Source organism: Saccostrea echinata, unplaced genomic scaffold, assembly GCF_033153115.1.
Source record: "Saccostrea echinata isolate AGI-Se365-2 ecotype Australia unplaced genomic scaffold, CSIRO_AGI_Sech_v1 ptg000033l, whole genome shotgun sequence".
In the NCBI taxonomy this organism is placed as follows: Eukaryota; Metazoa; Mollusca; class Bivalvia; order Ostreida; family Ostreidae; genus Saccostrea; species Saccostrea echinata.
In genome coordinates this window covers 1,355,649-1,427,737 of record NW_026889782.1, presented here as the reverse complement: position 1 = coordinate 1,427,737, position 72,089 = coordinate 1,355,649, and the positions used below count along the sequence as shown (strand labels likewise).

Below are 72,089 nucleotides of genomic sequence, written 5' to 3'. Positions count from 1 at the left end.
AGGGAAAGCCAAAGAGAGAAAAGGGAAAGCGATTGAGAGAGAGGAAAAGGGAGAAAGCGATAAAATCGTTTCATTTCCCATAAATAAATGAAATAATTTATTTGCAGGTTTAGTTTCACTTTCACACACCGCGGTCAATCGAATTCAGCTTTACTTTTAAATTTTAATCAGAAAACAAATCATCAATATTCTTGGTTAGAAATTTATTCAATGGTAAATTATTTGACAGCGTCTATATTTCACTCACTCGAGTACAGACCCCCTCTCTTTGTATTTTCTCTCTCTCTCTCTCTCTGTGTGTGTGTGTGTGTGTGTGTGTGTGTGTGTGTTTGTAAGACCCCGATACTCACTACACGTACTAGGTAACACACCAGCAAGTCACTACATTTTGAAGAGTCACCACTTACACTCATGTAGTGAGTTTTCTAAAGTGTTGAAAACGGAATTCCGCACCGTATATTACCCAGAAAATACAAAATTGTTCATAGTGTGAGTTTCCGGTCTGAACGTGATTTTTTCCACACACATTTTCATGCTGCACCATGGCGTTTACACACTTTCCCCTGATGGATTTTTTGCGCATGCGCACGAGTAACTTCCGTGAAAATGGACATCAACAGTAAAAGTAAGTTATTTACAACATATTTTGACAATTTTTACATAGTACAAAATCCGAATTAACTGTTTTTGACATGTTTTATTATTATTCAGTCGCTTAAAGACCAGAGTACTGATAAAAAAATTATAACATGATTTTAACAGATTATTTTGTTAGAAATGACATTCAGTTAAGGATGTGAATAAAGTTGCACTTCTTCTAAGGATATTTTCTCTATTAATTGAAATAATTAACTTTAAAATAACGTACCGTGTTTAATGAAATTATTATTTTAAACTTTAAAATCAGTTTTATATGTTACATAACATTTATTAATATTGACTGAATTTCCTCGAAACTCCGACATTTTAAAGTAGTTTGTCAAAGGCAATGCGATTGCAAACAGATAAATTAATAAGTTATAGGCCCTAAGTTTGTCTTTTGTGCACTTAACATTAGGGTATTGAAAAAAGTCATTGTGAGTTACTGGTTGTAAAAGTAGAATGAGGGATAATCCGAATTTCCTGATCAAGAATGATAAAAGTGGACTTACCTTTTCTTAAAAAAAAAAAGTTTAGTAAATAAACATATGTAAATATTTTAGTTAAAAACAAGTGAATTTGTTTTAGTGTTCTTTTATCCGTTTGTTTGGTGTTTTTTTTTTTTTTTTTTAGTGTTTTTTATCTGTTTTAAACAATTCATTTTAAATAATGTTGCCTTATCTAATGAGATTATTTCATCATCTCTAATGAAATTATTTCATCATATAATCTCACATTTTATATACCAGTAATTTGACTTTACCAGAACTTCCTGAAAATTTAGTTTATTTGAAAGAATGAGTTTGATACAATTGCAAAATATTCAAGAGAAAAAATAAAATTCTCTCATATTTGCTTTATATTAAAGAATAAGTAATTAAAATAATTGTTTGCTTGTTTACCATCCCTTTGAAAATTTTTCTCTCGTACTGAGATGCCACCACTTGCCGGTGGAGGGCCAAAAATTTAGACCTGTGCACCCATAAGCAATTATGGATCTTTTTCATGCCATCGCATACTATGAAACAGAAGCTCGGTATATACTGTCATCCAAAGGACCTGTCCCCATGTTCCCCAATGAGATTTGAATCCGCAATGTAAGCTGCGTCTCCAGAGCAAATGCTATAACCACTGCGCATAGTATTAGTAATTAAAAAAGATAAATGTGAGTTAAATGGAAAGAATTTTCAAGCTTTCTTTATGCAAAAGGACGGGAGCAAAATAAATCAACATTTTTAGACTAACATTTTGGTTGGCTTTCAGTTTTCAGATTATTTCTGCTGCTGTAGGGTCAGTGCTGAGTTTTAGTAACTGAGATTCTTTAAATGTGATCATGTTTACATGTAAAATTTGTTGAATCAATTTCATTTTCATTTATTAATTTTTCCCCTTATCTATTTATTCATTTTGCCATTCAATTGAATAGTTTTAATTTTATGACCAATAATGTGTTTTTCTATTTTTAACCTAATTCTTATCAATTAATTTTTCATTTGAACTGCCACCAGACAGGTTGTAACACTCCAATTTTACACTGTTGTAAAAACTGAGCAAACTTGACTTAAACGTGAGGTCTATTTGTTAAAATCTGTTAACCTTTACATGATTTAATATATTAATAACTACCGTAATGGTTGAGATTCAGTATCTCAAACACTGCTATCTAGAATACCATGGATATGTCGGAGTGATTTTGTGGTCCAACCATATATTATTTAAGTTTATTATACTTTCATGTAACTTAGTTGAATCTGATTCATCGAGAAACATTTGTTAAAAAACACTATTACCTACTGAATGATGAAGTCATGCCCTCCGGCATAGCAACAGTCAACAATGCTTGATGACGGGTGATATTCCAAAAATAGTGACTGCGCAGAATTTATGCGCGCAAGGTTCACTTTTATATGTATTCGCATAAAACATTCAGCATAATATAATAAATATTGCATGTAGTTGAGTGTAACATGAAAATTTTCACCCCAAGAAAACCATTGTCAACCGAGGTGCAGCCTTGGTTGACAATGGTTTTCTTGGGGTGAAAATTTTCAATGTTACACTCAACTTCATGCAATATTTATATAATTTAACCCTCGATATCCTGAATCCTTGGGAATCTTGAAGTTCTTTCTCAGTAATATAAAGTTTGAGATTGTATTATTTAAATACTGCATGTAGTTGAGTGTAACCATGGTAACATTGAAAATTTTCAGCCTTAGAAAACCATTGTCAACTGATGCACAGCCGAGGTTGACAATGGTTTTCTTGGGGTGAAAATTTTCAATGTCACCCTTAACTGCAACTACATGAAGTATTTTTTATATCATACTGAATGTTTTATACAAATACACATTACAGTGAGTCGCCCGCGTGGCGCGTCTGCTCTAGAGTTGCGAAGTAAGGAGTTGATCCTTACGTCGCGGGTTCGAATCCCACTGTGGGACGTGGAGACCGGTCCTTCGGATGAGACCGTATAAACCGAGGTCCCATGTCGCAGTAGTGCTGGCACGAAAAAGATCCCTCATTGCTCAATGGCCGTAAGTGCCGAGTATAGGACAAAATTTGCAGCTCTCCACCGGCAAGTGGTGGCGTCTCCATATGAGTGAAAAATTCTTGAGAGGGATGTTAAACAACATACAAACAAACAAACACATTACAGTGAACCTTGCGCGCATAAATTCTGCAGAGTCAATATTTTTTTGAAATATCACCTGTAGTCAAGTAATGTCGACTGTTGTTATCCTGGAGGGTGTGACTTCATTATTCAGGGGGTAATAGAGTTTTGAACAAATGTTTCTTGACGAATCAGATTCAGCTAATTTAAATGAAAGTATAATATTAAAAATTATGACTTAGTCGGCCTTTAATCTATCTAGGAGTACTACAATAAGTAAATGTTTGGGTTTTTTAATACATATAATACAATACAGAACAATGTGTTTGGATATAGCAAAGAGACAATCTCATTTATGCAATATGTTGTAAAAATGACAATTTAAAAAAAAAAATATTTTGGAGTGGGGGGGGGGGGTGTCCTGAATCTGCCACTGTTAATGTACCTGAAAGTGCTCAATAAATCACATTGAAGTCATTGATTACTAGTCTGATAATTAGTATGGGTTAGGAATTAACAAGACATATAGTATAGATTGAAATAGTAATACCTGCTTAACTGGGTTAGCAAAATAACAATGAAACTCCAAAAATTTTAAATACAGTCAGACCTTGATATCTGAGGATTCAAGATATCCAGGGCAAAATACCCAAAGAATAAGGGTTTGGGACTTCAAAATCCCTTCAAGATATCCATGATATTCAATATATAAGTGTCATAGATACTGAAGTTCAACTTAAGTAATTATTGCATGAAAACTTGATATGTTTATATACATATACACTATGCATATATGCATATGCACTATATGTTTGCACTATATATATACACAAACTTAATTCTCATTAATAAGAAAACAGCAATATGTTGCTATACAGATATCATGATTTATCGAGTTTGGTGATGCATTGAATTCGCACATTTTAGGGTAAATACAATGTACAGAGCTACAGTTTATTAGACTTTTTAATAAGATTTCTTGTCGCCTGCATGATGCAGTGGTTAGGGTGTCTGCTCTAGAGTCGCGGAGTAAGGAGTTGATCCTTACGTCGCAGGTTCGAATCCCACTGCGGGTCGTGGAGACTGGTCCTTCGGATGAGACTGTATAAACCGAGGTCCCTTGTCACAGTAAGTGCTGGCTCGAAAAATATCCCTCACTGGCCCTGAGTGCCGAGTATAGGTCAACATTTGTAGCCTTACACCAGCAAGTGGTAGCATCTCTATATGGATGAAAATATCTCAAGAGGGACATTAAACAACAAACAATCAATCGATAAACAAGATTATTAACTGGAATGAAATCTATAAGACATCAGGCCTAAGGGAAAAAACATGCTTGTATACATGTACCATTACTTGCAAATAAAAAATAGGGTTGATAGGTAAAATTTTGTTTTTATTTTGTTTAAATTTTTTTATAAAGGCATAAACATTGCAATTCATTTTTTTAATAACAATTTGAAATTTTTGCAGAAAGATTGGAAATGACAATGGTTAAAAACATGAAGAATGCTGAAAAAAAGATTTTAAGGAGTGCCAACTCACTTCGACATACATGTATCCCTGGTATTTGAGATATCAGTATTCTAGATAACAACCTTCATTAAAAGAAATTAAAATCTATAACAGGACATGAATGCCTTACCCAGGATAAATTTTGATGAAACAAGGAAAAAAGTATCAGGCTTCTATGGTTCAAAATCGGAGTAAAGGAGGAATGATGAGGTCAAGGTCAAAGGAAACTTTATAAAGGTTTGAAATATTATGACACAGTTGAATAACTCTCACCAATTTTGTGTTATTGTATGTTTGATAGAAATATTATGAATACTTTCTTTAAAAAAAAGAGCTGCAACTAAAATAAATAGTAAGATTAATGATTAACAAAAGGAACAGGTCATAATTTGGACACAGTTGAAATGTTATCACCAATATGTGTCAGTGCAAGTGCATAGATAAAAATAAATTAAAAGATTTTTATAAGACTAAGCTACAAAATAAGGAATAGCGAGGTCTTTTTTTTATAAAGTCTTAAATAAATTGGTCCCATACCTTCCACTGCAGTGAAAGAATACATTTCCCGTCCTCATTTTGTATGAAAATTAAATCAAAGTAAATTAAAGTTCATAAATACACCTGTACATATATACAATATAATATGACCTTTAAATTTCTCCATCAGCCATGTTGAGGCTGTGGTATAGATGGCTACTACTTGAAGGGTACAGACTCCATTCAGTTGCAAAATATTTGGTGATTTCCTTTTCTAAATGAAATATTTGGGAATTTTAAATGTGCATGATTTTGGATATCATGCAACCTGAAAATGTTTGAAAGTTGTATAAAATCTTACTTGACCATGACACTTTTTTATTTCTAAGGAAATATGACATGGATTGTTTTTCTTGTAATTCTAGCAGGGATATATCCACTGCAATTCAATCAAGGGTGTAAAGAGATTTTCCTCTGGTAAATTGTATTCTATACATCCTCAGAGGCTGAAGCAGCAAGCTAACTTGTAATACAAGATTTGATTGTATAGCAAGCCAGCTGGTGTAATTTAGTATGTACTATGTACAGCTTGAGCCGAAAGTTAAATATTGTGATGTCACAAGGCATAGTTAAAAAGCACTGGGGCCTTCTGCACACATGTATGGAATACAACACAGAGTAAATCCCTTACACCCTTGATTCAGCCTCAAGGTGTATGGAATACAATCCAGGGTAAATCCCTGTACACTCTTGACTAAAAGTATACTATATGCTTCTAACATACTGTCTAAATCTTAAATGTAGCATACTTTCTAAATCTAAATTGATTAATTAATTTCCTGATAATTTGATTGAATTGATTAATTTGACAGTTTTGCACTGAAGGCAAGGTCTAAATTGTCCAAAAACTAGAAGGAACCTGTGATTTGAGGGTTTATTTCATGGTTTTGAATTACTATTCAGGAGTCTTTTCTCATTTCATAATAAAATCAGGGACCTTTACTAGGAGGGGGTTCGGGGGGGGGGGGGGCAACTCCCCTTTTATAACCAAAATTATTCGTATAAAGATTAAGAAATTTTATTTTGTTGTTGCTAAATATTGCATTTATAATTTGTGTCCCAGGCCCTTAATCTTTAGACACCCTTCTGGATCCGCCACTGCCCTACAGTCACTGAGTTATATAGATTATGTATGAAGGGTCTTTTGTTGTTAAAATGACTTGTCCCACCCTAAAATGGCCAAAATAAGTACCTTAGCCATCATACTTTGCAACTGTCCCACTCTAAAAGTCATAAATATTGCCTGCATATTACAAGATTTTCATTTTTCAGAAATGTGCTGGTTACCGGAAGTTCACAAGAACCAGTAACACCCTACAACATGCAACATGAACATGAACTGATCACCGAGACTGCATTGCGTATGAAAGACAGTTTTGTAAGTATTTGTAAGCTTTAAAGTATAAAAATCTTCTCTTGTTACTTTTTGAAGATGGAAATTTAGAAGATGCTTGAAGTTCATCGTATGTAGTACTGTGAACTTTGGAAAGTTGTCACTTAGTTGAGAAAATTCGAACTAGGTCAGCTGTATGTGTCAATTTTTCGGAACGATAATCTTTATAGTGCCCGTTTTATTCATTTTTTATACATGTACAATGAACACAGTTGGGCCTGCATTACAGTCTATCCTTGTTTGGGATTGGGAAACACAGAAAAGTTACAGTGTCTGTTTAAGGGTTTTTGGTCAACTCGTATGATCGTATCTAGGTCAGATCTTCTCCTACAAGTAAGAGCCTCGGTTAAACATCCCTACGCTCCTTATATACCTCGGAGCGCCAAGTCAAAAGTATATCGCCGTGAACCTCTAGCATGTTGAGTAGATCAGATCAAACCCAATAGGTCAACTCATATTAATGAAACGACAAAATTCGTAACCAGGAGAATTGTTACAAGCTGACTCCCCTATATAAATTGATGACAACTCGTAACTTAACAATATTAACAACTTATTACCCCTTTTGATGTCAACATGGTGAAATACGGACCCAAGACTTGGTCTACGAGGTGAACTGACCTGACCATAGATAGAATGTTCTATCGTTAAAATGATAAATGTCCTACGGACCCTGTTTAACGATAGAATGCATTCCGTGTATTGTCTATGTAGCAAAGAAAATACGGGAGATAACTCTAACTTAGTGCATTTACTATGAAAAATCCTGAGAGTTCTGAGTGTCAACATGGTGTGTAAATTTGAAACGAGTAAAAAATGTTGGTGAAAAAGTGTTGAATTCTTCCATTATATGGATTAAATTTTTAGATGAAAGGTATTTACAGTCTCAAAAAGGTTTGTTATGATTAATTTGACTGTTATTTTCAATGCAACTTCATTAATTTTCTCCAAAATCATTTTGGAGCGATTCTGCAATTTTCTGCTATATTACTGGTATAGGGGAGGCATTCTAACTGTAGTGAGGGCCTGTCCCAAGACACAGTTAGATTATTCTAATTAACCTGACCAAGGCCACATAGTGGCCGAGGTCAGGTCTGGTTAGCAAGTCGGTCATGTCAAGGGTCCTTCTTTTCACCATGTGGAACTCATATGGGGTATCAATTGTTTTATTTTACCGATAAGAAAATTATATATTATACACTTGAGTGCATGATATTGCATTACATTACCAATGTTTTTTGAATGGGATCTTGATTCACTAGTGAAGTTGTTTATGCTGACTTCTGCAAGTCATGTAAGTTTTTGCATAATGATTTACTGATTAAAACAATTTTTGATTGACAGTAACATGCATTAAATTGTTATGCCCTGTTCACACGGAGAGTTTAATTCACAGTAAATAAATGCGAAGTAAATAATGTGAATTAAAATAATGCGATTTAAATTGTGTTCACACGGCAGCTAATGCGAAGTAAACTAATGGGAATTAAAATTTTATTTCTACAGTAAGGCTATTCAGTAAGGCTATTATGACGTCATTTTCAAATTACATCACCTTATGCGCAGCAAACCCATATTACATTCTGTCATAGTGTCAATGCACATTTCAGTGATTAACATAATTTTTCTTTGTTTTCCACTAAAAAATAGCATAAGTATCCATATCTGTCCACAGACATGTGGCATGTGACTTAATTGTGCCATTACGCATGCGTCAAAATTTAATTCGAATTAGCTTCGCTTAGCGTTCATACGGAGCTAATGCGAAGTAATTTAATGTGCAGTTAATTAATTTGAATTAAACTAATTTGCATTAAATTCCCTGTGTGAACGCGGTTCAAATTTAATTCGCAGTAACTTATGTTTTATTCGAATTAAACTCTCTGTGTGAACAGGGCATTATAATTGAAGGTAACTTTTACTGAGCAAAATGAAAATCTGGCGCAGAATTTTACTATAAAGAAGAGCCAAGTCTGCATTTCCTGGAATTGAATTGTAACAAAATTTTCAAATGAATAAACAAATAAATTTTTTGACTTATAGGCCCTAGATCTGTTGTATTCCATATCATAAACAGACAATGCAAATTTTATAACACACTTTTTTAACGTATAATCATTATTCTATGCATTCTATGCCTAACGGGATAGGCATCTCCTTCAGTACCATGTTTATTCGCCCAAAACGTCACACACAACACTACAAGTTTTTCAAACTATGTTTATTCTCAGTAAAAAATTTGTTTTCTGATAAATGTAATCTGTTCTTTTTGTTTATTGGAATGGATATTTAATAAATTTTAAAGAATACGTTGTAAAATAATAAAAATGTAAAGCAAATTACCACCAAATTTTGCAATTCTTGGCCGATCAGGGGCATGTGTTGATTTAACATGTTTAAGTGATTCAAATTAAGAGATAATTATGGGATATTCCAAATTATTGACTCAATGAAATTGAGCCTATGATATTTTCTGAAAGAAGAACAGAGGTCAGTATATATATATAATTATAATAGTAACTTGATCCGAAGAGCCGTATCATGTCAAGTTGACATGCACGGATCATCAGATCAAATGAGACGCGAAGTGTCGAGTTTGATCTGATGATCCGTGCCTGTCAACGAGACGTGATACGGGTCTCAGGATCAAGTTACTGTTATAATGATAAATTTATTATATACCCCTTTACAACTAGCAAAATATAATAAAAGGAAACTTTTAGGATCAATTACATAACTTTTATCCGTTAAGCAAACCATTTTATCAAGGAACTTTTTGATCCGTGAGAATAAAAACAGCATTTATCTGTGTCAACTCAAAACCATATATGTTTGTATGTTAACATGTTAAGATTTGAATTGCCTTGGGTACGACTTGACTACGGCCATATGACATTGGGTGGCAGGGGATAGTTTCATACTATAGTACGAGCTGTCAAATTTCTATAAAAACTGAGGTATCCCATGATTGATGTGATATTTTATGTAGAAAAATGAATAGAATAATTATGGGATACATGTACATGTGCAGTGTAGCAGAGCTTGCTGAGAAAAATGATGTGCATAATGTAGGTGTCACTATGATGCTTAGCATATATAGAGTTGTAAATGCAAGACATTTGGTCAGTCGCAGAGGAAATTCAGCTGAAAAGCAGTGGTGTGCATCTCAGAGGGAAGGTGAATGGCCCCAGATCAATTGGTGAATTTTCATTAGGGCATGCATTGTTCTACAGAATACTGGGTGTTTTATCCTGCTCGATCGGGAATGGGATTGGCTGTATAGGTGCGACAGTGGCCCAAATCTTGGAAAAACAAGCCAAAATCTTTGGAGACCTCCAAGTGCATTTTCAGTACATGTGCACTTTAATATGTAGGTTACATGTTATATGTTGACACATTTTTTGAGCTTTAGATATATGAAGTGCAATTAATTAGCACCCAAGAAACTGCCCTAAACTATCTGTTTTTATTGACCTCATGCATATGCCTACCCCCTCGGCACATGTTTGGCATTGAAAAGAAAAATTATCCCCTGCCACCTTGATAACAGATATGTGGAAATTAATTTTCTGTTTTTAGAACTTCATTGAGATTTGTCATCTATTACAGCAAGTATTTAGAATAAAATATATTTAAACCAAAATCGTTTTTAATGCCAACTTTTAGAGATCAAAGAGCGAGCCTAGATAATTAATTAGAATTTATTAGTATGGTATTTCATTGTACATGTAAGGCCATTCCAAGTTTTTTCTATGTTTAGCGTCCGCATGTGCCTTGGTTTTTCGACATCCCTTATCAAAAAAAAAAAACAAAAAACAAACGAACAAAATCAGGAGTCCTGAAATTGTTTATTCTGGTCCAAATCACTGAATTCTGTCAATTTCTCTAAGTATTTGTCTATAATATGCCATATTTGGAATATTTTAAGCATTTAGTACCTTGATTTTGCTGAAGAATAAATATTTCCATGAGAAAAATAGATTAATGGAATCATATCCTTTGAATGACATCATTTTTATGACTATAATGACTTGTGTTTTACTTTTTGGTTTGTGTGTTTTTTGCGAATAGGTAGGGAGGTATTTGAAAGATGGGTGGACGCTAAACATAGAAAAAACTTGGAATGGCCTAAGGTAATATTTTCCATGCGCATCAATTTCATAAATCTGTGGTGCAGCCATGCAAAATGACTTGATATTTTGGAGTTAGGAACCACATCAGAGGAAAAGTTTGTTGCTTTGCCAGTGGATGTCAATATGTTGATTGGTGGCTCTGATTTTATTAGGTCACCTGAGTCACTCAGGTGACCTATTGCTACATGTATCTGTTTTCATCCGTTGTCGTGCGGGTGTGCGTCTTGCGTAAACTTTTTACATTTTCAACTTCTTCTCAAGAACTACCGGGCCAATTTCAACCAAACTTGCCACAAAGTATCCTTGGGTAAAGGTAATTCAAGTTTGTTCAAATGAAGGGCCACACCATCTTCCAAGGGGAGATAACTAAGAATCAGTGAAAAATTAATGGTATCTTTTAAAAATCTTCTTCTCAAGAACCACTGGACCAGGTAAGATGAAACTTATGTGGAAACATCCTCAGGTAGTGTAGACTCAAGTTTGTTAAAATCATAACCCCCAGGGGTAGGGTGGGGCCACAATGGACGATCAAAGTTTTACATTATAGGAATACATAGGAAAAATCTTTAAAAATCTTCTTCTCCAGAACCACTGGGCCAAGAAAGATAAAACTTATGTGGAAACATCCTCAGGTAGTGTAGATTCAAGTTTGTTCAAATCATGACCCCTGGGCAGGGGTGTGCAATTACAAAAATTAGTTACTAGCCTGGGCTAGTGGAAGTAACAAAGTTACTAGCTCGAGGTTGACAATCATCACTAGCCCATTAACTACCGAAAACAATACTTGTATAAGTATAACAAAAAGGTAAAAAAAAACAAAACATTTAAGTTGAAATAAATAAAACAAATAATGGTTTGCGCTATGTTATTGTCAGGTACTTCTCCCTATTTTTATCAAATATAATTGTCACTGAAACGACTGGCGATAGCAACACACAATACATATATGTTGAAAAGAATTAAAGATTATGATTTTACAACAAAGTAAATTCGTACATCAATTCAGTCGATGTAAATATACGTATACTTTCATTTCAGATTTACTAGCCCGACAGGCTAATGCAGTATAGATTTATGATAGCCCAACCTCTAAAATTGGTAGCTCTGGGCGTTGGGCGATGGTAATTGCACACCCCTGCCCGGGGCAGGGCGGGTCACAATGGGAGATCAAAGTTTTACATGGGAATACATTGGAAAAATCTTCTCCAGAACCACTGGGCCAAGAAAGATGAAACTGATGTAGAAACATCTTCAGGTAGTGTAGATTCAAATTTCTTAAAATCATGATCCCAGGGGAGGGTGGGGCCATAATGAACAATGAAATTTTTACATTGGAATACGTAGGAAAAATCTTGAAAAAATTATTTTCTCAAGAACAGCAAAGCCATGATTGGTTATATTTACATGGAAGCATCCTCAGGTAATATAGAGTGGGGCCACAATTTATGATCAAAGATTTACATATGAATACATAGGAAAAATCTTTAACAATCTTCTTCTCAAGAATAGCAAAGCCATGATTTGTCTTATTTATATGGAAGCATCCTTGGGGTAATGTAAATTCAAATTTGTTCAAATCATGACCCCCTGGGGTAGGGAGGGGACACAACAGGTGATCAAAGTTTTAGTTAGGAATATATAGGAAAGACCATTTAAAAATTTTCTTCTCAAGAACAAAAAAGCCATGATTAGTCATTTTAATACAGAAACATCTTCAGGTGCTGTAGATCACTAAATTTTCGGGACACTTCATTTTCGCGAGATAGTCACTGACTCCTTATTAGCGAGACAGAATATTCACGAAATGTGTTTGCTGTATATAATCTTTAGGAATACTTTTATAAGCGAGAATGAAATTTTCACGAGCACACTGTCTCACGTAATTACGCAAAAATAAAGTTCTTGTGAATAAAAAGTGTTTTACAGTAGTGTAGATTCAAGATTATTCAAATTATGACCCTCGGGGGTAGGGTGGGGCCATATTAGAAAATAAAACTTATAGGAAAAAAAATCTAAATGGGGGATAGATTAGAACTTAATTTATGAGTTGTTACTGAATATTAGACTAATTATTTCGATGATCATGATCATCCTATTTTTCTTGTTTTTGGGCAACAAATTAAGGTTCTTCTATCAGTTTATTTTATACTCTATGGATCCTCTATGGATTGTTGTTTTATACTCACGTGACCGTTAAGGCCCTTGGGTCTCTTGTTATATGATACATCATGGATATCATTTAATTTCGATGACGAATACCAAGAGTGCAGACTGCAATGAACTTACAAACTAGGAAATCAGGCTTTCTTGCATTTTGTGGGGCCAGCCAAATGGCGCAGTGCACGTTTTACACTAATACAGTGGCTATACAAGCTATAATTTGGGTCCATTAAAAATGAATTTGTAAATTTTTTTATTTGTTTACCGAATAAAATTATGAAAATGTTGTAAATCACACTTGAAATAGAACATGTGATTTAGATGGCAAATCATAATTATTGATTTTCGTTTGTGTCGGCATCCTGGTTAAAGTTTTAGGAGCAAGTCCATTCCCAGGTAACTATAAGCTGTACCTGGACCCAACTTACATGGATGATGCATCTAGGGATGGACAATACTAGACTTGCTTCAGATACTGGATCTGACCTAAATTTTTCTAGATGAGTGACCAGGTTAAAGGTTTTGGAGCAAGTCAATGCATTTCCAAGTAACTAAGCCCTACCTGGACCAAAGTTGCATGGAGGATGCACCTAGGGATGGACACTACCAGACTTGCTTTGGATGCTGGATCTAACCTTTATTTTCCAGATGAGTAATTATTAGCCTTACCAGAACCAAACTAGCATGGAATGATGTATCTAAAGGTGGACACAAGAAGACTTGCTTTTGATGCTGAATCTGACCTACATTTTTCAGATATGTGACCAGAGTAATGTCTTTGGAGTAGCTCTATCACTTTATGACATGTTATGACTAAACTTGCCTGGATGATGAAACTAGGGATGGACACTACCAGACATGCTATGGATGCTGGAACTGATCTACATTTTCTTTATGAGTAAACAGTTTAAGTTTAAAGTTTTTGGAGCAGGTCTATTCCCATGCAACTATAAATCCTACTTTAACCAAACTTGCATTGATAATTGATCTCACACAATATTGGTACAAGATTTACCTTACTTATAGATACACATGTACCATTCATTGAGCTTTGTAATCTTTGATTACCTATGTTTATATGTTGATAAAAAAAAACTCAATAAACAGTTAACTTTTTTGTAAAAAGTATCACTAGTCAACCAAGAAACTTGTTTTCCCTTAGATTGAACACAAGTTTTGGTGGTCATTTAATTACAGGCAAAGAATTGATTAAAATTTAAAAAAAATCTTCTAATATTTGGTCGATAAAATATTTCAGGAGGGATCATTTCAATGACAAAACAAAAGGTTAACAATGGTTTTCAAAAGGGTGTCAATTTCATTTGTTATCCTCCAAAACAGGCACCATTTATATAGTATGTTATTAATTAAAGCTTATGTATTCCCTGATCACATCTGTTTTCAGAGAAGACGAATGTCACCTTCATCAGAAGCAGATTTTTACTGCCAGGCTGGCTTTGACCAAAAAGGTTTTGAGATCAAATTTATATCAGACTATAAAAGTAAGTTTATATTATTAATTTACTCTCAACATCTGTGGTTTTGTTTTGTAAAGTGGATGGATGTAGAAAGAATAATATTGCTTGAATTTCATATTTTTTCATTACATGATTATAATTTTATATGCTCTTAAAGGACTTATTGCATGATCTTTCAAAAATCGTAATTTTATGAAAAATATTATCTACAACCTTGTTTATTAAAATACTGAATACAATAAACGTTGTTGAAAGCATATTTTAATAGATATTGGGAGTTGAAATTCAAATACGGCAATATACATATTTCAGCCCGATTTCGGCGGAATACTGCTCTGACGTCATAGGCGACAATTCAGTGATAGAGAGATGAGAATATGCACACTATTTACGGAGTTATCAACGACAAATGCAGCTTAATTACGAAAAATGCTGAAAAAATTAATTCCTAACGTGCTTTTCATTTACTATAGAAACATGAACTAGTTCTAAGGTATAAGACTTTTGAGATATTTTCGTTTTTTTTGATTCCAAACATTTAGAATCTATAGCTCTGATGGTGTCGGGTGGTTACAAAAGCTCTGATTACGGCAATGTTTCGTGATCGAGAAATTATTTTTCAAGATCGCCATTAAAAAACGTATGAGGACTTGCATAAATTAATATTATGTTAAAAACGAAAAACAACAAAGTTATATAATGTTAAATTTGTGAATCAAATAAGTAAATACATGTGATAAGATGACAAATCAAATCGTATTCTGATGGCGAGTTTCTTCGTCTTCGCCGCGTTTCCTTCGCTATCGTCGCTGCTATTTTTACAATGTTTACAGATTTTTCAGATTTTTTCTTGCTGACAGTTCTAACATATAAGGTTGGATATTCAATTTCATATGGATAAAATAAGGATTTGGTCGTCCACAACGCAGAAAATTCAGGTTGTATCGCGTATATTTTCGTAAGATTAATGTGGAGCTGATCAGCCATTGTCGCCTTTGACGTCACAGGGTCACGTGATTGCTATCTAATTAACTTAGATTTTTAAATCAGAGGTTTTCATTTGAGTCAATAATTGATTAATTACCGCGATTTATCCGCAGTAAAAACACAAAATTTATAAACTGTGGTCATAAGGAACGTTTTACGCTTTTAATTTCAAATAATTTAGAAACATGCAATAAGTCCTTTAATTTATAGTTTTGTGCAAAAAAGTTAAAGTCCAGATTGATCTGTATTTAAATTTAAGTTTGTATATTTTTTCCAAAAAATATTTTTTGTATAATTTTTAACATAAATGATGTTTAAACAAATTGGAAATACTGGGACTGATTCTAGAGTAATCCCCTAGTTACAATATGATGTCACACAAAGACACATTTAGCAGAAGACTTATACCTGGAAAATAAGATCTCAGAATCTGAATTGATAAATTTTTTTGTAATATTTTGTGTCTATAAGTAAGTCTTTTATTGAACCTATTTGACTAAAGTGAGCATCATGGCCCATGGGCCTCTTGTTTGAAGACAGTTTTAATTTTTAAAAGGTGATGTTGAATCTAAATGCTTTGATGTTTTAGACATCCAAACGGCTAGCTCGGATGTGGAAGTGGAATCGGACCCTTTTAGTCGGGAATTCCATGGGAAATTCATTTGACAGTGATGATGATGATGAGATTAATTCAGGTAATATATATAAATATAATTATACAAGTTGCACTACCCAGTCTGCTGTTAAGCTAATTTCATGATAATGTCATAAAGAGGGATTTAATATTTATCATGTTTATTCACATGTTTTTGGACACAAACTATTTTTTTTATGTAATGCCACCATCAGTATCAATACTTCATAAAGATAGGCTTCACCCAGTCTGACTATTAAGCTAGATTTATAATAAGGTTATGAACAAGGATATATTTTCATCAAGGAGCAGTGGTCTAGCTTCCACTTGTTGCAGTGTCTCCTAAATTGTGCACATCATTGAAGAACCATTTATAAAATTTTCAAATCAATCAGCCAGAACATTGTTATAGCAAACATGCTTAAAATGAATTTATATGCTTACATTGAAGTGATTTCCTTCCCCATAGATTTAAAAGTGTTGTAAATGGAAAGTTTATGTTTATAAAGAATTAAATATTTTGGTCCCCAGCTCTTTGCTATTGTAAGCATGTTTTACTGTATTATTCCCTGTTGTTTGAATAATTAATTTATCTTTAATTTGTGTGATGCCATTTTAACCATATCTACTAGTGTTGTCAACGAGTACCTGGTTAACCGGTTAATCGGCGAACAATGCGAGTATCAGATAGTAAAACTGCTACTCAGCTACTCGGATATATAGACAAAAGTAGAAAAGAAATGTTATTTTGTTCAGAAATGAATGTACACCTCTACCGTTTTATTTACCGTTATTTAACGTTAGACTTGATCTAGCGTTTCACAAACATGACCGATTTGTTTTGATAACACTTAGTTTTCACAGTTTATCTAATTGATGGCTTTGATTGCCAAGCGGAATACAATGTAGAAAACCTGGGTTAATTATAATTAACTCACTTATACTGTGCTAGTCCGCAGTACAGGATTAATTTTAAACAAGATGCCTCCACAGCCATCAAAAGCATAGATTCCGAAATGTTTTAAAAGAATTTAAATCTGAAAGGTGTAAAATATGTAAAATGAAATTAACATACACAGAAACGAAACTAAAGTAACATTATATTTAGGACATCCGCAAAAATTGCCAACTATTACAGGATATTCAAGAACAAATTCATTTAGAAGCTTTATTTTGTCTTTTTATAATTAAAAATAAATAAATGAAATGCATCTACAGTGCATTTGCATTTGATATTGGCCAGTATCTAAATGTTAAACATGGAAATTGTAATGACGTTACATATATTATCTAAAAAAAATCCATCCGTGTAACCGTTTACTTAATTGGAAAAGTTACTAAAAATTGTCCGATTTGACAGCACTAGTATCAACACATAATTATAAGATTGGATGCTGCTCGGTTCGGATGGCCAGAGTCATTTTTATCACATAATTGAAGACATATTACTGGCATTTTGTTTTTCTCACATTACTTGAATTCTTGGTTGTCTACAACAAAAATATTTAAATTGATATTTGTAACAGAGATTTAATTTGCAAATTTAAAAATAATGTTACAGTAGTTAAGAACTGGAATTAATATAAAAGTAAGAAGAACTGGTATACATAGCTAACACAATAAAGCATCAGCAAAGTATTGAAATTATGAAGAATAAGAATCAGAGTGAAATGTATTGAGCATGGATATGAAAAGAAGTGACATACTGTTATGAATGAGATTGAGTGGCCTTTTGCTTTTACTTAAGGATTTTCCAAAACACTGATTGATTTGTATTTGAGAATAAATTGTAGTATTCTTATGAGATGCAAATCCAATTTAAAAGCTTCATCAAATTAAAGACAGACTGAATTATATGTCCAAAGAATGTGAAATGGCATTTCATTTTGAAATAAAAACATGATTTCAACTCAGAAAAACCAGTGGGGTACAAAGTAAACAAACTGGAGTGACATACCTAGATTCTCTCTAATGGTCTAATACATGTATGTTTAATTTGGGATGATTATTTTGATTCCTTCATTCCATAGCAACATTGATGTGAAGCCAGCAATTTTTTTCATGCCACGTACAGTATCTAATAATCTCTGCATTAGTCACATACCTCAGTATTTGTGTCAACGTTTTGAGTTTCTATCTTTAACTTTAAAATTTATCACGCAGATGTAGTGAATTTCCGTGTCAGAGGACAGTAATTGCACCATAGTGATTTTCCTTCCCAGAGTATATTATTTACACACACATGTACAATCTTTTTTTCAGGACATGCCCTTCGGGCAGGTTTAACCACTGCTAGCCCGAACAAATATTTACATGCCCAGAATTTTATCAAGTAATTTTATTCTTATCTGCCTTTTCATGCCAAGGAAATGATCTGAAATCCATTTCTATAGATCTATTGTCTCGCCATTAATATTGTTTTCAACCTGTATACTTTTTGTGTCTCCTTTGCAAAAGAGTTCCTTGGAAGTCACGTATTGTTTTCAATGCGTATACTTTTTGTGTCTCCTTTGCAAAAGAGTTCTTTGGAAATTGCTGTAGAATAAACTATCGTTAATATTTTATTTGGTGCTCCACTTTAGATGAAAAATCAGACTTTTAAGTACATTTAATGTTATTGGTATTATTTAAGTTGATAATACGGAGGCTTAGGCCTCAGAATTTACATGCTTTTCGGGCTTGTAAGTATGCAATTTCCACATGCCCGCTTCCAATTTTACCAGGTCCCAGGCTTCGGACTCCTGGAATTTGTCGAAGACTGCATGTAGTGAGTTTCCTTGCCAGCTAGAGTACATTATTTACACATATGTAGTGAGTTTCCTTGCCAGAGTATATTATTTACACACATGTAGTGAGTTTCCTTGTCTGTTTAAAATGATCACACACATGTAGTGAGTTTCCTTGCCAGAGTACATTATTTACACAAATGTAGTGAATTTCCTTGCCAAAGTACATTATTTGCACACATGTAGTGAGTTTCCTTGCCAGGGTAAATTATTTACACTCATGTAGTGAGTTTCCTTGCCAGAGTACATTATTTACACATATGTAGTGAGTTTCCTTGCCAGAGTATATTATTAACACACACGTAGTGAGTTTCCTTGTCTGTTTAAAATTATCACACACATGTAGTGAGTTTCCTTGCCAGTGTACAATATTTGCACACATGTAGTTAGTTTCCTTGCCAGAGTACATTATTTACACACATGTAGTGAGTCTCCATGCCAGAGTACATTATTAACACACATGTAGTGAGTTTCCTTGCCAGAGTATATTATTTACACACATATAGTGAGTTTCTTTGCCAGAGTGCATTATTTACCGAAATGTAGTGAGTTTCCCTGTCTGTATACATTTATCACACAGATGTTGTGAGTTTCCTTGCATTGGTTTATTTTCATTTTTGATCAATGTTTGGAATCAGCTTCTGTTTCAATGTTATCGATTATAATCAGACACCAGATTTCTACTTTACAAAGCATAATTTTGAAATTTTAAATTCAAAAGTAATGAGAATCTTTTATCAAGTAGTTTTTTAGAATCTACACACCTAGCTTAATTAAAAATCAAAACAAAAAATGGGGGTTAATGTGCTTCTCTTTGCGCTATTGAGCATTTAGTTTGACTTTTTTGCACTGTAAATACGTCTTACACATAAATCAATTTTTAAAGTTTTTCCTCCAATATTTTTTTCAAATAAATTATGGGAACAAACGCAGTCTTATTTCACCTTGAATAGGTGTATTAAAATTTGTGACAACAAAAAATTTTCAAATTACTTCGCAAGTTCAATTATTTGACCTTTTTGCACTCAGAAAATATTTTTCTGGCATTAAAAAATTTAACAAGCAATAATAATGACATTTTACTGAATTTAAGAAGAATGGTTAAAAGTATTTTATATATTCAGAAAAGAAAATTAAAAGTGGGGGTCTGTGATGTTAATTTTTAGATATTACCAAAATAGTGCTAATTTTAAGCTTAATTTAAATTACGGCTATTTTTTCTGGATTTTCACAATATATTTGCTATACTTATCAAATATAATGATAGAATTCATGATATTTTATTTGATATATAATTTAGGACCAGCATAAAACAATTCATGGCTCAGAATAACTCTGTGTGTAGGCTGCATGGAAAAATAGGAATCCAAACTTAACATACTTTAAATACTTTGATTGAGAAAGAAATGATCATTTTCTTCTAAAAAACCTTCCACCACAAAATATACTGTACGTGTACATAAATTGGCGTATTCAAAATTTAGCGAAATCACTGGGTTTTGAGGTGTTGGCGACATTATGAATTAGCGCTATAAATGTCTGTACCGTATATTGTATTTATAAATGATTTCTTAGTGGTAATCATGAATTAGTGCATTGTTGTCTGCGCCAAGGGCCCCCTAAAATATGAAGCCTGCTTTTTTAAGTACACATACAGTAGTTCCTCACTTAATGCTTTTGGTATGGAGTTTTAACTGAATATATTTTAATTGGTATTGTAGAATCCAAATTTATTGTAAGAACTAAAACATTATGCAAAAGTGGAAATACAGGTTAAGACAAAAATCTGCTCAAAAGCTCAGGAGCATTTTACTTCTTCTGGAGAACCACTTGGCAATTTTAATTTGTTTAAATGAAAGGTGACCAACTTTTCAAGGAGAAATAGCTATGAAACAGTGAAAATTTGATTCATATAAAAATCTCCTTTTTATAAACCATTGAAACTTATGTGGAAGTGTCCTGACATGGTATAGATTCAAGTTTGCATGTTCAAATCTGACTTAATGGGGTAGGTGGAACCAGTATGGAATCAGTATTTTTTTTTACATCAACATATAAAAAAAATGTCGTAATAAGATGCAGTCATAACATGGTAGTTTGTTCAATTTTCTTTTTGTAATTAAAAATAAATAAATGAAGTGCATCTACAGTGGGGTAGGATAGGGCTACAATGAGGGATTGAAGTTTTTCATTGGAATGTATGTCACAACAGGACATTGATTAGTCATATTAATGTCCTAGCTGTTATCCTCAGAAAGTGCTGTACAATTTTTTTCCCAATCATGGTTCCTAGAGGTACCTGTAGAGTGGCACAACAATAGTGGATTAAAGTTTTTTGTGGGAATATAAAGGAAAAAATGTTTAAAATAAAAAAGAAATGGAACTTTTTTTTAAATACAATGTATTTTGTGATAAAGAACAAACAGCAGCATTTTTTTTCTTCCATAACTGGTACCATTGAACAGAGCCATTCCACCAAAAATGTTAATTATTCCTAGTTTGAGAGCATTAATATTTTTCATCAAATTTTGAATTCATCTATTTTTATGAGAAAAAAATTGTAAAATGCTAAGTTCAAAATCTTTGGGATTGGTATTTTGACTACTTTGTATGGAAATTCTTTAAATAGTGCACTGTGCACAAATTTGGTTGAGAATGCACATTTAGTTAAGTATTTTAGTATATCCCTATTTGTTCAACCTATATATATACTGTCCTGTCTGTCCACTTTATTTTGCAAGTCATCTAAATATTTAAGTGGTAGCCAAAGAAATTCATTTTCAGGTGATTGATTAGTTTTTGTAGAAGTGTATGAATTTTGATCTCTCCCCTGAAGCTAAGCTGAAGTGAAGTGATAATTTTGTTGAACATGAATTGTTAGATATCAAATGAATTCCAAACTTTAAGACTTCGTTTCAATATGAAGGGATATGTTGAGATTAGAGCATTGATTGGTGTATACAATTAAAAGAATGTCTTTGTGCTTGCATGATGAACTGGGTTGAAAAATTTTGAAAATATTAAATGTTTCCCTTAGCTTGTTGTGATCCTCCTGGACATCCAAGTGTTTTCGACATTGATGAAGATTTTGTCACTCTCTCTCTCTTGGACCAAACCAAGAAATGAATCAGATGGTTTTAAGAAGATTATAGGATATGTCATAGAATACGAAGACCCCACCACTGGAGGCAGGCTAATGACTACCCAGTAGATGAGTGTGTTTATGAGGGTGAGTAACTGATTACTTGTTGACACATGTATCTTTCTTATAAACTAGTAAGTGGATTTACATGTCCTTTTGTTGCATGTAATTAGTATGTTATGGCTGAAAACTGTGAAAAGATGTTTTACAAAAGTGATTCTTGAAATTTGTTTTGTTTACAAAACTTGAATTTGAGAATTTTTTCATCAGTGTAGGGATTAAAAAAGGACAAGGAATACAACTTCCACATACAGGCCAAGAATCTTGAAGGTTTTAGTGAGTCTAGTGATGTGATTGGTCCCATAACTCCCAAGCCCAAATACAGTAAGTATATTTGAAAAAAATTATAACATTTTAAAAAACAATTACCATATTGTACTTTAATTTCAATTATTTTTTCTTTCACATTTTTAAACTTTTATTTTAGCCAAGGTTTTGCCACCTGGTGTACCAGAGGCTGTCAACAATTCTATAACATATCTGAAATGGGAACCACCTAAACATAATGGTGGCTGTAAAATTACAGGTACTAATTTAAAAGTAGAATAAAAAAGGGAAATGTTGATCTCTGTTCAAAACCACATAAACACTGTAGCAGTTGATAATATTGATTATCTTTGTAGACTACCTTGTGGAAGAGAGGTTTAAGGGAGCAGAGATGTGGTGTAAGTGTAATGAGTACCCCTGCACTGACCCCTCTTTACTGTCACCGATCTTCCTTAGGACTCAGAGTGGGAGTTTAGAGTTACAGCTGTTAACTTTGCTGGAAAATGTGAGCCCAGTCTGTGCTCACCAGCATACAAAATCCAGGAGAAGATTGGTATGTTGTCAAGTTAATAAATGTATCGTACATTATTATGGCACTAGAATAAAGATTTGGAGGTCAAATTAAACCATAATGTGTATTTTCTTCTCAAAGCCCATAATATTCTCACTTTACTGGTCAGGAGCTGAAATTTATGTGAAAGCTTCCTGATGTAATAAAGATTTCAAATTGTTCAAAAAATGGCCTTTGAGGTAGATGGGGCCACAATAGGGAATCAAAGATTTACCTTGAAATATATACATACATTTATGTACTGGTTAAAATCTTTACGAATCCTCTTAAGAACAACTGGACCAACGGGGGGGGGGGGGGGGTTCAGAGACCCTTTAGAGTTAGGATAGGGTCATAATATGAGTTCACAATTTTGCATGGGAAAATTAAGGAGAAAAAAACTTTATAAACATTAAGAAAAGCTTCTTTTAAGTTACATGGGAAATGTTGTAGCCCATGGGACTCTTCTTTGCATGCATAGTAAAGGCAAAAAAAAATAGATAACCCCTATTGTATTCATAAATTTGAATCTTACTTTTTAAGAAAAGTGTTATTTTCCAATTTAACATCTAATTTGAATGTTTTGACAGAGTCTTTTGCAATTGAGCAGGATGAGGAATCACACCAATCATTGTAAATGAAAGCAGCAGTCATGATGTTGTCAATGAGAATGGTAATCTATATTTATGATGTTGTTTGGATGTTACAAATTAAAAGTTAACCCCATAAAAATGAACAGTCTTAAAATGATAATTTCTTTTTTAGAGTTTTAAATAGGATATGATACAGGGCCACTTTTAAGTGATGAAGCAGACGAGTATGATGATGGTAATGATGATGAATCATACCATCCTTCAAGCAATGAAAAAAGCTGTGATGAAGATACCATTAATGATCTTGGTAATAAAGCTGAAAACAGAACTTTCTTAAGCTCAAGTAAGCTTTTCTGATCAAAGTTTGTCCATTGTCCATCTCCAGCGTCTTTGTTGTTTCAAATTTTCAGCTCCTTCTCAAGAACCACTGCGTCAATTTCAACCAAACTTGCCACAAAGTATTCTTGGGTGGGGGATTCAAGTTTGTTCACATGAAAGGCATCACCCTATTTTAAGGGGATATAATCAAAAATAAGTGTAAATTTGATGGCATCTTTAAAAAAATCTTCTCCAGAAACAATGGGCAGAATTGTTTACTTTGTACAGATTTTTAGTATTTCCCATGAATCTTCAAGTAAAAATGTGCTCTACAGATTCACGTTGAAAATATACAGATTTTCCCTAAAGACGGAAAAAAATCAGAGTCGTTCCCGAAATTTGCCAATCAGTTTGATAAAGGAGCTTGTTGATTGAAGTGGTCTTATCAAAAATGATCTAAAAACAATATAATTAAGGCAAATGTAAAATATGTAAGCAACAGTAGACAGCATACGGTGACATGCGTAGTTAGTGCTTAGTATTTGTATAACAAGGGGTTCTTCATATAAAAATGTCTAATAAGCTGAGTTGCATTTTTACTGACAAACTGCTCAAAATACTGACAACTTCTAGAATACTGACATCAGTTAGAAAAGTTAAACAGGTCTGAGTGGGCCAGAAAAATTATTCTCCAGAGCAGCAAAGCCATGACAAGTCATATTAATACAGAAGCATACTCAGGTAATGTAGCTTGAAGTTTTATCAAGTAATGTCCCCTGGCAGAAGGGTGGGGACACAATGGGGCATAAGACTTTTACATGGAATTATATAGAAAATGTCTTTAAAGGCCTTCTCAAGAACAACAAAGCCATGATTTGTTATATTAATACAGGAGTATTTTTCAGGTAGTGTACATTCAAATTTATTCAAATCATAACATCAAGGGGTAGGATGGGAGAAGTAGTTTCAGGTTTGTTCAAATCATCACCCACAGGGCATAGGGTGGCACCAATTGTATAAGTATAATTACTCAAACTTTTCAATACTGAACTGATTTCTGCTTTTCTCTTGCAAAAGGGCTCAGGTGTCATGGACCATGGGCCTCTTGTATAAAGTGTTATGTATTACATTGTACAATATGTAGATTGTTTAAAGTGAATTAAAATTCTGGCAGAATTTCTGTCTTGAATTTTAAGTATGACTGTTTCTTTATTACAGTTAAGGATTAATTCCATAAGTTGTTTTTTCTCCAGACATGATCACAGTCTGATAAATTGACAAAATTCATTTTAAATAAATTACTTTCCTTTGATTCACATTAACATGATGTTCATTAGCCAGCATTATAAATTATAAATATCTCCATAAGGAGCTTAAATAGAGTGTTTCAATCATGCCTAACAGATTGAAGTATGGAAAAACAACTTTCATACCTCTTCATTAGGTTTGAATGGGTAAGATGAGGCCATAATAGGCAATCAAAGCTTTACATAGGAATATATAGGGGGGAAATGTGCAGGGCCATTGTGACATGGGTGAGCCATGTGGCCCATTGGCCTCCTCTATAAAAATAAAGATGAATCCCTTTTGTCAATACATGTACATATATAATAATTTCAGATATGCCCAGTAAGCCTCTCAAATCTGAAATGCAGCAGAAACAAGCTGCACTTGCAAGTGACAGCGAAAAGGACAGTGAATGTGAAGATGATCATGATGATGTCAGCAAAGTTTTACCACAGTCAGAGAAGCGAAAGACCAGTTTTTTAGAGGCCAAAAACATCATCTGGGAACTATGATAATAAAAAACATTCATGTCTCTTTTGTGAGAAGTTTTGCCAGCAGGCCAATTGATGGTATGCATATCATATAAGCCCATAGCTCTTTAAGTACAAAAAATTGTGAGATTCATTTTTGCATATAGGTTCAGGATGGAGCTGAATATTGAAAAAATATATCCTATAATTTTTTTTCGTGGACATGTAGCAGACAGCTGTTTGCATAATTTAAGCAAGTAATTATTTTTTAACCAAAATTTGTGAAATTTATCGCTCATGACCCATTGTTCATGCAAGGTTTACCTATTTATATTGACACTGCAACAGACCCATAGAACGCCCCCCCCCCCCCACTTTTTCTGAGTATAGAATTTTGCTGTAGTAAAGTATCCTTTATATCCTGGTTGCCGTTGCCCCCCCCTACCCCCCCCCCCCTTTTGTTGCAATAAGGTCGGTTCAGTAAATAATGTTTGTTTTTTTGCTTGTCAGATATTTTTTGAAGTCCCCCCTACTTTTGAAACCCTTGCTATGGGCTGTAAATTGAAGTTTTAAAAAATCCTTCACTGGTGAACATCTAGCAGGCAAACTAGCAGGCATAAAATTAAATATGAAGATTATGAATAGTAATTAAACTCAAAAGTCCATTAGAATAATCCATATTCGTAGCAGAGCAAACATGGACCTCTAAAATTAATCTTAATTAATGCTTAGCCCTCTAATTGAGGGCTTCTTCATGTTTCAGGCCCATGAAAAGGCAGAGTTAGTCATAAATTAGAATGTTTTATACAGTATTAGCCAGTATACCTTATCCTCTTTACTTTTGAACTTCTAGGAGTTCAGCTGCATCAATATGATAATAAATATAGAATTCTTGTGAAAATTTACGATTTTTGTTACATGGGTCTAGATTTCTAGATCCAGGCGGTTTTGAAATGACCACAGCCTGAGAAATTCATAATACTCAGGTAATAGTCAAAGCCTAGGGCCTTTTGTTGCATTTTAAACACAGGAAGTTATTAACTGCATGATATTTATATTTCTTGCTTGGTTGTCAGCTTTAAGCTTAGAGATTTTTTTTTTTATTTCGAAACTTGTGTGTTGTTTAATGCACTAAGAAAATGCCACTATATTTTGCACAAATACTGACCTATTGTCCTTGATTGTTCTTCTGTGAAAATAAGCTTATTTTGGATACCTTAAAAATTAACAGCAAGAATTATCTATTAACACTTGGCTTATACATGTGTATCTTATTTCATGTCAGCATTCTTTTCATGTATTTTTTTGTATAGTTGATGCAATTAAATTGTTTCATGCAAACAAACCGTCTTTTTTGTTTGATCTTTCAAAATGTTGTAAAACATTTGAGCAAAGGGATAAGAGAACTAAAGGGTGCTGTATGAACTGCATTTCGTAAAAAATCATGGTTTTAGAGACCAACGTATTTGAGCAATGGGATTTTTAAATGCTGAATTGGAAAATGAAATGATGAATATGAAATGATAGAATGTTATGCATAAGAAAAACAATGAAGTGGACTTTCCCCACCAAAGTAATTTCAGTTTTTTGAAGTCATTAAATTGCAAGAATAAATAAGAGGGATCATTATTTTTCCCCTTATTTCAGGTCCGTAGAACGCGGAGGCCACCCCCCCCCCTTTTTCTGAATATACTATATTACTATTGTAAATTTTTCTTTGAATGCTGGTTGTGGTGTCATCCACATAAAAAAGAACGAGATGTTATTACATGAACAGTAGTTAAGTAATTTGTAATCCTATAAAATTCTTGTTAAGAAAAAAATAAACTCTTTAAGATCATAAAAAACATAATGATTGCATTTAAAATTGGGGAACGATTTTCAATTTCTACTTGTCTTACTCAATGCAACAGAAAAAAAAACCCAAAACGAATATTCTTGACGAAACAAGTCTTGAATCAACGCACACTCGGCAATTCATTGCCGTCAGCGATGTAAAAGCAGAGGGGAGGGGTAGCTTGGCCCCTCCTTTTTTCAAACTTAAAAGTTTTATTTTTAATTTACTGTGAAAGTGTTCATTAAAAGCCCCCCCCCCCCCTACACACACTTTTGTTATGTATTTAAATGCGGTCATTTTATTGTAAAGAAATTTTTTGGAGGGTTCACAAAAGTTCAACCCACCAATAGGATTTTCGACTTTTTGAAGTTAACCTATTTTCCTTGCTTGCCAAAGATTTTCGGGTATTAAGTTGTATTTTCCGCCCCCCCCCCCCCGACTTTCAAAAACGATGTTACGTGCCTGGCCGTTAATACTTTTAAATCTTTGTCATGACTGTTAATTTATTCTTCTCATTTCATTTGCTTTATATTAATCTATATACAGATGCTGAAAGCCAATTTTTTATCTTTTAACTTTGTCGGATATCCTTTGACAATTTTTTTTTCTATAGCATACAGATTTCATGCAGACATTGTCATGTATTTTCGACAATTTTTTGGAAAAATTGGTGTTTTTACGGAAAACACATTCAAAATTTACTGAATGTAGTGATTTTCTTGTATAATATCTTACAAGAGTGTTTATGTACTGAGTTTCCTGTGTGTGTCCTGGTAAAGCCATGTAGTGACTTGTCAACTTCCGGTGTGTGATTGAGCAAAATCACGTGATCAAATGTAGTGACTTTTAGGTGAAAAATCATTTTTTCATTATTTGAATTTTCATCTTTCTGAACCTCATTTGCATATACAAAGACCCATAGAATCACAGTTATGGTCTGTTTATCTTGTTAGCATTGCTAGAACATAGTGTAGTGACTTTCAGGTGTAAAACCTCGTGTAGTGAGAATTGCGGTTGTACACGTATGTGTGTGTGTGTCGAGTGAAGTGTCGAAGGACGACAATAAATTACACAGATAAAACATGCTAAAATCTTGCAAATATGCAATAGGATGTTAAAAGACAAATACTATCTTGTTTGAACATCGTATATTTATGCGCGGTTTTAGCCAAGATGATGATATTTCTTAAAAATTACGCTGCAAAAGACATGATCGGTTGTGTGAATGTTAGTACTGAATGTAGCGACTGGGTCTTACTGACGTCATAAGCAAAGGGAGATAAGCCGCGCTAGTTGAAGTTCATTTTCGCAGTCAAGTAATTTTGATCGACTCTGCTGCCGCTAACTTGCATAAAAAATCCAAAATGTAATTGCAGGCTTTTTAAAGTTACTCAGATGAACTCATTTCCGTATACAGCCCAAAATGCTTAGGACATTGTTTCATATGACCTTTAAATCAAATTTTCAAATAATCATGGAACTGGATGAATGACCCTTAAATCTTTCCGAAAGTTAATTTATGTAAAATTCAACATGCAAGACTGATAAATAATTGTCATGTTGCATTTCACATGCTTTAAAGGTTGGCGAGTTTTTGAAGGGTTATCTTTATTGCCAATTTTTTTTATCTGTATTTTTTAATTATGTATATTAATATCCGTATAAGGGATACATTAAAATACGAGAATGTGTAACTTGTGTACGTATTTGGTTAATTTGTTAGATATTTTAAAAAAATGCCCATTTATGACAATTAGTTATATTTTTTAGTTTGCGAAAAACAGACTCATTGTTAAAGATAATAAATTCTATTGAGAAAAATCAAACACTTGGGTATAATATTTTTAATTCTTAATGTCATTTGAAATTAAAATGGCCATTTTCCTGTTTTTTGGTTCTTATCCCCCTCCCTCCCCCCCCCCCCCCAAAAAAAAGAAACCCCGATATATATGAATTGTGAAATAGCAATTAATAATACCTGTGAAAAGTTATTTTGTTTCAAGGGGGATGAAAATATTTTCCGTTAATTTCTAAGTGAAAACACAGGTTTTGCCAAATTTATATTTATCTCTCTTTGTTTTCTTAAATTAGTGATTTCTCAGAAAAATATCACAGATATGAAAAATCATTTAAATATGTCAACTTTTGAAAATTGAGTAAGAGGTAGGCGGCAGAACAAAAAGATCACAGTTCACTGTGGTCGTTACAAGTGTTAACTGTATCAAAATAAAAGTATAAATAAATTGAACGTAGAAAATGCCCCCATATGTGAATATATTGAACCCAAACAGCCCATCTTACACTCTCGCTGTGTGACAGTAGGCTTGGCTGAAGAACCCTCACTGCTCCAATGTCCAGAGTATCGAGTATAAGATTGAATTTGAAGCCCTACACCATTTAATAGTGACTCTATATGAGTGAAAAATTGGGCGTAAAACGACATACAACACACACTTAGCGCAATAATAAGGCCTCACACTTAGCGCAATCGGAAGACCTTGGAAACAAGAGGAATCAAAACACATCAGATGCACATTAAGTATAATACAGATTATGTTTAGAAATACACGAATTACAAAATCAATGCTGAACACTTAAGGACCGCGGTACAACAATAACTCTATTGAATAGTTACATAAGGACAAAATAAACACTTCCTTTACAGCGACTATTTTAACTTGTGGTTATAAAATTAAAGTAGGCGCTTTATTGGAGACGAGAAAGATAAATCATGATGTTTGTGTGGACAGTTTTTCTCATGTCCAGCTTGTTATGTGCTAGTCCTCAGGACATTTATTTGAATGACAAAAATGACTGCATCAGTGGTGAAGAGATGAAGAAGCAATTTCAAACAATTCTGGCTGAGCAGAGAAAGCTTCAAAGTGAAGTTAATAAGCTACAGCAGGATAGAGAATTGCTGACCAACTTGTTAACAAGTATGTATTGTGGAAATATTTTGTTGGCACAAAATGTCTTTAAAAAAGTGCACTAAATGTGACATTTTGTCAATTTTTAAAATCTCTATACAAGTGTTTAAATTAAGAACAAAATTGCGATTATAAAAACAGGCAAAAATTGTTGATGCTGTTATCGTGCAACTTCTGATGACATTCATATTTTTTAGAGGAGCTAGAGTACTAGATTTTGACTTCTTCGTAAATTATAAAAACGCTTATATGCGTTACAGAAGATGAGACGGTCAGTGTTAGAAGAGTATTTTGAAACATGATTGATGTATTTCAGTATATACTATATATTGCAACAGATCCGCCTGGTGACTGTAAAACCCTTTACAACCAAGGATATAGAAAGTCTGGTGCGTACACTATATATCCATGGGAGAGATCCAACCCTGCATTTCGTTCTGTGAATGTCTTCTGTGATATGGAGACCAATGCTGGAGGATGGACCGTAAGTTGGAAAATGTACAGTGGCGGAACATAATATTATCACCATAGGTTCCTGATAAGACTTTAGCTCTATTTGTTTTGTTTTTACGACCCTCTGAAGAATTTTATACCCCCGCTCCGAAGAAGAGGGGGGTATACTGTTTTATCCTTGTGTGTCTGTCTGTCTGTCTGCCTGTCCGTAACAAATTTAATCACAGTTTTCTCAGCAACTACTCATTGCAGATGCTTGAAATTTTAGCACACTCTTTGTTTAGGCATGTCATATGGTGGGATGCATTTTTGTGCGAATCCGATGTCAACTCCCTGTTGATCCGTGCATCTATCCTTAGCATGCATAAATTTTGGTCGCAGTTTTCTCAGCAACTACTCACCGCAGATTCTTGAAATTTAACACACCCTATGTTTAGGCATGCTATATGGTGGGATTAATTTTTGTACGAATCAGGATGTCAACTTCCTGTTTATCCGTGTGTCTGTCCGTACCATAATAACAAATTTTGGTCGCAGTTTTCTCAGCAAGTACTCATTGCAGATGCTTGAAATTTTAGCACAACCTTTGTTCAGGCATGCCTTATGGTTGGAATCATTTTTGTATGAATCCGATGTCAACTTCCTGTTTATCCGTGTGTCTGTCAGTACCATAATAACAAATTTTGATGGTAGTTTTCTCAGCAACTACTCATCGCAGATGCTTGAAATTTAACACACTCTTTCTTTTAGGAATTCTATTTGTGGGGATTCATTTTTTTAACAAATCTGATGTCAATTTCCTGATTATCACTGTGTCTGTCCATAACTGAACTTGTGTATTCACATCAGAGCGGGGGTATTATTAGTGAGCATTGGCTCATTTTCATATGGAGACTCCAAGTGCCGGTGGACAGCTGCATATTTTGACCTATACTCGGCACACAGGGCCATTGAGCAGTGAGCGATCTTTTTTGTGGCAGCATCTACTGCGACAGGGAACCTCGGTTTATACGGTCTCATCCAAAGGACCGGTCTCCACGTCCCACAGTGCGATTCTACCCGCGACGTAAGGATTAACTCCTTACTCCAGAGCAGACGCTCTACCACTGCGCCACACGGGTGACTCTATTGGTTCGTTTTATTGGTTTGGGTTATTTTGGCCATTCCTTGTGATGAGTGATATGTAATGGTTCCATATATAATGAATGCATATTCTCCGAATTTCTAGTTTGAAGTCGGCTGCGTTGTTAATTATGCTCGCGCATTTTCTCAGCTGATTTTTCAACAATAACAAACAATAATAATAGCATTCAGTAATTTTGCAGGCCACAGCATTCCTCGAATATTATTTTCAGTTTTGTAATTTAGCACAATCCTTGCACAATACACTGACGCATAGTCGTCTTTTAATAAAATCATTCTGTAGGAAATGCTTAGCAACAACTGGACACAGTTCATTATCAATGATTTAATGAATTCTCTGTACTTTTCAGCATTGCTATTACCATTGTTAAGTGTCAAAGTACCTGGGGCATTCCAATAGATACACCCTCAAATCATTAGACTAACCCTTGCGCCACGACCAGGGCTAATGCATTGCTGCATCCATTTTCTTTTCTCGAGGCCTCCGCCACACATATACGCGTACGTATTATTTTCTCAAATAGTCACTGAAGTTACATTCAATTAAAAAAAACAAACAAAAAAACACGATTCCAGTCAGCATAATCTTTCCACAATCTTCTTCCTCTGGAACATTATACTCGTTCACATCTCGGATTTGTATGTTTTTAATAACAACCCGTTTATGGTATTAATTTCGAAACGAGCATCTTCTACAGTTACTTCTGAAATAGTATTTCTTAGAAACTGGTCAAAACAAGCATCAATTTATTTCAGAGGTTCAACACGACGCGTTGTACTATCCTCAAAATTGATCGTTCGTCTTGCACACTTTCACCCCTACCAATGTTATTGTTATTTAAATTTACATCACGTGGTTTTTCTTGAACTAGTCAAAGGTCATTAGGTTCGCAGTGAAAGAAAACCTTCACACCTATAGTCTGTTTTCTGTATAAAACTCATGACATACCAGTTTCGAGTAATACGGCAGACCTTTACATATATATATATAACTATATAAACAATTTCATCCAGTTTCCGAAACAGATCCACGCAAAAGTCATTGTCAGCATTAACAATATACCACATGTATATATACTTCATCTGACTTTCAGCATTCTATTCATTTGCATTTTCTACCGTAATGAATATTATTTAATTCCTTGAGAAATATACATCAAACTTAATATACATGTTACGAATTTAAACAAGATTTTTCTCATCTAATAAAACGGTTCCAATATCCCCTTCCAGGCACGGGGGGGGGGGGGGAGGGGGCGCTTGGAGATCCCTGGAATTTTCAGAGCTATTTAAAATTTAATGAATTATATAAGTACATGTAACTTAAATGACTAGGATCCTCCTTGAAACCATGGTCCCCATACACATGGCAAGTTGGTTAGAAAAGTCATTAACATGGAGGTAGTTCACACGGGGGGGGGGGGGGGGCTTGGAGCTCCCTGGGATATTCAGAGCTGTATCTGAAATTTAATGAACTATAAAGTATATGTATAACTTAAATGACTTGGATCCTCCATGGCAAGTTGGTTAGAAAAGTCATAAACATGGAGGAAATTAAGCATCTTATTCATGAGAAGGCATGGATGGATCCAGGAATAGGGGGGTTCAAGGTACATACCCACACTTCTTAGGAAGAATTATAAAGCCGTAAAAATAGGGAGTAAAAAAAAGTGAAGTATGAAAATGCCAAAAAATATCTTTTTTTTAATTGGCAAACTTTATGGTTTTTTTTAGAGAGATCGAGAAGGGGAAAGGTGAGCAAAATTCTTCACATTTCTATTTAAAAGAATCTTATTGTGCTTTTACCATAGAACTAAGGGCTGTTTAAAGTTAAAAATCTAGAATATATGCATGTAGGGTTCATTCTACAACCATTAAAATGAGGTCATACTTGGGAAAAGATCCAAGAAGATGTTTTCTAAATATTACCATGCATATACAATTTTTCTACCCATTTTCCCACTCTGTGAAATATTCTGAACCCAGTGCCAAACACTGACCACAGCTCCAATGAACAGGGTTCAATATACATGTATATGATGATATAAAAATGATTACTTTTTAATAATGGCACAGTTTATTTCAACATAACTTAATACTTGAAAGTAATATAGATGCTTTACACAACAAGGACAGTAAATATAAATAAATTTAAGTTTTTAAGCTTCTAGCATAACAGTCACACATGTCATTTACACTAAAAGATATTTAAAAATTTTCCACTGTGAACAAGGGAAATAACTCTGGGAAGATCAATAATTTGTGTAGAATACATATATGTCTTGATGCCTTGATAGTACATGTAGCAATTTCATTTGAGATATAAACATGTATTTAGGACATATACTATGCTTGAATTAAAATCAACAGAGTTTAAAACAAATTTTAAACCTTTCCCACTTTCTGAAATAATGTTTACAGAAAATGCACTACAAATCGATCAATGATTAAGGGAGATAATTCAATAAAAAGCAATATGGGCTGCAATCTTCATGTTAAAAATTTCTTTTTTGTTGTAAGATTATAGTTGATTACTACAGTACAGAAAAAAGAAATGACTATAAACTTCTATTATATATATTTACATTGAAAGGACTTTTTGGAAGTTCTGGTCTGGTTGAAAAAAAAAATTGATTCCTATATAACATCTATACTTTTGATGAATAAAAATAAATTTTCTTTGAATAAAATTTGTAATACTTTTATATTACCATTATTTTTAATCTTACTGATCATAAAAGTTTAAGCTACATGCAAATTAATGATAATTCCATATTTAGAAATCGTACTAAAATTCTTTAAAAATACCTCATATTGCTTATGCACTTGTAAAATTATTTTAATTATGTTTGCTGATGATAAAGACATACAGTACTAAAACAGGCAAATAGATTTAAAATCCGGAATTAAAATGTGCCTTCTTATGAAAGTTTTTGATTTTTTTGACTGTCACAGTAGTTAATTGAGGTGCATTAATGAAAAATAAAAATATCACATGATGTTTTCTATTAACAAGAAGCAAATGAAGAAATAGTAATGATATGAAAAAATAGATAACAGGAACAATAAATAAACTTCCTGAGATTAATCAAGTAACCCCCTTCACTATCCTCATATGCTAGCAGGGTACTAAAAACCATGTACTAGGTAACAGCTATTACAATACATGTACATTCAAGGAGAGGGCAAAAAACCCCAAAACATTGCAAACTTTACAGAGTTAATAAGCCATGTAAACAAAATACATGTATTTAGAATTCATTGTCAACCACTTTTAAAATTGATCAATATCATTTCAACCAGAGGATAAAATCATTCAAAATTGATCACCATATTCTGGATTCAATTAGATCAGTGTCTGCTAGCATGTGTTTCATTCTGCTATTGTCCTTTTTTCTGACTGTACAAAAATAAAGGTCTCAACTGGAATCTTAAGGCAGTGCTGATGCTCTCTTCTTTCATAAATGCATGATCTAGATTAAAAAAAAACCAAACAAACAAACAAAATCTTTAACAATTCAAAGACTATACATTTATCACATCAGTCTGTTCTTGTATTACTCAAATCTAGTAGCTTAATATCTGCACAATAGGCCTATGGACCATGATGCTCATCTGAGACATATCAAATGAAGATGAAATATGACCATAAATTTAAACCAAAAGACCAAGAAATGGGAGGAATTCCACATTTTTTATTCACAAATCATTCATGTATCCACCCTTACATACTGATTTGACATTGTCTACATATATTTTTAACAAAGAAAAATAATCGTACCTAATATTATAACTTCTATTTTTGCAAGACTCTGACCTAAAGAAGTAACAAATTTAACTAGTATTAATTGTAACGGGGACCGTTACAGATGTTCCCCAAACGCTCCCCAACTTATTTTTGGTGTCTTATTCCCTGTAAGCTTCATTAAAAAAGGCAATCAAGTATATTGTTTTTTTTACGCATTACACGCGGGCGCACGGGCATGCATGTAAAAAATGACCATGTCAACTTGTCTACACTTTTAATACATCTTTATATTCAAATTTCATCAAAAGATAAAAAAAATCGGCTATATTAAGTATATCTGTCATTTTACGCATTGCAAGCGCGCGCACGTGTATGCATGTCCATGATGACCGTGTCTTCTTGTCAACACTTATTAATATATCTACATATTTCAGTATCAAAGCATTTCATCAAAAAGTGTAAAATTTACAGCTATATCAAGTAAATTGGTCATTTTAGCATTGCATGCGCGCGCATGTGCATGTTGACAATGTCGTCTTGTCTACATTTATAAAGGGTCTATATATTCTGAGTATCAAAGCATTACATCAAAAAATGTAAAAGTTATGGTTATATCAAGTATATTGGTCATTTTACTCATTGCACGCGTACGCACGTGCATGCATGTGCATGCCGACCATGTCATCTTGTCTACACATTAATATATCCTTATATTCTGAGTATTAAAGTATTTCATCAAAAGATATGAAAGTTTTGGCTATATCAAGTATATTGGTCATTCTACTCATTGCACGCGCACGCACGTGCTTGCAAGTGCATGCATGTGTGCGCTGATCATGTCATCTTGTGTACACTTCTAATATATATTTATATTCTGAGTTTCAAAGCAATTCATCAAAAAATGTACAAGTTAAGTCTACATCATTTGCATTGTTTATTTCAATCATTGCGCATGCGCACACGTGTATGCATGTGCATTCTGACAATGTTATCATGTCTACACTTTTAATATATCCTGATATCCTAAGTATCAAAGCATTTCATCAAAGGATATGAAAGTTAAAGCTATATCAAGTATATCTGTCATTTTACTCATTGCACGCGCGCGCACGTGCACGCACGTGCATGCATGTGTGCGCTGATCAAGTCTTCTTGTGTACACTTCTAATATATATTTATATTCTGAGTTTCAAAGCAATTCATCAAAAAATGTACAAGTTTCGTCTATATCATATGCATTGGTTATTTCAATCATTGCGCATGCGCGCACGTGCATGCGCATTCTGACCATGTCATCTTGTCTACACTATTTATACATCCTTATATTCTGAGTATCAAAGCATTTCATCAAAAAATATAAAAGTTACAGCTATAACAAGTATATTGTTCATTTTACGCATTGCACGCGCACGCACGTGCATGCGCGTGCATGCAAAATGACCTTCGTTCCGCAAATCTACATAACATTCCTATTAACCCTAAAAAGGTTTCACCTCAATCGGATGTGTAGTTTCGGAGATCACTCATGGACAAAAAAGTACCCAGGAAGAAAAATAATAATAACTAGATGCGTTTCTTGTTGCTAGGGCAACAAGTGGTCTTCCGACCGAACTTTTCTCCAGAACGCTATGCTATCTCACTTCATTTAATACTTTATTGCAAGTATTTTTCGTTTGCGTTTATGTAACACAGTCTTCAACATAGATCATAATTATTAAAGGATTTCTGTAGAATCTCTGTTGACAAAGCTTTTAAAAATAAGCAAAAACTATCATACATGTCTTCACGGGGAAAAATATTATTTACAACTGAAAAAAAAGAGAAACAATCTCCCGCTCCAGTAGGATTCGAACCCGCAACATACGAGAAAGTTTGGATCGGTCATATCTTTGCAATAAATGCATCAATCAAAATGATGAAAACATACATAGATTTCTTAAAAGACTCTCTATTAACCCTGTAAATTTCAAAGAAAAATATTGAAAAACAAAAAAGTTGCAAATTTAACATTTTTGAATTCACTTCCGTTCGCGACCGGAAGTACAAACGACGAAAAATAAAGGTCGATCAGCATATCTATATGTGATGCTCTATCACGTCCGTGAGTTTCACTTTCATATCTTTAGCCGTTCTCGAGAAAATTAGGGGACAAAATTCCATTTAAAAAATACAAATTTCCCCAAAAATCGCGAACGGAAGTGAATTTTAAAAAAGTGAGGGACACCCCTGGAGATATTCTCATGATGCATCTTCCCTGAAAAAATCTTTAGAATTGAACCACGCACAGCTGAGATATCGCCTGTACTATGAAAAGTGGAATAATAATAATAACTAGAAACTCATTGCGAGCAATGAGAGGTCTTCCGTCCGATTCTGAAAATAAAAACAAAAATTCACGCTGAAAAAGTGATAAAAGAAATTCAGCGTGAAAATCCAAGAAAGCAAACCATTAACCATTCACTTTTTTGCATCACTTCCTGTCACGACCGGAAGTAACGGCGATACAAGATTTTCTCACGATTCAAATAAACTGATGACTGACTATCAGACCTGAAAGTTTCAGACTTCAGTCGTTTACTGTTGCCGAGCAATATTGTTAGAACAAATTCTAATTTTGAGGACAGGTAAACACTCGACCGGAAGTGAATTTTATAAAAATCTCTGCAAACTTTTTCAATCAAAAAGATGAAAATATGCATAAAACTCCCAGAAGACTCTCTATTTACCCTGTAAATCCCAAAGAAAAATATTGAAAAACAAAAAGTTGCAAATTTAACATTTTTGAATTCACTTCCGTTTGCGACCGGAAGTAGGAACGACGAAAAATAATGGTCAATCACCATATCTACATTTGATGCTCTATCACCTCAGCAAGTTTCATATTCATATCTTTAGCCATTCTCTGATGATACTGTTTACTTTCTTTTATTCTTTATGTATTCAACTTTTTATTTCATGTAATTCCATATACAGGCATGTCCATGTAATCTTTTTCTGCACTTCTATATACTTCTGCATCAGACCATTTGTCTACTACGAAAGGTTGGTCACGATACATTATTTCGCGCCAAACGTCACGGTTAAATATTCGCGCATTTCCTTCGGAATGTATTTTCTATTGAGTGGTGATGGTTTCAATGAAATATCAAAATGTATGTTCTTATAACCTGAATATCGAGCTTGAGAAAGTATATTTATCATATTGTACTTATTATATATCGTATGGATAAGTAACACTGAAGCAGTGATTTAGGTAAGATTTTCTACAAGTTTTATTTTCCTGTTTACCCCCAAAGTGGACTATCCCGATTAGTTACACATTCATGGGAAGACTAGAATGTTTCGCCCAAAAACATGTCTCGTCCTGCGACGGTCAAGGAATCTGATACCATTTATGTTCAATAACAACATCTTTTAGAAAAAAAATATTTTAATCATTTTCATTAAACAATCTTTAAAGAAATGGTTTTCTTATTTCTGTCTTTTCTGTTCATTTAATATGACACAAGCTTGCATGGGGAAAAAACAATGGCCACTATATATTGATTGCTTTAGTCAGGCAAGTTTCTTCAAAAGCTTTTACTTATAACCATGGTTTAGGATCAGTTTTTCCATGGTGTAAAACAAAAGGTTGTAGTTATCGTATTTCCACTTGTAGTCATGTCGTTTTTCTACTTTGAGATACAGACAAGAAAAATTATAGTAGACGTTTGAGGAAACCCCGGATTAAAACTCTATTGCGAAACAGAATTGCAACGTAATTGTGATGTGACAATCCAACATTTCCTTCACATTTCTTTGATCCTTATGGTACTTTCATTCAAACAAACGCTCGGCTGACTCCGTAAATTCTGACCTACTTATCGGAGTTTACAGAGACAGCCGCCATTTTGGACCCGCTTCAAATTTAGAAATGCGAATATCTAGAGTTTGGATTGATCAATTCTAAAATAAATTATATATAAAGAATTTTCAGAAGAGTCTTTATTAACCTTATTAAAATAAAAGAAAAATATAGAAAAACAAAAAAGTTTAAAAATACGACTTTTTTAAATTCGCATCCGGTAACGACCGGAAGTATTGACGACGCACAAAAAGGTGATTCCCCTCATCTAGAAGATATAACCTATCATCTCTAACAAGTCTCCAGTTCATATCTTAAACCATTTTTGAAAAAAAGGGGGGACAAAATTTCATTTTAAAATCAGAAAACTGTCAATAACTTGGCACCAGAAGCGAGTTTTCCAAATTTTCCTTCTGATGAACAAAGTTCATTTGACGACGCATAATTCCTGAAAGTTTCATTTAAAACCACTGAATAGTTTTTGAGAAATCGCCTGCACAAAATTTTGGGGAAAATAATAATAATAATAATAATAATAATAAGAAACAGTAGAATCACTATAAGGTCTTCCGTGAAGACGAAAGACCTTAATAATAGAAAACAGAAGGAAAACAATAAGGTCTTCCGAAGGAAGTCGGAAGACCTTAATAATAATAACTAGATGAGATCTCGTTGCAGGCAACGAGTAGGTCTTCCGTCCGATTTTTCGATAAGATGAGACATGATTTTGACTATGAACTTTGTTAAAAGATAATATATAGACCTCCCTAATTAGATTTCATTCTTTTGATTTATATAACATTATCAAAGAGCTATAGATGACAGGCTTCTGGCCCCTCTGAGCCCCTAGTCAGCCCCTGTTTTTTAATATCAATTGAAAGGTCTTGTGATTTGAAAACTTTTTGTTCAAGACCTATTCAGAGATTTCCTTTCGTTGTGAAGATATGCTGAATGGAAATATTTAGGGGTCACCCCTCAAAATCCTTGATGGGGCCGTTTGAAAAAAATTGGAAGGGTGCATATTGTTTAGAACATTATTCTGACCATCTTTTGTTCAGTATTGCTGATCAAACTATTCCTCCTTTTCGAGATATAAAGCGTCATAGATTTAGCATTCTGGCCCCTTGTGACCCCTTATTACGTATCATATGATCAGAATCTTATCATATATTGTTGTAAATCGTTACGATAAACATCTTTGCTTCAGTAATGTATTACAAATTATTGATCGTTAAAGAGTTAAAGATGAAAGACTTTTGGCCCCTCCGAGCCCTAATTTGAGGGGTCAGCCCCTTTTTCTTGATATCAATTGAAAGGTCTTGTGATTTTGAAGACTTTTTGTTCAAGACCTATTCAGAGATTTCCTTTCGTTGTGGAGATATGCTGAATGGAAATATTTAGGGGCCACCTCTCCAAATCCTTAATGGGGCCGTTTGACAAAAATTGGAAGGGTGCATATTGTTTAGAACGTTATTCTGACCATCTTTTGTTCAGTATTGCTTTTCAAACTATTCCTCCTTTTCGAGATATAAAGCGTCATAGATTTAGCATTCTGGCCCCTTTTGACCCCTTATTACATAATATATGATCAAAATCTTATCATATATTGTTGTAAATCGTTAAGATAAACATCTTTCCTTCAGTAATGTATTACAAATTACTGATCGTTAAAGAGTTAAAAATGAAAAACTATTGGCCCCTCTGAGCCCCTAATTTTAGGGGTCAGCCTATTTTTCTTGATATCAAATGAAAGGTCTTTTGATTTTGAAGACTTTTTGTTCAACAACTATTCAGAGATTTCTTTTCGTTATGGAGATATGATGAATGGAAATATTTAGGGGCCATTCATCCAAGTCCTTAATGGGGCCGTTTGACAAAAATTGAAAGGGTGCATATTGTTTAGAACATTATTCTCACCACCTTTTGTTCAGTATTGCTTATCAAAATATTCCCCCTTTTCGAGATATAAAGCGTCAAAGATTTAGCATTCTTTCCCCTTTTGACCCTTTATTACGTAATATATGATCAGATTCTTATCATATATTGTTGTAAATCGTTAAGATAAGCATCTTTGCTTCAGTAATGTATTACAAATTACTGATCGTTAAAGAGTTAAAGATGGAAGACTTTTGGCCCTCTCAGCCCCTAATTTGAGGGGTCAGCCCCTTTTTCTTCCTATCAAATGAAAGGTCGTATCATTCTGCACAATTTTTCTTCTATATGTTTTAACAAACTCTTAACATGTGTGAAGATATAAAAAAAAAAGGTGTAAAATTTTGTGAGATGTTTCCGAGACATTTTTTGAGCCCTACCGAGCTTCGGCGCCTTTTGCGCTACAGAGATTTGGACACCTGCCTGCAAATCTACAAACCTTCCCCTACCTTCACTGAAAATCGTGTCTCAACATCTTAAGTCGTTTCGGAGGAGTTTCCAGGACAAGCCGACCCTCTGAAAATCAGAAAATCCTAAATATCTCGAGATGGAAAGTGACGTCATCAACGAAAAAAATTTCCAATAAGGTTCAGATCAATACCTATCAGATTTGAAAGTTTCATGAAAATCGGCCAAGACGTTACCGAGAACTTGCGTGCACAAAATCGGTAAGAATAATAATAATAATAATAGGGAAAAAGAAACCGAACGAAAACAATAAGGTCTTCCGTTGGAGACGGAAGACCTTAATAATAATAAGAAACAGAGTAAAAAAATATGTTCCCAAACTTCGTTTGGGGAACATAATTATCTGAATCTGCAAGTTTTTTCATATTAGATTGTAACTGTGACCATTTAGTCTAACCATTCTTCTGAGATTATTTTCCTTTCAACATGTTCAAGTTGGATGATTTATGACCTCAGCCATGGCACTTAACCAAGAATTTCAAATTCACTAATTATCACTTAAATTCTTGAAGAAAAATGCAGATATCATTCAAAATCTTAAGCCATCCTGCCCCATTTGAGAAATAAATTCCACATCCAATTAAAAAACACTGACCATCCTCTACATATACATTTAAAATGTTCATTATGGGATTAAATGAGCAAAAAATGAAGCATTCTGCCAATTAATCCATCATTTCATCCAATCAACTTCTTAAAAGAAAGATTTAAAAATTTCTTTGTGGACAGAGGGGATGCATTAATTAAATAATGCATGTATTGAATCTTTATCTATATATGCATTATCATTCCATATATTTACAACAAATCAACAATTTTACCATGATTACCCTGTCCAACTTAACAAGTACCTTTTAAAGGGCTCCTTTCCTCATCCTTCAAGTAGTTTTCATATCCACATCCACACTGATTTCAAAGCTTCTTTAACCATCATAAATACCTAAAAAAACAAATAGAGTAAAATATTTAGGCATTTAAAATAGTGTGTATTATAATACTTTACTTTATAATGCTATGATTACTACATAAAGGAATTGTCGCCCACGTGGCCAGTGGTAGAGCGTCTACTCTAGAGTCGCAAAGTAAGGAGTTGATCCTTACGTCACAGGTTTGAATCCCACTGTGGGACGTGGAGACCGGTCCTTCTGATGAAACCACATAAATCGAGGTCCCATGTCACAGTAGGTGCTTGCACGAAAAAGATCCCTCACAGCTCAATGGCCGTAAGTGCCGAGTATAGGACAAAACTTGCAGCTCTCCACCAGCAAGTGGTGGCATCTCCATATGAGTGAAAAATTCTCGAGAGGGGCGTTAAACAACATACAAAACAAAAACAAAAACATAAAGGAATTATTTCAAGTTAATGAAGGTCATGTTCATGCAATTGTTGACAGTAGTTAATTTTGTAATTGTCTGGATTAAAAAGCTATGAAGTGACAAAAAGCATTCTCATTTAAAATATTTATTTGTGCTTTGTGCACTTTGAATTTTTTATTAGATATGCTGGTACACACTACCAGTACTTTACTGTACATGTACTAAAAAACTGGATTTTTCTCAAACTATATATATTATCTTCTTTTAATTACATTTAGAGACTTAGAGAGACTTGAAAAGATTTGAAAAGAGAAAAATCCAACATAATGATAATTGTTTAAACATTTTAAGTAATAAATAAATATATCTGTCAAATTTAAAACAAAAAGGATTAATAGTCACACAAGGCCCATGGCTCACCTGAATCACCTTGGCCCTGCCCCATTTTTTTTTATCATGAAATATTTTATTTTTTACCCCCTATTGTAGTCCACCCTTCCCCTACGGTCTTCCTTTGAACGATCTTCAATCTGCACTACCTAAGAATGCTTGTATATATTTTATATCATTCTAATCATGGCCCTGGAGTTCTTACAGATTTTCCCATGTAAAATAAAATGTAAAAAATTGTATCTCTATTGTGGCCCTACCACACTTCCCTTCCCTCATGACCCTTCAGGACAATGATGTTAACAAATCAGTGCTACATGTATATCAGAGAGCTTTCATGTCTGCAAGTCTGCCTTATTGAAAAGAAGATTCTGAAGTAACCCCATCATACTTATTTATCATTAGTATTTCCCTTTTAGGGAGCATTGCCCTTCATTTGAACTTTAATCCTCTTCATTCAAGAATACTATAATTGTGCCAAGTTGGTTGAAATTGGCCTGGTGGATCTGAGGAAGAATTACAAAGATGACAACAAGGGCAACAATACTCACAATGAATACCGGTACACCAGTATACAACAGACAAATTTCAATCAGAAACTCCCTTGCGCCTCTGGCCCTAGGGACTTTACTTTTAACAAATCTTTCATATACATTGAAATTACCTCTGTATCTGATGTGAGTGGGATACGTCACTTGAACTAAGGGTTTTCTTAACAGTTAAATCTGACTTGTGCTGAGGCATCTTGTAGATGACCGATTGTCTAAATCTATGTACCACAACTGTGTTTCAAGATAGAGGTATGGTGCGATCGAGGTGCAGCTCCAGAACTCTGTGAAATAACATTGCTGTAGAGACCTGAAAGTTAATTATGCTCAATGTTAAAATGTTATCAACATGAGGGCAACAGTTGTACAACATTGTATAAAACCCTTTGATATAACTTGACAGTCAAGATCTAATAAAAATAATGTCTTTTTGATGCTAGATCCATTATGACATCATAATTTTTTCTCTACTTTATGGCTATAATAACTATATGTAGAAAATGAAGCATTTTCATGGATTCAATTTGAATTATGTCAAAAGTAACCATTATACCTATATATATGCAGTTTAATATCATTTTAAAGCAGAGGTGATGAAAATATGGGAAAAAATGATTTCTGAGAGACTGCATGTAGGCAATCTTGATACATTTCTTTGGTCTGAGGTGGAAAAGGAAACTTCCATACTTATACCTGATTTTCTTCATTTTTCATTGAAAATGGCAGTTTGAAATACCGGTATGTTTTATCGCTAGCTGAGTTTACCTAAAAGTTTTGTCCCAATACACCTTAATTTACCGAGCTATAGTTGTAAAGGATCATTAAAAGATTGAATTCATTTCTATGAAATTAGTTTCTCAGTGTACAAACTTGACTTGTTGTAGCGCAGCCAGTATATAATGCTACAAAACAGCTTACACAATTTAAGAAAAGTCTTCATTTATATATAGTTTTGTTAAAGTTATCTTCAGAGATCATAGTTTTTTAAACAAATTTTATAAAATTGTACTTCATGTACATGTATTGTTAGGCCCAAAAAATAATAGTCCTGTTTCCTGCTACCAGCCTGAAAAAAATAGGGTAGGTAGGTAGGAAAATTATTTTATTTTATATTTTTATTTTATTTTTTCCAACGGCATTTTTTAGGATATGAACTAATACAAGATCAAATTAAACATGTCACAGGTCAATACTGTCTTTTAAAATAAAACTTTCATGTCTTTTTATGCACAACTCAAGTGGTATTTTATGAAAGTCCATATTTAAAACAAGAATTTCATGAAATGCTTGTTTTGTGTTAACACAGAAACCGATTACGGTAACAGATCCATGAAATTCCAGAAATTCCCGATTTTTTTTCTTCCAAAACTTGAAAAAAAACTTGGGTCGGGTGCAAAAAAATAGGGTAGGTCGGGTAGCAGGAAACAAGACTATTATTTTTTTTTTGGCCTTATATAGGATTTGAACATGTTAAAAATAATCTATTGGTCGTAATCTTAATTGTGCTCTTCATTGCTGTGTAAAAGATTATTTTCCTTTTTATTTACGTAAATAACTACAAGCACATAGCTACATATACAGTCAAACCTCATTATAACGAACTTGATAAGACCGAGAAAAAACTTCAAGATTTCCAAGGATTAGAGATATGGAGGGTAAAATACTTAAAGAATAAGTAGTTGGGACTTCCAAATTACTTTGACATATCCATGGTGTTCTAGATATCAGTGTTCCAGACACCGAAGTTCAACTGCATTTATCACTAAAATCTTAAAATGCGTACAAGCACACAGATTCAGGTGGGGGCACTAGCCCTCTCTAAAACAAAAAAAGTGTTTCAGATATGTTTTATACATAGAGTTTTCACTTTCATATCAAATGATCTAATAACTAAAGGTAAAATTAGAGTCATTTATGTGTCAAAATAAGGTTCTCTAATTGCTTATTCTCGTGAGCTTCAGGGGCTTTACCCCCACCTAACACTGTCCTTGACCCTCTGGGGATATAAGTTGTCCCAAGACCCCTCCCTTGCTAAAAAAGCCTCTCTTACTAATGGAAAATCCTGCATTTGTGCCTGTAAAAGTCAATTATTTTAATGAAAACTCAGATAATGATAAGTAATACATGTAATGTGGATTGTAACAGCTGTGAAAAACATCTTTTAAATTCAAGTAATCATATTTTCTTCATAATACTTTGTACACATTTAATGTCTGCTGCTGGTTACCGTACATGCAAATATCTAATTTATTGTAAATATTAAAAATATTTTGGTGCAAAGCTAATTAATTAATATGGTATTAGATATAGATGGGATATGGAATTTCCAGAATATTAAACCTTACCCCTCAACAAAGAAACTAATTATATATTGAAAGCACAATGTCTGCAAAATGTTTCAGGTTTAGAAATAAATTTGATAACAATAATACATGAATTAATTAGAATATGAATCTTTAATTCTTTAAAATATGAGAGTCATTATGATCTAGTTTTGAGTTTACCAGGCTTTATCACATTTTTGTTATATACCTTTAAAAATTATTTACTATATAAATTCATCCTGAAAAAGTCTAACATTTTCAATGTTTTACTGAGCAGTACTGTCGAAAATCGATGTTTGACCCCAGAGTGAGATATTGGACCTATCGATTAGATATTCGACTGATATGTCAGATAACTCTTATTTGCATTAATTCGTTGGTGTTTGACAGAGATGAAATAGACCAAGTTAAACTGCAGTGCGTGTAAAGGAAAGTTACATCATAGAAGCCAGAATAAGTAACATGTATGTTAATGAAATAAAGGGTATAACAAAACATTATAATTATTGACTGTGTTCTCAGGCAGAATGCATTTCGTCAACCCTCAAACCAAACTGTCTGCCTTCAGCCTAATGACCTAGCTCAGGCAAACAGCTTGGTTCGAGAGTTGACAAAATGCATTTTGCCTGAGAACACAATCATGACTCAATAAATGTATAATGTTCACTGCATTATGATGTCTCTCTGATGAATATCATGTGGACAAGTGGGCATAGTCTGGAGTAAGCTTTAGCTTAGCAACTAAAATATTACTAAATAATTCTTCATTTATTTATTTAATTTTTGAGAGAGAGAGAAAGACCAGTGCTTATTTGTGTGTTCACCAGCTGATCACTTGACAGAGATGTTAACCTTGGCCACTTCTTGCAATTTTTAATGTAACACTCATTTTGTATTCATTTAAGCATTTTTTTACACTGTTATTCATATTACATGCAATCAACTGAGAAATTGCGTTTACCAGTATAACTGTGTGTATCAGCTGTTGCAAAAATTAAAACAGACTATAACATTTTCTGCACATTGAATCAGTTTTCCCTTTTTCAATACTGTGGTAAAATATTTCACAACACCAAGAACATTATCAATTATTTTAGTATAATATTTTAAAAAAAATTGAAAAGCCTTATATATTTTTATAGCTCAAAAACATTTTTCTTCTTCCACCACGTGGAGGCATGTAAACAAAGGACGATAACTCTAAATGTATCTGATTTAACGTTTCTCACTTCAAGTGTCTGAGGCAATAGAATGCGAGAAATAAAGACTAAATGAATCAATTTTTATGTGCAAAAGAATGTTGAAGTGATGAAAGATAAATAAAATGAGCTTTACTTACGTTAAACGCATAAATCCAAAACCACACATCCAGTTCCTGTCTAAATCTTACAGGAACTGATGCAGATCTCGTTCAGTCTCAAGGCTGGTCTCGTTAGAGGTCAAATCGCGCCCTCGGATGTTATGCTACACTTAACAACGATAAAGAATATCATCCGAACACATTGGTAGGGGTGACTTTTATACTTTCCCACCGTTCTAGGCTTTTTCCACCAAACCCCAGCCCTGATATCGCTTTATCACAGTACATACTGTACTAGGGTTTAGTCCCAAAGTCTTTGCAAGTTCTGATTGTTTTATCAAACAATGAAAACTAGTTATAATATACAACGTCATTTTAACCAAATCATGTGTCCTTTTTTTAATGTTTAATCATGCATACAGAAACTATTTAAAGGACAAAAAATAGAGTTGGAAATTTTAAGAACTGCCATGGGGACTCCATTTTGTTTATAATATAATGATCCACCGCTTTAACCTAAGAAATTAAAAACAAAAATAGAATTCTAAAAAGGATTAAAGAAATCGAAAATCTTAACATTTTTCAACCATCTCCGCTTACGAAGTGTTTCTGATCCGCTACACTTCTCATAAGCCCTTGGCTATGGTGCTGCCAAGTCGGAACTGTTTACAAATCTTACCAAGTATGGACAGATTGCGTCATAACAGAAATAAAAAGCATATTAAAAACAAGAGGCCCATGGGCCACATCGCTCACCTGAGTAACTTTGGCCATGCTGTTCATTACCAGACTCCCCCCTTGTAATACCTATTGTGGCCCCACCCTCCCCCCAGGGGCCATGATTTGAACAATTTAGAATCTACACTACCCCAGGATGCTTCCACATAAGTTTCAGTTTTTCTGGTCCAGTGGTTCTTGAGAAGATTTTTAAAGATTTTTCCTATATATTTCAATGTAAAACTTCGGATTCCCCCTATTGTGGCCCCACCCTATCCCCTGGGTCATGATTTGAACAATTTAGAGTGTACACTACTTGAGGATGCTTCCACATAAGTTTCACCTTTTCTGGCCCAGTGGTTCTTGAGAAGAAGATTTTTAATGATTTTTCCTATATATTTCAATGTAAAACTTGTATTTCCTATTGTGGCCCCGCCCTACCCCCGGGGGTCATGATTTGAACAATTTAGAATCTACACTACCCCAGGATGCTTCCACATAAGTTTCAGCTTTTCTGGCCCAGTGGTTCTTGAGAAGAAGATTTTTAAAAAATTTTCCTATATATTTCAATGTAAAACTTGGATTCCCTATTGTGGCCCCGCCCTACCCCCGGGGGTCATGATTTGAACAATTTAAAATCTACACTATCCCAGGATGCTTCCACATAAGTTTCAGCTTTTCTGGTCCAGTGGTCCTTGAGAAGAAGATTTTTAAAGATTTTTCCTATATATTTCAATGTAAAACTTGGATTCCCTATTGTGGCCCCGCCCTACCCCCGGGGGTCATGATTTGAACAATTTAGAATCAACACTACCCCAGGATGCTTCCACATAAGTTTCAGCTTTTCTGGTCCAGTGGTTCTTGAGAAAAAGAATTTTCCTATATATTTCAATGTAAAACTTGGATTCCCTATTGTGGCCCCGCCCTACCCCCGGGGGTCATGATTTGAACAATTTAGAATCTACACTACCCCAGGATGCTTCCACATAAGTTTCAGCTTTTCTGGTCCAGTGGTTCTTGAGAAGAAGATTTTTCAAGATTTTTCCTATATATTTCAATGTAAAACTTGGATTCCCTATTGTGGCTCCGCCCTACCCCCGAGGGTCATGATTTTTACAATTTAGAATCTACACTACCCCAGGATGCTTCCACATAAGTTTCAGCTTTTCTGGCCCAGTGGTTCTTGAGAAGAAGATTTTTAAAGATTTTTCCTATATATTTCAATGTAAAACTTGGATTCCCTATTGTGGCCCCGCCCTACCCCCGGGGGTCATGATTTTTACAATTTAGAATCTACACTATCCCAGGATGCTTCCACATAAGTTTCAGCTTTTCTGGTCCAGTGGTCCTTGAGAAGAAGATTTTTCAAGATTTTTCCTATATATTTCAATGTAAAACTTGGATTCCCTATTGTGGCCCCGCCCTACCCCCGGGGGTCATGATTTTTACAATTTAGAATCTACACTATCCCAGGATGCTTCCACATAAGTTTCAGCTTTTCTGGCCCAGTGGTTCTTGAGAAGAAAATTTTTAAAGATTTTTCCTATATATTTCTATATAAAACATTGATTCCACATTGTGGCCCCGCCCTACCCCCGGGGGTCATGATTTGAACAATTTAGAATCTACACTACCCCAGGATGCTTCCATATAAGTTTCAGCTTTACTGGCCCTGTGGTTCTTGAGAAGAAGATTTTTTAATGACCCCACCCTATTTTTGTCTTCTCTTGATTATCTCCCCTTGTGAGGGGACTTGGCCCTTCATTTTAACAATTTAAATTCCCCTTCACCCAAGGATGCTTTGTACCAAGTTTGGTCAAAATGGCCCAGTGGTTCTTGAGAAGAAGTCAAAAATGTGAAAAGTTTACAGACGGACAGACGGACGACGGACAAAATGTGATCAGAAAAGCTCACTTGAGCCTTCGGCTCAGGTGAGCTAAAAAGTATTTAAAGAATAATTAAAAAGCCGTGTTTAATTGTTATACAGTGTGCAAATCTAAATCTGCAATACACTGTTTAACGGTGTTTTTTTTTTTTTTTTACGTTTCGCAATCTTTGCGAAAAATAGAAAACACTTTTATTTTTTTTTTATTTGCGAAGTCAATTTTTGCGATTATTTTAGTGTCTTAAAATTTAGAGTTATCTATGTAATCTATACGGTTATCATTGAACGATACTTGACTGCGAGTTTATGCGAACGTTAACTGCTGGCAAAGAAAGCGGAAATTGGATTATCGCGAGAATTATCCGTTAATATTGAAATTTATATGCACATCTGCTTAATGTGGGATGACGCAATAGATATTTATAGAATGGCACGTTATCTTACAGAAGTTGTTAACTAGTGCTTTTAATTCCCAAGACTTCTTCCGAACGGAGATACTTCATTTACAAAAACATTCGCTGATTGATCGAACAGTATCAATTGACTCCAATCACAACTCAAGAAAAAAAAAATCCCGACTTTTGATAGTACCGTAGGCCAAGGGTCTTGGAGAGGAGTAGTGTATCAGAAACTTTTGTCTTGCCAAGATGTTAATTAACTGTTTTTAAAATTCTGAAGGCAATACAAAGGCGAACAACAGGAGCTGTTAACTTTAACAGGAATTGGACTGATTACAAAGTTGGGTTTGGAATCACAGAAGATTATTGGATTGGTAAGATTGCAAAATTTGTTAAACGGAATAAGTGTTAAGGTCAGTCAGACGACACGTTCCTCGAATATCTATTTTTGCATTCTTTTGCAATATCCAAAAAAATATTTATAATTATCATTATATTTTAATTTCTAAGACATTTTCAAAATGTCTGAATATAGAGACCAAAATTACTGATATCAGGTGTTCAAATGATCTCTAGTATAGGATTATAGGAAATGCCTATCTCCGGAATCTTGCACAAATGTTTGGTAATGTACCCCAATTTTTATGGGGGAAGTTCTTAAAGTAGCAATATTTCAATTACAAAATATTGGAAAAAGTAATATATATATATATATATATATATATATATATATATATATATATATATATATATATATTTCTCGAGAACTGGTCGTCTGACCTTGCAAAGTCTAGTTAGCTTAGTGAGGAAAAAAACTGATTTCATTGTCCATGGAAATACGCTGTCATTTAAAAATCATATACCTGTAATTAACTGCCTTTCTTTCACAGGAAATGACGCTATTCACCAACTAACAAAAGATCGCCCAGCGCTGTACGTTTCCCTCACATTAAACAATGTAGATAAAAGACACGAGCTTTATAACCAGATCTCTGTATCAGACGAAACCGACAACTACAGACTCTTCCTTTTAGGACCAGCATCAGGGACACTAGGTACGAACACGATGCATACCTTTTTTTGGTTGAAGTTATATTACTATTCTTCTTCAATGTTTTCAACATTAAACATCTTTTTTCACCTCAAGTCATCCAAAATGATAGAAAATTAATTTTGCTAAATTTTTGGATAGATTTATTCATAGTATTTAAAGAGGTATTTTAAGGGGAATCGTATTGATTTTTTTTGTATTTTATTTTTCTTATGTTTAGTGTTCCACAAACAAAGTAAGGGAACACAATTTGTTTTTATTTTGTTCAAATAAAGGTCTTTCGCCTTCTCTGGAAATAAACTTTATACATTTATATGATTATTTTTTTCATTGTAATTATATATAACAGTAATTATTTATAAATGTTCCAAAAAACTATGCAATACTAAATAATTAACTCTCTATATTTCTAAAAGAGGATAAATCTCATGAGCAATTTTGAACAAAAGATGTGTAAGGATGTACAACACACCTAAAATTCCTGTCGTTTAATTTTCGTTAATTATAAATATATATATTATGAAGGACTATATCTACCAGGGGTATGCAGATTTTGAACAAAATCGTTCGAGTCTTACTTGGACAGGAAGTTCCAGAAGTTACCTCCTTTTGGCTGTTCAAGAGGATAAAACATTTTCAATCAACTAACTATAAAATTGATTACACAGATTTGAAGTGAATATTTTCTGTATAATTTCATGACATATATGTTGCTATACAATTTCATACTTGAATCGCTCTTCTGATAAACCTACAACCTATCACTTCTATTTGAAGCCTCTAAGTATCCTGGATATTTAGATAAACCCTTGAAATTCCAATTCACACTCTTGAGAACCCAAGATGATTCTAAGCCAATTAGTACCTGAGAGTTGGTCATGGTGACCTACTTATCACTTGTATTCTCTGAGGATCCATCAACTAAATTTGATGATTCTAAGCCAATTAATACCTAAAATATTTTTTTTAAAATTATAACCATAAATTTTATAAGTAGGTCAATGTGACCTACTTTTCAGTTGTTGTACTCCAAAGACCCAGGATGCATCAACTGACAAAGTTTGATGATTCCAAGCCAAATTAATACCTGAAATATTTAATTGAATCCATAAATTTTCAAAAGTAGGTCACAGTGACCTACTTTTCAGTTGTTCAACTCCAAGGACCCATGATACATCAACTGACAAAGTTTGGTGATTCTAAGCCAATTAATAACTGAATATTTAATTAAAGCCATAAATTTTCAAAAGAAGGTCACAGTGACTTACTTTTCAGTTGTTGTTCTCCGAGGACCAAAGATACATCGACTGACAAAATTTGATGATTTTAAGCCAATTAGTACCTAAAATATTTAATTAAAGCCATAAATTTTCAAATGTAGGTCACAGTGACCTACTATTCAGTCATACCACTACAAGGACCCAAGATGCATCAACTAACAAATTTTGACGATTCTAAGCCAAACAGTTCCCGAAAATATTAAATACAGCCATAAAATTTCAAAAGTAGGTCACCATGACCTACTTTTCAGCTGTCGTACTCCAAGCACCCAAGATGCATCAACTGACAAAGTTTGATGATTCTAAGCAAATAAGTACCAAAAATATTTAATTAAAGCCATAAATTTTCAAAAGTATGTCACGGTGACCTACATTTTAGTCGACCTACTCCGAAGACCCAAGATGAATCAACTGACAAAGTTTGATGATTCTAAGCAAATTAGTACCTGAAATATTTAATTAAAGCCATAAATTTTCAAAAGAAGGTCACTGTGACCTACTTTTCAGTCTACCTACTCCGAAGACCTAAGATGCATCAACTGACAAAATTTGATGATTCTTAGCCAATAGGTACCTGAAATATTTAATTATAGTCATATAAACTGAAAGTTAGGTCACGGTGACTTCTTTTTCAGTTGACCTTTTTTGAGGACCCAAGATGTATCAACTTGTGAAGTTTTATGATCATAGGCCTTAAAATGTCCAAATTATGCTTCTAAAACGCTTTGAAATCGAATGCCTGCAGTTTAAAAAGTAGGTCACTGTGACCTACTTTTTAATAAATATGTTTTACGGCCCCAAGATGCATGATCTTACAAGATTTAATGATTCTAAACCTCTCGGTATTCGAATTAATGACCTTAATTGTTTTGAAAAAGATTAGCCATCAGTTCAAAAAGTAGGTCGAGGTGATCTTCTTTTTAATTGACGTACTTTGAGGACCTAAGATACATCAACTGACAAAGTTTAAATTGTTCAAAATATGCCTCTAAATCATTTTGAAAAAGAATGGCCGCAAAATTTGAAAAGTAGGTCACCATGACCTACTTTGAGTCAGCATGATATGACGTCCTTAGATGCATCAACTGACAAGATTTGATGATCCTAGTCCTTATTGTAACCAAAATATCAACATTTGAATAAAATGTAATTTTTGGTCAACTTTAAAGTGACCTTGAGACCACGCCCTTTGCCCCAGGGTAAATTCCTTGAATTTTAATCTATAACATACCCTCATCCTTTTGTGTAAGATTTTTTAGCAACCAGTAATTTTGTTTCTATTTTCCTAATTATCTCCCCTTGTGTAAGGGTAACAACCCTAGTTTTAGTATAAAAGGGAGCCCTTGGGCCAAAGATACCCTGTGCCAAATTTGACAATAATTGACCAAGGGGTTCTTGAGGTATGGCCCATATTCTAAAAAATTTACGCACGCAGCACAAATGGCCATAGCATTAGCTCTTTGAGCCTTTGGCTCAGAAGAGCTAATAATAAAAATCTTATTTTATCTCGAAGTAATTGAAACTTCGAATTTCTGGACGCGTTTGATCGACACATCCTTGCACTTTCACAAATTTGAATATTATTCTTAATACTTAAGAGAAGTGGCAATTTTGTTGTGTATTAATGAAAAATATTCAAACTATAATCCAGAAAATTCAGAGTAGAAATGTGAAAAAGCAAAACCCACTCACAATATTGTCAGTCCGTGCTCAGTGGTGTGTGCGGAGTTTAGCAATTGAACACACTCGGTGAATCGTAAACATTAACAATAACAGAGCTCGTGCCCTGTTTTAAAAACAGTTTACGTTTCATGGGTGTGTTCAATTCGTTAAAATCGGTACACAACACTGAGCACGGCTGACAGTACTAGTGGGTTTTGCTTTCGAACATTTCTTCTCTGAATTCTCTGAATTATAGATGTAATATTTTTCATTAATACACAACAAAATTGCTTCTTTTCTTAAATATTAAGGATAAAATTAAAATTTGTAAAAGTGCAAGGATGTGATAACCAAACGCGTCCCAAAATTCGTAGTTCCAATGATTTCCAGACAAAATAAGTTTTTTTATTATATTATCGAGTGAAATGCTGTTTCAATATATAAGTCGTGATATTATACAGAAAATTTGAGAAAATATTAAGTTCAAATCTGTGTCTAAGCACCTTTAAAGACGCAAATAAAGTAGTTTTGTAGAACTACATATGGATAAAATATTTTTGAAGTACTTAAACTGAAAACTATGTTTCATCTCTGCCTTAAAAAATGCGTCTTTTTCAAATTTTTGTTATGAAAAAAATCTATCGTTTAATTTTGGAAAAAATACTTTCTTCATGTAGCTCGATGCAAAAAATAATCTTAGTTTTTTTTGTAATTTTTTAAAGACCTGTTTTGAATTTATAGCGAAAAATCATCCCTCCCTTTTCTCCTTAAAGCATGTTTCTCAAGCATCTTTCAGACTTGAGACGAAAACAAAGCTATGAATTTACAAATACCTATATGGAGTTCCAAGTTGGAAAAAAAAGTTTCCTTTAAAAATTATTAACATTATATATAATCAGAGTTAATCAGTGTATTTAAATATGGATATTTAAGCATTTTTATGCCCCGCCATGAATATATCCGGGATATATAGTGTTTGTCATGTCCGTCTTCCGTCCTTCCGTCTCTCCTTCCGACGCGCTTTGTGTGTAGTTCAGCTCAAAGAAACTATCCAAGATATTTTCATTAATCAGCAGATAGATATTGATGAGAGCTATGCAACTGCATCAACATTTTTTGACCTCATTCTTTCCGTTGACCTTGACCTCACTTTTCCTAAATTAGTGTTTAGCTCAGTTTTTCAGTTTTAAAGATAACATTCAAGATAGTGTTATCAAATTTCATATGTTGATACATACTGATGAGAGCTATTCAACTGCATCAACATTTTTTGACCTTTCCTTTGACTTTGACCCCAATCTCTTAAATTAGTTTTTAGCACAGTTTTAAGAACCCATTCAGGAAAGTTTTATCAAAGTTTATATTCTGATACATGTATATACTGATGAGAGCTATTCAACTGCATCAACATTTTTTGACCTTGACATCACTTTCCTTAAATGAGTGTCAAACGTCATATGCTTATACATACTGATGTAAGCAATTCAACTGCATCAACTTCTTTTGACCTTGACCTTTCATTTGACCTTGACCTCACATATCAATTTGTGTTAAACTTAAGTTTGAAAGAAATCATTCATAATATTTTTATCGAACTTAGTATGCTAATACATACTGGTGTAAGCTTTCAAACTGCATCAACATTTTTTGACCTTACCTCTGACCTTGACTTCATTTATTTGAGAATTAGTGTTTAGTTCAGTTTTAAATAAACCATTCAAAATATTGAAATCAAACTAATACACTTGTACGTATATGTGAAAACTATTCAGCTGCATCAAAAATGTTTGACCTTGCACTGTGACCTTGACCTCATTTTTCTTAAATTTGCATTTTCTTAGTTTTAAAGGAACGATTTAAGATATATTTATGTAAGCTTAGGCACTTATGAATAATTTGTGTAAATTTATCATCTATATCCAACATTTTAGATTTCAACTTAAAGAAACTATTCAAGATACTGACATCAAATTTCATACATTAATACAAATTTTCATGTTGCATTACTAATATACCCTCGGCGGGGCATTCAAGTCCTATGTACATATTTCTAGTTTTATTTACCCCCCTCCCCCTTATTTTTCTTTTTAGCGACTTTTATGAAGCGTCGGTTACATCGCATAATGTTTAGTACTAATGAATTCGATCTACCCTGCCTGTACATACTAGATTCCTAAACGTTATAAAAATTCTCACCAACGAAGATACATTGCAGGGTCCGGCAAATACTCTACCAAGCAAAATTAGAAACCGCTGTAAAGGAGAAATTTCAGATGTACTGTGCTACAACATATTATAATGAAGTAGGTGAAGATAACATTGATTGATTTCATAAAAAAACTATAAAAATTACAGATATGTGAACAGAACATAAAACACGGACCCCTGGAAATTCCAGAGGTGGGATTAGGTTCCTAGGAGGAGTAAGCACCCCCTAATTCTTCCATTAAAAAAAATGTACTCGGAAATTGTCATATTAAGTGATTAGTCATTAACAAAATTACTTTGTTTAAAATCTCCTTGATTGTAAACAAAAGTGCTCTAAATTTGATATCAAAATGATGAAGTTCCTTTTTGACAACATTTGTGTAGTTTTCGAAGTCAAGGTCTTCATCAATGGTGTACCTTGACACAAGGTCATTCTAGTAAGTTTAGGTCACTGACAGAAAAACGGAAAATTACTGTCTCTGCTGTAACTTTGGAAGCTCATACTTAGTACAAAGATTGCTTATGATCCGCACGTTTGAGATGATTTTCTATAAAGGTCATTCCGGCATTTTCAGGGTCACTGGCTGTAAAGATTGTAAAAATTCTGTCTAAACTATTAATCTGTACGAGAGAATCAGTTAGCTCTTTCTTAAAACATAATGTGATTGAGATCGAGTTTGTCCTGAGCTTAACCCAAGGTTATTTCAGTAAGTTCAAGGTCTCTGGCATAAAAATACTTCCTTTTCCATGCTTTCACTTTTTAATTGGAATTCACTTGAAGCTTATACTTGATACATAGATTGCTTATACTCCAAGAGTTGACATGACCTTGATCGAAGGTCTTTCTGGGAAGTTCAAGGACAATGGCAGAAAAGTTTAAAATTTTTGTATGGGTATAACTTTGTAATTGAGAATTACTGAAGATCATACTTGGTATAAAGGTTGTTTGTGACCGAGGGTGTGTCACAACCTTGACGAATGTCATTCAGGCAAGTTTAAGGTCACTCTTTTAAAGGTATAAACTTTATCATCGTCGGAGACCTACACATGTGGATTTACCTTAACTGGAAACTATTATGGTCTTGATGCAAGGTCATTGTCAGAAATTCAAGGTCACTGAAGAAGAAACTGTAAATCTGTGCATTGTTCTTCTACTGGTGAAACATTGGAAGTTAATACTTCATTCCAAATTGCTTTCCACCTAAGAAAGTGTAATGACATTGACCGAAGGTCAGTACTTGCTGACCGCAGCTCCAACGGAAGACCTACTCATTGCTTTGCAACGAGCTTTGCTCTAATTTCTTTTATACGTTTCTTTGATATATTTCTAAAACCCTTTATCAGCTCGGCACTGTGCGCAGGTCTTTCTTTTCATACGTAACCCAACGTTAGGTTTAATCTTAGACTGAATTTATAATAGAAACTAGAGAATTCTAAGGAACGCATGAGACGCCTGCTTTGAAGCTTCATTAAAGGTGTAAAAAAAAATCTAAGAGTGGTCAGCTTTTTATTTACTAAAAGCATGATTAATTGATATTTCATGCATTTGCCTGCAAAAAATGGCATCCATGGATAGTAAGGCTGCAATAGAATCTGACAATCAAAGAAAACATGGTCCCATAACCCTCAAATGTATTATTAAATTGACATTTTTGACATATCGGCACTATGGGCTATTTTGAAAAGTAGGTAAGTGTTCAAAGTCAAAGGTCACGAGGTCGGTAACCATGGTAATTTACAAATGCCATAGTGCCAAGCAATGTATGTGTAAAATATCAAATCCATACCTCTTACAGTTCTTGAGATATAGGATGTGACAGACGGACAGACAGACATACTCTTGGTAAAGTGATTCCTTAGTGTCGCTCTGCTCTACAAGCGACTCGATGAATTTCTTTCTGCAATGAAAGATCGGGGTTCCCTGTATTTAGGACCTCTTACGATAATTGTATTTAGCTTTGTTTTCATTTTCAAGTCTATAACATTACCAGTAATGACATGTCGAGCGGGGCTGTAGTTGAAAGAAGAAGTCAAGATCAAGAACACTTAAGAGGATTTTGTTTTAGAAGTTCAATACCTTGGCACTGTAAGGTTTGTTTAAAATTGGGAAGCTTTGGGGCACCAGTTGGATATATCTATAAGAAAGGTGTAGACTTCAAAATATGTAGACTTGAAATATGGTGAAAAGCAAGACTGAAATTTTATTATGATGAATGTTTTTAATTTTAAAAACATCTATTCCTTTGTTGGAAAATTTAAGAAGCCTATGGATTGAGTCGGAGAATTATCTTCAGACACACGCGGTAGCTTAAATAGTTTGCTGGGCAACATCTATAATGACAACACTCGCTTATTTGTATCCAGTAGTTGAAGAATCTGAGTATAGACTTCCTTTAGCTTCCTCAAATACTATAGACTTCCTTTAGCTTCTTCAAATACTAAAAAATCTTAGAAGATGAGCATTGTATGTATCTACCCATAGTTTTTGTAAGAAAACAATCAACTTGGTTTTGTTCGAAACAAACAAAAAAGCTTTTCGACTACTGACTCGGGAAAGTACTACTTATCACTCAAACCATGTGACAAACGTGTCTGCTTAACAAAAAACAAATTATCTTATTAGGCATTATTCTAAACGTAGGACAATATAAGATATGGACGCAAATCGTTATGAGTTTCCAGATAAAAGAGAGGTTTAGCAAACTCGCCTGTACGTGCACTTGTAAACTACACGTACACATTACACGTACACGTTTACATTATTTTTTATAATTTGATGATCATTTAGTATTGATTGTCTCATTGACTAATCCATTTGATATGACAATCCACAAAAACAGAAGTGTCTTCCTGTTTCTCTTGCAATTTATGCGATTGCTTTGTTTAGCCATTCTGGTCAGAAGCTTATACGACAGTAATGTGTGCGTCCGTCCGCCTGTAAAAAAAAAATTCAAAATGCTTCTCCTCCTACAGTTTTGGTCAGATTTCCGTTATTTTTCCGTTATTTCCCGATCATGACAAGGAGCACAAGGCGGATGTGACCGGTCGGCAGGGGTTGAACACTCCTCCATGGCACCGGATCCCACCTCTGATGTTTGGAGGTCCGTGTTTGCTCTGCTCCTGTATTGTTTAATGGACTTCTGAGCTTTAATACTATTCGTTATCTCCATATATTTCATTCAATATACCTTGCTAATCAAATAGTCTACACTAAACAAAACAACCCTCTTTATCGGTTCTTATTATCGATGAATGGCAAACAAGTAGACTACACTAAGCTACATAATTATACCCCACACAACAAGCTTAAGTTGCGTGAGGTATAATGTTTTTGACTCGCCCGTCAGTCATTCAGTCAGTCCTGTTTTTTTGTCAGCACAACTCCTCCTAAGCCCCTGCACAGAATTTGGTCAAACTTTGCGGATATTTAGTACACAGTGTGTGGATGTGCACATTACCAGGAAATTCCGATTCATTATTTTATGGCTGAAGAGTTTTGCCTATTACTGAAGAAACTTACTAGCTAAGTAATAAGGAAATCCACTTGAATCAGCTTTTGTAATGAAATTTTATGTGAAATATTTTATTACCTTAAAAGATCCCTATTGATTTTGAGATCAAAATATTAATGATTTAACACACACGCACACAAAATCTTGTATAGTTCTAACCCACCCACCCCCCTTCTACCGTTAACGGTAGCTCAGTCGGTAGAGCGCTCGCTCCGTGATCGGAAGGTCGTGAGTTCGAATCTCGGCCGCGACTGACCTAAGTCGATAAAAAATGGGTAGCAACTGTTCCTTCGCCATGCGCTCGGCACTTTGAAGTGAAAGTTGCGGGTCCTTCAGATGAGACCTTAAAAACCGAGGTCACGGCAGGCGTTGGCACGATCAAGATCCCTCACTACTCAATGGCCCTGAGTGCCGAGTAAAGGTCAAAATTTGAAGCCCTTCACCGGTATATGAAGCCCTTCACCGGTATATGGTGACGTCTCTATATGAGTGAAAAATTCTCGAATGGGACGTAAAACAACATACAATCAATCCCCCCCCCCCTCAAATTCGTGCTTTGCCTTAAATAATTTCATAAGTACAGTATATAAACAAATTCATATGACTACATCATAATTTTGTTTCCATCAATTATTTGAATGTGTAAATTGTCAGGTGTTAGACTTACACACATTAAACAAATCGAAATCACTGAGGAATTTAAATAACAGTTTGTCAGCGTAACTCCTGCACTGAATTTCCTGAAACTTTGTAGGTATTTCAGACATAATGTATAGATTTGTATATTACCAAGAAATTTTGATTCCATTATTTATCCAGAAACTTCAGCCCAATTAAATTTGTAACATACGAAGATTTGAATGTCCTTATATGCAAGAAGTTTTGATGTGATGATTTTTGCAAGTAATGCCCCTTTTTGAATTATATTGTGTTTTTAAAATGCACCGTGCCAGTCATTACGTGTTGCATTGTCGAGTTTTTGGGGAGCGTGGGGTATGTGAGCTTGCTCACTTTTTCTTTCATTCTGTGTATCGAATGATTTCGATGAATGGTGTTGTCATGGTTATGAAAAATGAAATATCTGTGAAATACTTTTGAAACTACTCCTCTTAAAGTTAGTTGCCATTGTAACTAAAAAAACAAAGAACTACGCATGCTAACTCCCGATTCCCGCCTACATTTTACACCCATTTAATTCAATACTAATGGTAATTTGTCCAAAAAATCTTTGATGAATCCAAAGAAGAGTTCAATGGTAATCGAGTAATAATTTTAATACCAGTGTTAAATAGTAAATTACTCTTAATTCCAGCTCTTTTTATAAGGGGGGTAGACGTTGTTTTCCATTGAAATCAGGCTTGAAAGCATCAGCATATTTTAAAATATTCTTGGATATTGATAAGTGTTCTTTAAATCTTTCCTGATGATTTACGCATATAAAATTAAACATATGTAATTGATAAAATACAACGTTTAAGTTGTAAACGCCTTCGAAATTGGTGAAAAAATGAGCATTTTTGTCTGTAAACATATGTCCCCCCCCCCCCCCCCCCGTGAAACACAAAAAGCTTTGGTATGAATTTGTGAAATAACAATCCATATTACCTGTAAAAAGGAATTTTTTTTTCACGGGGGAGAAAGATGTTTTAAAAATATTTTCCGTTTTCCATTGATTTCTTTAGTGAAAAACACAAGTTTTACCAAAACTATAGAGTTATCTCTCTTCGTTTTCCCAAATAAATCATGTTTAATGAAAATTCATATAAATATCTATAAAAATATGAAAAATCATTCAAATATATTAACTTTTGAAAATTGACTTGAAGGTAGGCGGGAGAACAATACTATCGTTCGCAGTTCTTTATGTAAAATCCTCTCAGAAGGCTCATCCTCCTAAAGTTTTAGTCTGATTGCAATTAATCTTGCCACTAAGAGACTAAACCAAGGATCATTATTCTATTTGTTGCTGTTGCAAAGTGTCAAGTTTAAGTGCTACTTTTCTCTTCCATTGCACAGACCAGAAAAGCTAGTCTCGTCAGAGACTTTTGGGTTTTGGGGGTTTTGTAAACGTTTTGAAGAAAGAATATGTCACCTTTGGACTCGTATGATAATACTTAAAAATGTTCAATTTTATGTCGATTCCTTGCATCAATTTTACATGTACATATATAAATAGTTTTTATTCTTAACAGGAGACAATATGTTAAATACAAACAGAAGAATCGCTGGGATGCCTTTTACTACGCTGGATAGGGACAACGACAATAATGGTGATAACAACTGTGCTGTTCAATTTAGAGGGGGCTGGTGGTTTAATGGCTGCCACCATGCCTTCCTAAACGGACCCTGGGCCCCGGGAAAATGGGTGGAACCCTGGTCACCGCTTCTTATGAATGGACTAAATATAACTGAAACACAAATGATGATACGATCTCGTTAAGTATATTAACTCTTATGTCTTATGAAAGATTGGATGAATTTTCAATTAAAATCATAGTACAGTTACATGTCATCTTATTCAAAGCTGTTATTTATGTCAATGCCTATACTAAATACATATAAAAAATTATACTGTTTAAGGAATTTTATTTTTGAAGATTTGTTGGAACAGGTTTTCAATTTATTATTTATACCCACAGACGATTTGGGGGGGGGGGGGGGGTTACAGGAATTACCTTGTCTTCAGTCCTTGCAATCTTGTCCGGGGCTGTTGCTTTGTATGGAGAATCATTGAAAGCTCATACTTGATACAGAAATTGCTCAAGACCCGAGGGAGTGTCATGACTACGATCAAGGGTCATTCTGACAAGTTCAAGGTCAAAGGCAGCTATAAAATTCTTGGCAGAACTATATCAGATGTAGAGGGTTGTTTATGACCAGAGGGTGTGTCATGACCTTTAACCTAGGTCATCCCTGTAAGCTCAAGGTTTATAGAATTCTTGTCTCGGCTGTAACTTTGTAGTTGAAAGATTGAACAGCATAACAACAGGATTTTAAACAAGACACCCAAAGGCCTTACTGGTAACTTAAGTATATTACAATCTTCTTAAAGATCCCTTGATGACAACGGAATAGAATAATTCAAATCTAAAGGTAAATGTGAGTACTTAGCTCGGAAAAGGAACTACATATTCTCCCATGAGAGTATAATGGCAAACCGCATTTCGAGTATGCAATAGAGATTTTGTGAAAAATCCATTGAATTTCATTGATTTAGACGGAATTTTATGAACAAAATGGGTATCCCCTATATCGAGTACAATTTGTGGTCGTTTTTTTAAATTTTATATTTTCACGGTCGATGATTTTATTTCAGAATTCATAAGATACCAAATGCAATGATATCAATGTAATGTATTCAATAAAATTATAAGTAAATGTGCCTTTTCAGAGTACACAATTGTAATACGTGAAGCAAATGAGAGGTAATACACTTTCCTAGATGTTGTTAATGAAGAAATCCTTGGATATAACTTAATTATCAGGTTATTTGATTGAATGAGAATAGAAGAAAGAATGTTATATATATATATATATATATATATATATATATATATATATATATATATATATATATATATATATATATATATAGAAACAAAATAAAAATGAATGTTTGGTTTAAATGAGCAAAGCATTCTCAAAGTCAGATTCTTGCCTTGAAAGGTTATTTATATATTTTGCAAAAGTTGTAATTGTACATAGTATGTTTACACTGTGGTGTTCTGTTTGACAGTAGATGAGTTATTGTCACTGGTAGAGTCATGGTAGACAAGAGACTGGACGAAGTTGTTTTATACTTTATCAAAGTGAATAAAAAATCACAGAGCATCAGGGTGAGGAAATAAAAAAAAAATTACTGTCATTCATGTGGTGACTTTACTGAAAATAAAAAAAACCATTACAGTCTATTCTACATCTGTTCTATATTTCAATTTTTTACCGACTGTAGACGATAAGGACCAACTAGCAATACAAATGTATTTAAGCAAAATGACTCCAGTCTTTCCTTATTAGTCCCCTACCGGTGAAACCAGAGGGGACTATAGGTTTCCTCCGAGTTTGTCTGTCCCTCATTCTGCCTGTCAGTCTGTCCCACTTGGTTTTCCGCACTTTTATTTCTAAACCCATGCAGATATTGAGTTGATGTTTGGTATGTGAGTGTATCTTGATGAGTTACAGATCAAGTTTGCATTTCGTTCCGCTTAAAAGAATTTTGACGGAATCACGACCTTTTCAATTGTTCAGGGTTTCCCACAATTTTTTTCTAAACGCTTACAGATATTGAGCTGAATTTTGCTATGTGTGTAGTATAACTGACCTGGATAGGCGGGTCAACTGAGTGCACTTTTGTCCCCCCCCCCAGATCCTGGATAGGCGGGTCAACTAAGTGCACTTTTAACCCCTGGGGGAGATGGGTGGGTCAAGCTAGTACATTTAGTGGATATAAGGGGGGGGGGTCAAGCTTGTGCTTTAAATCTAGTATGAAACAAGACGTTTGTTCTACGTTTGTACGTCTTCAGTATACACAGGCATTACACACAAAAACTTGGCATCGATTCAAGTATACCCATTGTGACGTCATGCGTCATTCATACATACAGCCAGCCAGCTTCTCTCTCTCTCTATTTTCTGAAAACCGAAAAAACAAAAACACAAAAAAGTTTTTAAGATGATTTATTCAAAGTACAAAAATGTACATAATTACTTTTTCTTCTGGAGTTTCAGTGGCTGTTTCTTTTCAAAATTATGGTACGACAAAGGACCCTCACTGCTTAATAGTCATGAGTGCCGAGTAAAGGTCTAAATTTGAAGCTCTTCACCGGTATATGGTGACGTCTCTGTATGAGTGAAAAATTCATTAACGGGACGTAAAACAACATTCAATCAATCAATCAATTAAATAAAAACGTTTTTAATGATAATATCTTCTGGGTGCATGGTATATCCTTTTCTCAACTGTATAAGACATTGTCAATTTTTTACACAGACACCTTTAAATGTGTTGTGTGTAGAATTTATATACATGTAATTCATCTTTTAGAAAGTAACGATTGCTAGCCGCATTCATTAGCATTTCGTTTTTTCCTTCCAAATGTAGGGCGTGCACAGGAATAATTTATTTCATGATATTAAGAATTATTTAAACTTATTTCCAGCAATTTTTAAATGCTTAATTAACCATGTATTTTAAAATTGATAAATCCAAAGTCTAGATATTCGTCATATTTACTTTGAAGTGATTGCAATCGCGGATGTCTTGGAAAACATTGTATTAAAACTCTTGTAAGAACTAAAATTTTACTTCAATCGAATATTTTCTCAGATGTCCGCATCGAATTCATTGAGGACGTCTGAGAAAATATTGAAATGGAATGTTGAGACGCAATGAATTCGATGCGGAAGTTTTAGAAAACAGTTCATGATTCATTTTAATGTTTTCTAAGACGTCCGCGAGATTCTAGTTCTTACAAGAATTTGACAAATTTCAAATTATTTTTAATATTTTTATAAGAATTTATTATGAACTTTGAATGGCTCTAGAGGAAAGCTAGCAGTCCCTGATGTCTGTCTTGGTTGTTCAGACTTCGATAGTTTCCCCCTTGAGTTAGTATCTCTTCACTATTGAGTAACGTTGAACATATGCTTGAGCAGCACATGATGCCAAGCACCATGTCAATGGGAAGAAACTTTCTCTTTCAGTTCTTAAAGTAAAGGATACCTTTTTTACCTTGCAACGTAAAAAATAGGTAAGCTTTCAAGAAATAATAATTAAGTACTAAATAAAAGTAAATATAAACAAACCTTGGTTGCCTGGATCGCTGAGTTCATCGACGGGTTCTTCTCCTCGGAAAATCAGAAAGCGAACCTCTTTTTTTTCTATGATGTTGAGAAAACACTCATAAATTTGCGCCAGAAAAAACGTCATTATCAATATGATGTATTGAAAATCATTTAATGACAGTTTGGAAGCAAACTTGACGTGAAAATCGGTGAAAAAATGTTTCTGTTTTGATTGTCAGAAATAGCGAAATAAACGTTCATCATGGTAACCTTTTTTTTTTACTTTTAGTAGAAAGTAAGGAATTCTGTTTATCATAGCTTACTTGTTTACATATTGTGTTAATAGAATATAAATTAGAAAAAAAAATCATTAAAAAAATTACAAACAAGTGTTCGTTTGCTTAACCGAATAATCGGTCGGAAAAATTAACTATTTACCGTTAAATTATCCGATTGCTATCCCTTGTTTTAAGATAACTTTTTCTCAAGTATGAAATCCCTGTATCTCTTCGCGTCTTCTTGATGTACATATGGAAGTCCAGAGAGGATATTACATGAACCAAATCATCAATACATCGTTCTTATTGTGAATAAATAATCCATTCCTCCCAATGATTTCCTTATTGCTGCTGTAACTTTTTAAGGATCTTAAACAAGGTTTGTGTACCAAAAAAAAAAAAAAAAAAAAAAAAAAAAAAAAAAAAAAAAATCATAGTTTTAAGAGAAGCTTTATTTCAAAAACTTAGAAACTTTATATTTCAGCCTGATCACTGTCTCGTTAAAAATGAACGCTTCTGAAAACAGTTTAAAGGTAATCAAGTGGTTTATTAAGAGTTTCATTCACAAGGCTTGTCAATTCCAATGGCATGTGTGAAGTCATGTATAATAATAAGCCATCAACGTATTAATTAACCACTTACGTTATAAAACAGGAGAAATATCTAATTAATGAAATGTCTGAAAAATTATGATAATTCTATCTTTTCTAATGGCTCAAGGCCAAACTCTTAATAATACTGCTTATATTTTTCTAAGATTGCTTGTGGTGCATCTAACCTATAAATGATATCTGGTGTCTCAATCAGTTTCTCATCACTGGTTTAAAGTTTTCTCTGGTCAAAAGGAAAATCATTTATGATTTGGGAAGAGTTAATCGAACAAAAACAAAAAACAAACAAACAAAAATAATAATATAAAAACAATTTTAAAAAAATATTTCACAGGATCTTTTCTTTGTCCGATATCATTCTTTTCCGCTAGTGGAAGGGGAAAGCATTGCATTATTGCATGTTTTTTTTTTTTTCATAGCGGTATTCTGTTGTCTGAAGATTTCTGTTACTTGCTGGTATGTGATTTGGAACAGATATAACAGATATTTAACGCTTCAATCGCTATTTTTCTGCTTTTTGATGCAATTCTACCAATGAATCAGTCATATTCCTGCTACACATACTGTTGCTTCTGTCAACACCCTCCTCCTTTGATTGTGAATTTGAACAAAATCCTTTGAAGAAAGTCTCAATGACGACTCATGAGCGGGAAAAGCAAATCATAACATCTGAAAGACATTCTCGACAAAATGGTTGAGTATTTTTTATTTCTTGTTTGTCTTCTTAGTAAGTTTTTCCATAGTCTTGTGGGGCAACCCAATGAGAAAACTTTACAGGACTTTAAAAATCTAGAAGATTTTTTTTTGTCATCTTTTTCTGGGGAACTCGGAATAGATTTTGAAGAAAACATGAAATCAGAATTTTGGCTAATTGAAGTATACGAGTCAAAATACAGAAATGTTATCATTGCCTCTGCTAAAAAATATTTGATAAATGTTAACAAGTGTGCTTCACTTTATTGGAACAGTATATGAACAATAAAAAATACCGTTTAATTATATATGATACAAACGCGTGATCTGAAACGACCGTCTCGTAGACAAACTAATTTTGAGAGACTTATCATGCAGTTCTGTCTCTTTAAGACAGTATGTTTCGATGATTATATGATACATTCTGCAATCTTTGAATCAAAAGGAGCACAATCAATAATTAAAATTCAGACACAAACAGAAAACCACCAAAGAGTTAAGGGAACAAAACATCTTGAGAAAGTCCATCCGAAAATTTGAGGATGAAAAGGATCAACTAAGGATATTTTTTTTTATAAGTTAGTGTACTAGTACTCCAATTACCAGAAACTTAATGTCGTTATCTGGAGATAATCAGACTGAATTATTCAGACTTGTGCTTATCGTTTCAAAATTAGGCCAGAGAAGGTTACAATAAACAGATACAACACGTGTTAACAATGGCGCTAAAGAGGTGTTTTCTTTTTACTTTAATGTTTCACATCATATATGGCCAGGTTCCAATTCCGAACCGGAAGCTTGGATAAATTTATGAAGACGTGAAAGGTCTGACTAGAATCAATGTAGATGCTTTTATGGGACCTGTGTGTTCTGATATTAAAATTGCACTTCTACTCTTTTACAACTGGCAAATCACTATGGACCAAATGTTCTTACTCTCAGAATGCATATGTTCCCGCTTCCGTACCACAGGAACTCGTTTCTCGTTGCTATGATGAGATCATAATTTCGTTTTATTGTCCATGTTAAAGTAATACGTCTGAAGTTTAAACCGGTTAAGAGAGCGCAGTTTTGTTAAGTAAAAATTACGGTAATTCAACAATTGTTTGCATCTTTAAGAAGTTAGTTGCTGGTATCATGCGTAAAGTATAGTTTGTTTTTGAAAAAGGGGGGGGGGGGCAGAACAAAATCTTTGACAACTTACCTAAAGAAGCTCTGATAAGCAAAGAGGGCTAAAGGAAATTTTCAAAACTCGAAAAAAACAATTTTTTTACTATTTTTTTTCCCCCAAAACATATTGTCATTGGACGATTTAACTAAACTGCAACAGAAAGTTGGAGGGGGGAGGGGTTAAACTGCAATAAAAAGGGGAAGGGCAGTCAGCCTTTCAATGAACATTTTCAACAGCAATTGTTATGTTTGAAAAAAAAGCGGAGGGGTCAGTCCCGTCCAAAACTACGTACCTCTTGTGCTTAAGCTACATAGTTGCTATGCCTGCAAAGGGGATTTGGAGGTTTAGAAGTTTTTCACGCTGTCCCATCAAAGTTGTTTGAACAATGTGGATTTCAATTCAGATTTCCTTCGTTTGAACACTTTGTATTCAGAGGTTGCTATTAAAATCTAAAAAATGATCCGGAATGAAAACCTGGGAGTAGTTGGTCAAATGGGAAGGGAGGGGGCTAGTAGAGGGTGTTTCTCTTTCCCCTCCCTAGACAACGTAATATGTGCTTTGAAATGCCCAAATATTATTGTTTAATTAACTGTTAAGCTAAATATATCGCAAAAGAGCTTCCGTATATTGTCGCAATGTAAAAGTAAGTCGTCGATTGTAAAAGTCAGCGCTTCTCGCAAAAGTCCATTAATCAACTATCTGACTCACCACAGGGTGTTTACAACTGGACGGCTAATATATATTGTAAAATAGACAGCTTATGTAACAACGCCACCAAAGCTATGTCCGAAACAATGGTAATCTGGTGAGATTATGTATTTGTAAGAAACGCGCATCATCAAATACGTTATTTAAACACTGTTGGTTAGGAACTTCGTGGAGATTCGCAAATTCGAGACATCTTCATAAAATTCAACGAAAGTGTTTGTTTAAAATAGAAGTGCAAGGTTCACTTGGGGCCTTGAAGTGACTCTGAATTTTCTGATACCCGAAAGCTTCTGAGAATCAATTGTTAGAGACACTTGACAACTAAATGGCGTACAAGTTAATGTCATAGAAGAAATGGGAAAGAAAACCTTTTTTTATGTTGAATATTTTATTTTATTCCTTTCAGTAACACTCAGGTGACGTATTACGATCTGTTTTTGTCCGTTGTCGCGCGATTTGCGTCGTCCTCTAATATTTGAACATTTTCATCTTCTTCTCTGGAACTGCTGAACCAACTTCAACCAAATTTGGCATGTAGGAGTAAAGGGGGAAAAATTATGAATGTTCGTAGTTCCTGCCCTTTGGGTCTAAGGGGAAGGGATAAAACCATCAAAATTACTGTTTTTTTTTTAAATCATCTTTACTTTTAAACATCAAGTAGCCAAGCTGTTGACATGATTATAGTAAGCATTGAGCCCTCTACCAAAATTATGGAATTCATGGCCCCAGTGTCAGGGGTTCTGAAGTTAGGGTAGGGCTGTTAAGAGTATATAGAAAAAATGCATAAATTTCTTAAAATCTCCCCCCCCCTCCCCTGTATCTTTAGCAGATAAACAACGTGAATAATTATGATGGATAAGGGGGCCTTTTCCAAAATTGTGAAGTTTGTTGACCCAGGGTCCGGGGTTCTTGTGGTCTGGGAAGGTTCTGTATCTGATTATACGGTGAAAATACATTCATTTACGAAAATGTTCTTCTCCCTTGGGTACGTAGCAAAAAAAATGAATACATAGTTATGCCGAGCAATGGGGCTTCTTCTAAAACTGTGAATTTCATGGAGCTGGATCAGGGGTCCCGTATACCTGGTTGTGGATCAGGGCTCAAACAATATGTCACCCGATCAAAATAACGGGTCTTTATACATATAGACTCCTAATAAACAATAAATATATGCTATATACACTTCTGCAAAATTGCATTTTAATTACATACTCAAAGAATTTATACTTTAAAATTCAGTTAACAGTGATAAGGTGAACTCAATTCATCTTCATAAAATTACATTAAAAATCAAAGACAATGAATTATCGGAAATGATTGAAATAGGAATTAGTAATAGATAAAAGAAACAAGAGGTCAACTTACAGTCTTATCGTTTCAAAATTAGGTCTTGTCTCAATATAAATTATTTTTATATGTATAATAATGACCAAAATATATGTTTATCTCTCTCAATGGTCTAAAGATGTCTACCCGATCAAGGAAAGAGATCGGCGGGAAATCGTCCCTAGCCAATCCTTACACAGATTACTGTGCCACGTACGTGTAACGTATGGTAGCACATACCATATGTTACACGTACTTGAAACGTACGTAACACATACAGTGCAGGAAACTAATTTTGTTACAGCATCGATGCTGATTTGAATGCTTCCTTTCCTTGCTGATTTGAATGCTTCCTTTGCTTGCTGATTTAATGCTAGTAATCCTTATCCTGATGCTGTTTTATAATTAGGTCAATGCTACCGGAAGTAGCATCATGCTACCGGAAGTAGATAATGAATTTCAGCATTGCCGTTTAAAGCAATAAAAGTGCCTTTTACAATTATATGATCATAATATCTCACTATGTATCAATAATGTGAATACTTTAACCAATATTCTTTCTTTCTTTTTTAATTTTTTACTGAATTAAAACTCATTGATTTTCTGATGCTAGTAGGATAATGCTGATTTTATATAGGTCAATGCTGGTTTTATCCTTTGCTTGCTGATGCTGATCCTGGTAATGCTGTTTTTTAAATGCTGATGCTGATGCTAGCTCGATCCTGATGCTACTAATGCTTATGCTGATGCTGGTTTATGTAACAAAATTAGTTCCCTGCACTGTACGTGTATTCCAACCGCACGTTCCACATACATTGTACAACGTACAGATAACGTGTATGTGACAACATACGTTTCACATAACGTACGTAAAACGTGCGGTTGGAATACTCTTATGTGTTACATACGTTTCACGTACGTGTAACACATGGTATGTCCTACCACACGTTACACGTACGTTAATAAACGCATGGTTTACATGTGTATTGTCAACCCCATGTAACATGTACG

General features: G+C 34.0%; 2 protein-coding genes across 5 annotated transcripts; both read left to right on the top strand.

Moving 5' to 3' along the window:
• The first annotated feature begins 6,613 nt into the window (after positions 1-6,613).
• Positions 6,614-25,966, top strand: LOC133198565 (twitchin-like). Of its 4 annotated transcripts, XR_009722495.1 has the most exons (11): positions 6,627-6,683; positions 11,870-12,086; positions 14,397-14,493; positions 16,046-16,151; positions 21,914-22,105; positions 22,289-22,402; positions 22,506-22,604; positions 22,702-22,898; positions 23,486-23,568; positions 23,661-23,795; positions 25,427-25,966. XR_009722495.1 is itself a non-coding variant. In XM_061334640.1 (10 exons), the coding sequence occupies exons 4-8, from the start codon at positions 22,088-22,090 to the stop codon at positions 23,534-23,536; spliced, it is 474 nt and encodes a 157-aa protein (XP_061190624.1). In that variant the 5' UTR covers positions 6,614-6,683; positions 14,397-14,493; positions 16,046-16,151; positions 21,914-22,087; the 3' UTR covers positions 23,537-23,568; positions 23,661-23,795; positions 25,427-25,966. The 4 variants fall into 4 exon arrangements, 2 of the variants coding, with proteins under 2 accessions (XP_061190624.1, XP_061190625.1); XR_009722494.1 differs by lacking the exon at positions 11,870-12,086 and having other exon boundaries at positions 6,614-6,683; XM_061334640.1 differs by lacking the exon at positions 11,870-12,086 and having other exon boundaries at positions 6,614-6,683; positions 22,294-22,402.
• A 4,134-nt stretch (positions 25,967-30,100) lies between these two features.
• LOC133198564 (ficolin-1-like) lies at positions 30,101-63,086 on the top strand. Its single transcript, XM_061334639.1, has 5 exons — positions 30,101-30,336; positions 30,666-30,811; positions 51,075-51,168; positions 51,685-51,849; positions 62,700-63,086. Exons 1-5 carry the CDS (start codon positions 30,132-30,134, stop codon positions 62,945-62,947), a joined length of 858 nt encoding a protein of 285 aa, XP_061190623.1. The 5' UTR covers positions 30,101-30,131; the 3' UTR covers positions 62,948-63,086.
• The last annotated feature ends 9,003 nt before the right edge of the window (positions 63,087-72,089 follow it).

What these genes read in the sequence shown, in the direction of transcription:
- LOC133198565 (XM_061334641.1), top strand. An exon ending in AACTCCCAAGCCCAAATACA is followed by an intron (nt 22,403 to 22,505) that starts GTAAGTATATTT and finishes CTTTTATTTTAG; the next exon opens with CCAAGGTTTTGCCACCTGGT. An exon ending in CAAAATCCAGGAGAAGATTG is followed by an intron (nt 22,899 to 23,485) that starts GTATGTTGTCAA and finishes ATGTTTTGACAG; the next exon opens with AGTCTTTTGCAATTGAGCAG.
- LOC133198564 (XM_061334639.1), top strand. Translation starts at nt 30,132, where the DNA reads ATGATGTTTGTGTGGACAGTTTTTCTCATGTCCAGCTTGTTATGTGCT. An exon ending in CACAGAAGATTATTGGATTG is followed by an intron (nt 51,169 to 51,684) that starts GTAAGATTGCAA and finishes TTTCTTTCACAG; the next exon opens with GAAATGACGCTATTCACCAA. An exon ending in ACCAGCATCAGGGACACTAG is followed by an intron (nt 51,850 to 62,699) that starts GTACGAACACGA and finishes TATTCTTAACAG; the next exon opens with GAGACAATATGTTAAATACA.